The sequence below is a fragment of the Parasteatoda tepidariorum genome, chromosome 7 (assembly GCF_982258835.1).
Source record: "Parasteatoda tepidariorum strain Cologne lab strain chromosome 7, Ptep-v5.0, whole genome shotgun sequence".
NCBI lineage: Eukaryota > Metazoa > Arthropoda > Arachnida > Araneae > Theridiidae > Parasteatoda > Parasteatoda tepidariorum.
The window spans coordinates 70092949-70153896 of record NC_141761.1 but is presented as its reverse complement, the minus strand read 5'-3'; the positions used below and the strand labels follow the sequence as shown (position 1 = coordinate 70153896).

Below are 60948 nucleotides of genomic sequence, written 5' to 3'. Positions count from 1 at the left end.
TTTCTGTTCAATGAGAATGTTCGACAGAAAGATGCCAATGATCTTTTCATGATGAATGGAGAAATTAATAAAAAAATTGAGACTTGAGAATGACTTTGGTAAAATTTGGGATAATAATGATAATTACAGTCACAATCAATACAATCATAAATAGTATTTACTCGCAAATTGCTTAATTTTTTTCTCACATATATAACTAAATAAAAGTGGGATTTTCGGATTATAAGTAGTTCAGAAACATTCATAAAGTGCGAATGTACAAGATAAATGTTAAAATAAAATTTCAAAGAAAAATTAGTTTGACTCAATGTTAGTTCTGTTCATTTATTTGCTTTATCAATTGCGTAGAATATAATTTAAATCGGATAACAATTTATACTTTTGTTGAGTCAATAGAAGATGTCAAGGATTAAAGGAGTCATCAGAAGAAAAGATTAATAAAAAACATTATATAATATAAAAATAGATTATTACAAACAATGTCAATAAATTGGCATGGAAACACATAACGTATTAACACTTTTAGAATCAAATCTAACTTTTATTTGCTTATCTGCAGATGTTATAATCTGATTTTTAGCTACTATATAAAGAGCATGAGACTTAAAACCGTCCTCTTACAACTTCACTCAGAACCCAAAACCAAACAAAATGAAATTAATATCTTATGTCGTCGTTGCATTGTGTGTCATTGTTGCTGGTAAGTTCCTTTAAATAGAAAAAAAATTAAATGGTATTTTGGATATCTATCTACTTAATTGGTTTTTTGACTCTGAATTAGTTTTTGGTATTTGTAGATGCTAAGAATGAAGATGAATTATGGTTTTCGTTGAAATGAAAATGTAAAAGATCTTTAAGAAATTTTGAATTGAAAAATTGTATGAAAAAAAATTAAATTGAAAAGTTCGATAAGAAATAATATACAATATTTTTTTGTAAATTTCCATTTTTTCTTAATTTATTCAACTAATAAAATAGTCCATTTTAGTTAGAATAAACAAACTTTTTTGTAAACTTTGCAAATTATTATGACAAATATTTCAATTAAATAATTTTTAAAACTTTTAAATCTATATATATATATATTTCTCTTACACGGCGACAAAAAAAAGCCTCATTACAACTCTCAGAATGTAAACGCTAGTAAATCAATCAATGATTGCTGCTAAAAATGTCACGTGCCAAATCTAGCATTGGTGGCTCAACAAACAGCGCTTTTAAAAACGGAAACTGAAATAACCAGCGAGAGCATTCTATCAGCTGCGGCAATCTCATACTATTAAGCTAGGCAGAAGTGAGTAGTCTTTGTCGATAGATCTCTATTTTAGTATTTTGTCGAAAGCGCTTTTTTTCACGAATTTATATAGTATTACGAATTTATTTGACGATTTTTGATTTATATCACGAATTTATTTGTTTTATTATTGTTATTAGTTATTCATTGAAAAATGAGTCTCAGTCGTGCTGTTACGCTTTAAGATTTTATACTATAGCACATTTCTAATAGGTTTAGCGAATTACATGTCATTTATTTGAATTCAAATAAATTTTTTTAATGACTTAGTATTTACTAAAAAGATGTTATTTTTTTTTTAAAAAAAAAGTTGTTATGTGGATTTGAATGATTGTTTTGAATTCTTAGAATTTTGTGCATTTGCAATGTACCTAAGTTAGTAGCGAGCGAAGCGAGCTTGGTTTGCGAAGCAAACCATATAAGATTGCGTAGCAATTTTTGGGGGTTGGCGAGCGTTAGTGAGCAGGTGCCGCAGCCCACTAGTATTAAATAAATAAGGAATTATTGATTTGATTCAAATACAGTCACAGTTTTGAAAATCTCTCACTGGTTAAAGAAAATACCTAATTCTATGACTAGCACCTTTTTCACTTTCCCACGGAGCCCTAAGGTTCCGCGGAACACCTTTTAGGAACCACGACTTTATTATACACTCTGTCCTAAAGCAAGTTCCTGAGGTTTGTTCAGCTGCAAGACTATTATCGAATATAAATTTTTCGATATCTCTGACTCTAAGTAAACACCAAAATTGTAACAACGATCAAGATTTAAAGCATAAAAAAAAATAGGAACAATCTTTGGCGAACGAAAGTAAAGTTGCAGGTAACTCTTACAGAAAAATAATATGCTTTTGTGGTTGAGAGGTATAAAATGAGGTTATGTTTCGCACCACAAATAACTTAGTCAATAAACCTTTAAATTTAAATTCATTTACATCTTATACCTCATAATACCAATCTATCAGCAACAATTTTATTTGAAATCGCGTGAAATTATTCACTTCACAAAAATCGCTATTTGTTTGAAGTGTGGAAAAAATAACAAGTATACCTAAAACACCTGTCTAAGCTTATTACTGTCATTTCTATCAACCTTAAAACAACCTCAAATACGAATAAAACAACTTTATACGCCTTTAATTATAAATCTCGTGAAGTTGTATTTTGAAGTCACCTTCAAACAAATCTTAAGTCAGCTTTAACGCCTTAAAACAACTTTAAACCTTAATTTTAAATAATCACTCACTGAACACATTGATTAACTCCAGTTTTAAAATAATATTGAATTTAAGTGCTAAAGCACTTGACGTAATTATATTTTTTTATGTTCGTAATAAATTTAAAAAAATGATAAAGAGTAATGCCATTAAACGACAGTTTTTATTCGATCACGGAATACTTGATAAATATTTTCATTGTCATTTTCATTATCTTGTGCTTGAATATAGTTAATAAAATTACGCAGTTGATAGCACGCAGCCTTATTTTCTCACTAAATCACAGTTGATTCTAAAAAAAAAAAAACTAAATAACTACCAGTTTAATCGGAGATTATAATCTAAGATGACATTATTTAATTTAAGTCTAGCTTTTATTTTAAAATATTTATGAACAATACATTACGCAATGTCAAAAGGAAGAACATTTGTGAAAGAAAAATATTTCAGTGTATTATATTCTGAAAATTTAAGTGATGTTTTAAACAACTATCTAAGCTCTCATTCCAAATTTGTGATTCTTTAGCAGTAAAAATTCAAGGAAATTCACCTGGTTAAAATTGTTAAGGAAAATCATTTAGATGTGACTGAAAGCTGAATTGTATAGTGGTCATATAGCTGTGGCAACAATCGATAATTTTTTGGGGTTCATTTTTTTACTTTGAAAAGGCTTTTACTTTGAATGGCTATGGCCTTTCTAATACGAAACACATCCATAGTTTATTATGAGCGAAATGTACGATCATAATTTATCTTATCAAGATTTAAATATTTTTTTTTACCAAAACATAAACCACGTGTTTGTTTATCGAGTAACTAAAGGATAACGTAAGTCTCAAGTGATTACTTCATGATCAATAAAGTACAAACAGAATTAGGATAAATATTTGAAGAAGAAGGATTTTTGTAAAAAGAAATATAACTCATTCAAAACCCTGCACCAGACAAAATAATAATATCAACACTAAAGTTAGGTAAGTTTTTAGTATGTGAATATATTTACTTGCGTAACGATTCAGATTTTGCTATTCTTTAATCATATACTAAAGGAAAGAAAACACAAAAAAACAAATTCATGATATGATTGGTACAATGCAATCAAAGCATGCAAAAAAGGCCATTTAATGCAAGTTAAATGGCGCATAAAGTTTTCTTTTCCAACAAAACATTTAGAATATTCAGTTACTGAAAAAGTAGTAACCATTATTAACCTGAATAAAGTTGGAAATGCTCAAACTCCATTTCATGCTACTCAAATTTGACTATAATGAGGATTTAGAATTTAAGTGAAAGTCTAAAGCAAGTCGACCACAAAATTTGAAGAAAGCAGGTCAACTTTTATTTTATTTCGTATACATTTGATTGTGTTCAAGTTAAATTTTTTTTTTTGTATTTAATATTTGTATCTTTTTAAAATACTTGTGTTCATTTTATGAAAGGTATTTTTAAAAAAAATGAAACAATATACATTATGTTATAGCATTTCTTCAATATTTGTTTTATGGAGTATTCAATTTTGTACAATGAACGGATTTTTTTCAAGTTAATTGCTTTCTACGATTCAATTGCAGATTTTTTCGATAGACGTTATATGAACGCTGCAATATTCCTTAGTTTAGCTACAGTTACGACATTGTTAAAGTTTCTTATATATGGCAAGATGTAATGAAATTGAAATTGGATGATCCGATATAATGGAATCGAAATGAAAAATGTGAAAATTGAATATAATCGAGCACCTCTTTATTGAAAATATAACTGAAACATGTGCCATCCCGATTGGGTTTGGACATTGATTCAAAAGAATTCGAAAATGTTGCGATACATTTAGGCGAATTCAAAAAGTATGAATTTTTCACTTTTGTCAACGGTTGTCAGATGACACTTCATCTCAATGCTCACATTTAATCTTCTTCCTTCCGTGACGATAAATGTATTCTATATTTTGGTGAATCCAAAAACTACAAATTCTTGAAAATCATTATACATATATATATATATATATATATATATACATATACATATACATATACATATATATATATATATATATATATATATATATATATATATATATATATATATATATATATATATATATATATATATATATATATATATATATAAATCATCCAAAATTCGATGTTTGTAATTCTTCCACGAAAAGCAACACGTATTCCAATTTATTAACATAAAAATAACTTTGGCTTTAAATTATAAAGGCTGATTTCAATTACAAACATTACCTTGGTGATGACCGCAATCGATTTCCCAGTTACAGCAGACAGAAGTTAAACAACAGCTGAATTCTTCACGGAATAATCTGAATCTAATGGGGCTTTAACTGTGTTTCTAGCATGCATTGCAAAATTCGTTAACTGATTGTCGAACGAGTCTAACTCAATCGAGCCTAAGAGACGGCTTTTTAAAAAATTTTTAAAACTAGTTTGAAGTATCATGAAGTTATGTAGCAATTATTTCGGTTTCAATAGTATTTTCTGCAATTATTTTACGTTATATTAATATTAATAAACTTTTAAACTTTGTTGTTCTGTTTGAAGAAATGGGCTGACCTTAAAAAAGCGAGATAAATGTGATTGAGCAATAATTTTGAAAAGTGGTCAAGAGTTGGGGTTGAGCAAACTAGCTTTTAATAGTCAATTAAATTTCTGAACGCCATACAAAAAAATTGGAAATTGAAACCAATGACACATGAAATTGATCACCATCAGCACTAAAAATTATGTAGTCGTCAATAATAATAGTCATTTCAGGTAGTTATTTGATGATCAGGACTCTTAAAATCCATTGGGACTATTCATAGATTCGAATGACATCGGGAGTTTCATTTATTATCCAGCCGATCCAAAAACTATTCATTATTCTCCAATACCGCCATCTTAGTATCTAGTTCGAGATTATTTTACCTGTTCAACAGAATAAATGTATTTAGAGAGAAACAGATGTCCATGAGTTTTAAAAATTCACTGAAGCCAAACGGAAAGGATATACAAATGTAAGTCTTAAGCAATTGCTTAGGAAACAAGGTTTATTCTATGTAAAAAAATCAACATAGTTTTAAAGTGGCATTAAAAGGTGGCATTTCTAACTAGAAAAACTCTAAACAAATGTTCTTTTTTCCTGACTGAAATATTTCTACTGGTAGGTATAAATTTATTCCATAAACTGCCTATGTTATTAACACAAATGATGGCTACTTGAAGAACATTGTTCTATACTTCTTTTTCTCCCTTATCAGCATTGTTCTATACTTCTTTATATACAATTCTTGTAACTAATACTGAAATTATGGGAGAATAATTTCTATGGTTTCTGCAGCAAAAAATGGCATCATCATACATTTTTATTTCCTTTCTGTTTTTTAAATCAATTTTTTAAGTCTTCAGTTAATTTCAGGACATTCGAAAGACTAGTTTATTAAGATTTAAGCTTGAACATACACGAAGAAATTTAATTTTCTGAGGAAAAACAGTGCAAAATATAGAAAATTTCATTTTACGTTTTTCTCTCTCTATTTCCGTAAAAGCATTACCAGATGAAAAAACACGTAATCGAAAACATGGTAAAATCACAGTTTACCATACAGTTAAGTATTATCAACTAATCCAAAATTATTAAATACTTTGAATATATAAATGTCATGCCGTCAGTTCTAAGTTCAATGATAAGGGCTACAGATTTGAACTTCACACTTATGTAGCTGAAAATTCTATATGAATTATGTGTGACTCAGATAAAATAAAATTAATTCACATTTAGAGCACAAGAAATTTACTTAAAATCATTACGTAGCCTTACTTAAAACCTACATAGAACCCTTTCAGGTATGAAAGATAATTCATTTTAATTATATCATTACAATAATAATAACGATTCAACTAATACATTCAATGAATATTATTATAAAAACACAAGGTATCACACAAGGCTTTCGAGGAATTAAAATTAAATTTAACACTAGATTGCCCTAGGGAGTCATTTTGATTGTTTTTTTAAATTTCAATTAGAAAAACAATGATGTATATAATGGTACAATTTCTTAGAATTTTGTGACTTTTGTGCAACATACAATTTTTTTTATTATTAATATTTACTAATAACTTGTTATATAACTGTAAATAATATAAAAAATATTAAAAGCTAATTTTAAGCATATTTCCTTACACATTAGTTATTCTTTCACAATTCAGTCATTTTGACGGTTTTCGGGCGATATAGGTATATACTAAGTTTCACTCTTTCTAGTGTTAGGGGAGAGTCGGGTAGTCCCGCCCACTTAAGGAGTATTGCTTATATTTCTGTATAATATTGAGTAATAATCAATATTTTTGAATATTTCTATTGTTTTATCATCTAATTAAATAATGCGAAAAGAATAAAGCAACAAAAAAAAAAAGAATAGTTCAACTTGAAAAAATAGAAATTTAAAAAAACATGTTTTTCATCTCTTTTCAAAATGTGTCGGGTAGCCCCGCCCAGTTACAAAAATTATGTTTTTTGACTGTTTTGTCAGGTGTAAATGAAAATGACCAATGTATTGACAATAGATAAACCTCATTTATCATTTTTGTCTCAAAATTCAACCGATTTTTCTTAATTCCATGACTACTGTATTCAACATATTTTCAAAACTATTGTTTACCATGTTACCAGCTGCATAAATACTTGAAACTTAGAAAATAATCTTTTTTTAATACAACAATTAATGTCCGATGGCCCATTGACTTGAAAAAATATTCTATACATATGAAATTGAAAGTGGGCGGGGGTACCCGTTACTCCCCTAAGCACGATTATTTTCTCGTAGCTAAAAAAAGAAACAAAATATTATAATTATACATTGTTGGATTGTTTTGATTTAACAAAATATTCGATATTTTTTTCAGCAATGGCTCAAGATGATGGTAAGTATAATGATTCTATTCTTTAAAAAATAAATTCTTTGGTTTTTGAAGCCTAAATTGAACAAAACATGTATTTTAAATAACTTTTGTTTCTTAAAGATAATAATGAAATGCCATACAGATTTCGAAATTTTAAATCACCTTTTAAGCGAAAACTGCAGATGAATATAGCAATTTCGAATGGATTTTTGAATATTATCAAATAAAAATTTGCTCGGAATATTTTAATTGTGATTAAGGGTCCCCTTCAAAACAAAAAAATATTCCTAATGTTAACCTGCAGTAATTTTTGCGTTCAGAATTTAATTATTGAACAGAAACGCATTTTTAAATCTTTGGCAAGATTGGTTTGCGTGCATTAAATTCTGCATTTTAGATAGGTTATTCGTTAAAGATAATAAAGAAGAAACGTGAAATTCAAACATAACTTTAATAACATTTTAGCAACTAAATTAAAAGCATCCAAGACTATAATCAAAGACGTAGAGCATAAGAATAGATGTAAAGTAGAGCGGAAAGACAGAAAGAACAAAATTTTACGATGGTACTTATAACATTTCATTCACTTGAAATTCTGTTCTGTTCGTTATACTTCAGGAAGATTATATTGGTTCTCCAGGTCACTAACTTTGGTACTTGAACCTTGTATGTTGATTATGCTACAAGTCGATAGAGCACTAATCAGGCTTCCATCAGCTTAAGATAGCTAAAACACCAGATTCAATCGCAGCTACCAGGTTTATCTCCAATAGATTTTTTTTTCAGGCATTTTATACATATGTAATTTTCGATCTTTTTTGTATGCCCTTTATATTTTGTTTATTTTGTCTTCTTTATTTTGAGCCTCAATGCATTTTTTCAAACATCTCTGGTTAAATGTCATGCAGTTATTGCATTTCATGGTTAAACCAACTGTTATAAATGGAATTTTATGAATCTTTAATTAAAGAAAACACTGTGACATCTATTACTATATAAATTAATTTTATGTTTCACACAACTGCTACATAGTCAAATGTATATTATTAAAGTATCAAAATATTAAATACAGTTAAATTTAATAGTTTATGAGATTGGGATTTGAATTGAAATTCTGTGCAATTACTTAATTCTAGTGTTAAGAAACAGTTTTTACTCCGCAAATTAGAATTTACTGCAATCTGTGAGTCAGAAATTAAAAACAGTTTTTCGTTTTAAAAAAGTGTAATTCCCCTTATCTATTCCAACCAGAAGTTTAAAAAGTGAATAAAATTTTCTAAAAACAATTAAAGTTTAACATAAATGGATAAAAGTTCACGAATTGCTACGTTCTGTGCTCAAAGTGCCAGATAATTTATTTTCACAAATTTTTCAAAATTAGAGGGTCAGTCTTAACTCTGACCTTCTAATCAGCGAACTGATAACGCAGTTGACAAAAAACTGTTAAAAAAAATTTCTGTTACTTTTCAAGCTGTCCAAACTGTGATTTTTACACTGGAATCCGTTAGCTTTTTAGGTTGACAGCGCTTTGTTATTAATACAAATGTCTTTCTTTTTCTTTCTTTCTATTTTTTTTTATAATAGCAGGTAGTGAACTTTCGTTCTTCACCTCGGAAGATGCCTTGTGTGATTATCGAACGTTACCCAGTGGGTACCTGTTAACATAAGTCACGAAGGCGAGCAACATTACCACGCCACACTGCCACAGATACCCCAGTTCATAGGGTGGGCCACATTCCCATACATTAATTTGATGCAAATTGATTATTTTGAAACTACTATTTCATAGTTTTTTTTTCTTAGTCTAGAGCACTTTTCGTTGAAGAACTTAGTAACTAATTTTAATTTTTTTTTCGAAATGTATTATCAGGTTTAATAAACAGACACTGCAAACCGTTCATTTTAATATCCATCGAAATTATTTATCAATTTTGGATCGACCGATAAGAATGACGTTAATCACGTAAAGCTACAAAATGTACTCCAGAGATTTTAGTTTTACGGTACTGGATGTTTTACGATAAATATTAAAAATGAAAAAATTATGAAGGAATAATAATTGAGCTATATTTGCTTATTTTCATTTGTTATTTTATATTTTAATCATATTTATTTTAAAAAACAAAAAATAAGTTGTTATCCAGCAGCTTATTTTATGTACACACTTTATGTACATCTAAAATTGAAGGTTGAGTTTTGAAATAATGATTTTTCTTTATATTATTACTGAAACTCCAATTATAATAATAAATCTTCATTGTACTTTTTTTTCAGAACTCAGTGCTAATACAGAGAATTTTTTGAATATGTTACTACAGCAAGCAGGCTGAGCCATTACAGTAAGAGGCTAAATTCATTTCAGCAAAACAAGTCAAGCAAGCACTAGATTCCTATATTTAAGATTGATTTTAATGCAACGATTATTTTTTGAAACTTTTACTTACTGAAGAAAATGTTCCTTCAATAAAAATGAATGTACCATATTACTTTAATAAACTAATACATTTATAGCATTTATTCGAAAGTTAACTTGCAATTAAAAAAAAAGGTAATTGCATATCTAATATATATAATTCTCTTACGTGGCTCCCAAATTTTGACTGTATTTCTTTTCCGCCGGTGGCAACGTTTGCTTTGACCAATGATTGCCGCTAAAAATGTCACATGCCAAATCTAGCTGAGGTGACTCAACATATAGCGCTTTTAGAAACGGAAACTGAAATAACCAGAGAGCATCAGCTGCGGCAATCTCATACAATTAAGCTAGGCAGAAGTGAGTAGTCTTTGTCGATAGATCTCTATTTTAGTATTTTGTCGAAAGCCCTTTTTTTTCACGAATTTATATATTACGAATTTATTTGACGATTTTCGATCTATATCACGAATTATACTATAGCACATTTCTAATAGGTTTAACGAATTACATGTCATTTATTTGAATTCAAATTTATTTTAATGACTTGGCATTTACTAAAAAGATGTAACTTTTTTTTTTAAAAAAAGTTTTTTTATGGATTTGAATGATTGTTTTGAATTCTTAGAACTTTGTGCCTAAGTTAGTAGCGAGAGAAGCGAGCTTGGTTTGCGAAGCAAACCATATAAGATTGCGTAGCAATTTTCGGGGGTTGGCGAGCGTTAGCGAGCAGGGGGCGCAGCCCACTAGTTTATTGATACTTTCATTCCATCTCGCAAATTTTTGTATCAAATTTAAAGATAGGGGGAAGTAAATTAAAGTTTTTCGTTTGTTTTGTACTTAATTGTAAGAAAAAGTCCAAGTTTCTCAACTACAATAGACGTTATATTAAAATGTTATGCAGATACATTGTGCTAAATAAAAAAAAATATTATAAATATTTCCTCTACTGAGCAGATTGAGAATGATATTTTAATGTTTCGAAAAACTCACCCTATTTCTTGTGCGGACAACATTTTATGCTATGAAATCCGACTAAAAAACGTACTTTCTCTAAATTAGCATCTTCACTGCAAAATATTACGGTGAATTACCGGAACATTTTACGGAACAAAAAAACTGATACTCCGTAATTTTTACAGCAATAATTGTTCTGAAACGTGAAATCAGTAATATCTCAAAATAAATAAATATTACTTTAAAATATAACATTTTACGGTGAAATTACACTTCTAGGTAAAATGGATTTTACAGCTGATGTACCCGAAGTGCCAGTACTTTATACCCTAATTTGATCCGGAATTTTTTTTGTGTTGTTTAATAGATTTGTGTTCTTGTCGCTTAAAATATGAGTAGAAGCTCTACAAAATATTGTCTGAATAGTTGAAGGGATGTTTGGAACCCTTAATTGTTAGTATCATGTTTTTGGTTAGATCACTCTACCTCTGGAAAACTACACCCCGAAGAAACATTCTGGTAAAATTACAGTATTCTGGCAAAAAAAAAGAAAAATTCGTGTAATAAAACAAAAATATACGGTATTCAATCTATTCATTTGGTAATTTCTCCTTTCATATGGAAACGGTTTACAGGGAATTTCGGAAACCCATTCTGGACGCATTCGGAAATCCATTCTGCAAGAATTCTGGTAAAATTACCGTACTCTATGGTAATGTCAATTCTGGTAAAAAAACAAACAAACTTCGTGTAATAAAACAAAAATATATGGTATTCAATCTATTCATTTAGTAATTTTTCCTTTCATATGGAAACGGTTTACAGGGAATTTCGGAAACCCATTCTGGACAAACGGAGAAAACCCCCGAAAAGGGCAATAAATAAAATAAAAAAAGGAAATATTATAGATTTATAAATTGTGTTGGTATATGTCTTTCAGGTTTGCATATGATTTCGCTGTGTTTTTCAGAACTGTGGAGACAGTAATTTATTGTTCAATTCAGAAATTTGCGGAGCACTCGACTCCAACTCCGACCTGTATTTGAATATATTTCCTCCGAATTCAGGAAAGAATTAATTTATCATTTTCATGTTGATTTCTGTAACGTAAAGGAAAATAATATTTTAAATAGCTTTAATTTATAATTTAATACAAAAAAATCTCTATCTTTTATTTATTCTGTTAGTAAGAGATTAATGAAAAGTTTTCATTCTTGTAATACCCTGTTGAAATAGATATGATCACAAATCAAGTTTCTCTCTCAGTACCGAATTTACAAATGTTGGAAAATGTTGTAAATAAAAAGCGTAATTATTTTTTAAAAAAAATCTCTATTTTTAAAATAAACAAAAGTATGAAATAAAATAATTTTAATTCCTTTTTTTTAATAAAACAAAAACTTTTCAGGGGTTTTGCATTAAAAAGTAAAAAAAGAAGAAAAATAATGAACTGAATTTTTATAAAATATTGTCAATGCTTTTTTTAAAATTAATTTTCTATGCAAAACCATAAAAATTTTGTTTTTCTTTTCAATTTTGTTAAAATTATTATTTTTTGAATATATATCCTATAGATCAACAAGATGTTTAAATATTTAAAACTTATTTGTTTTTATATATGTTTTGTTTATTAAATACGCAAAATTACAGACTAACAAAAAATTTCACCAAACAAACTATTACAATTTACAAAACAAACAAACAAAACTTTTCACAGCAGTTGTTCATGATCTCCGAATTAAAGCTCATTCTGCCGTAATATAATAGTTCCACTTATTTAAAAATTCTACAGCTATTTTTATTGTTCTACATTGCATTTGTTTTGATGCAGGAAACCTACAAGGCTTTTAAACTTGAAATTAAGGAAGTTTTAGAGAAAAAATAGGACGCAATAAAAAATAACATCTGATTATAAGATCGAGAATAATAGAGTTGAATAGTATTAGAGTTGCTAATAGATATTAGAGTTAATAATATGCTTAATAATTTAAACTCTTGAACTATATGACACAGACAAAATACGATACAGGCCGCTCTGCAGCCTGACTGAAACTAAAAACAAATATTTAAAGTGCTGAACGTGTATTTTTGTTTGTAATTTTAATGCGAATATTATTTTGAAATCTCACGCTGTAAGAAAGTTATAAGAAACTTATGGTCCATGGCCTCCTAGAACTCTTTTCTCACTTTTTTTTAAATTTTCAACAATGACTATATTTATCCCGCTGTAGGAAAATTCTTTTTGCTCGATCCTTATTGTATAAGCTTGCGTTTAAGTGGATGTCGAAAGTAACCAAAGAAGAGTTAGAGAGAGTGAAAGTTAGAGAGAGAGTGAGAGAGAGGGAGAGTGAGGGAGAGTGAGAGAGAGGGAGAGAGAGAAAGAGGGAGAGAGAGAAAGAGGGAGAGAGAGAAAGAGGGAGAGAGGGAGAGAAAGAGGGGGAGGGAGAGGGTGTGAGAGAGAGGGAGAGTGAGAGAGAGGGAGAGGGAGAGAGAGGGAGAGTGGGAGAGAGGGAGAGCGAGAGAGAGGGAGAGTGAGAGAGAGGGAGAGTGAGAGAGAGGGAGAGTGAGAGAGAGGGAGAGTGAGAGAGAGGGAGAGTGAGAGAGAGGGAGAGTGAGAGAGAGGGAGAGTGAGAGAGAGGGAGAGTGAGAGAGAGGGAGAGTGAGAGAGAGGGAGAGTGAGAGAGAGGGAGAGTGAGAGAGAGGGAGAGTGAGAGAGAGGGAGAGTGAGAGAGAGGGAGAGTGAGAGAGAGGGAGAGTGAGAGAGAGGGAGAGTGAGAGAGAGGGAGAGTGAGAGAGAGGGAGAGTGAGAGAGAGGGAGAGTGAGAGAGAGGGAGAGTGAGAGAGAGGGAGAGTGAGAGAGAGGGAGAGTGAGAGAGAGGGAGAGTGAGAGAGAGGGAGAGTGAGAGAGAGGGAGAGTGAGAGAGAGGGAGAGTGAGAGAGAGGGAGAGTGAGAGAGAGGGAGAGTGAGAGAGAGGGAGAGTGAGAGAGAGGGAGAGTGAGAGAGAGGGAGAGTGAGAGAGAAGGAGAGTGAGAGAGAGGGAGAGTGAGAGAGAGGGAGAGTGAGAGAGAGGGAGAGTGAGAGAGATTAGATTTTCTTCAAGAAAAACGTAAATAAAACTTTGTTCAATGGAAATATGAACCGTTATTTATTTGGATTGATACAATGAATCTCTTCATGTTGAAATACTTCTCATTTATTTCTTTTAACTGAAGTACACTATCTGCATTCCTAACTTTAATATTTTTTTCAAATACAGTCAATTATTTTTCACATTCATTTCGTTAATCATTCATTTCGTTACCGTTAACACAAATTAACAAAATATTCAAAGACAGAATTATTATAGGAACATATTTTATTAAATATTCTTTGTTATGCTTTGATATTTGCTAAAGAAAATATCGATTTTTTAAGAAAACAAATGGTGGCGCGTAGACAGAGAAGCAAAAAAGAGATTGTTGAGCGGAGCAAGCAGGGATGGATTCTTTTGGTTTTTCAAATATCTGTTGTAGAAAATGAGGAAATTTTTCTTTCATACTCTTATAATCTGATATTTAAACAGCTTTAAAAATTTATTTAAAAAAAAAACTTTCCAATGTACAATGAAATACTTTTCATGCACTAAAATAAATAATGAAATGGTACAATTCATTACCCATATTATGCATTTCATAAAAGTCGTTTTTTAATACTTAATTCTATTCTGTAACCGTCGTTGAACAGCCGACCCAATTTTTGGTTTAAGACTACCATTGTTCGACTTTGTAACCTTCTTATTTCGAACCAAATCTAGAAGGCAGGGGAACTCCTGGCTCAAGTATTGGAAGAAATTTGTCTTCTCGGAGGACTTTTTGATGGAACTAACCCGCATTTGGGTTACATGGAGAGGAAAATTACGAAAACCTCCCATGGTTATCCTTTAAGGAAGTAGGAGTTTAACCCATAATCCCTCTAGCACTGAGGATATTTTACGTCAGCACTCCTGTTGGTGCGAGTCGATGGGATTTGAACTCGGTTCACCTCGTTCGAAGGCACCCAATCTATCCTTTGAGCCACACGGCTTTAAACCATTTATATTGGGATTTTCTCCAGAAAACACTGACTATTAATTCTAGGGGGTTTAGTAAGTACATACTATATCCATTAGTTTCTTAGGCAGCCTAAAATTTATGCTATAGTTTTATTTATAGAATCAGAAAGTATCCTTTTATCACATATTTTATGGATAAACGTATAATAATAACTACTAAATGAACATTCGATGTCGGCCTTTCATTATATGTAATGAAAGGAATGATGGAAAGGTGCAATACATTATATTGCAATATCCGTTTCAAAACGGGCATAATAGCTTTTCTATCAAATCATCTAGTAGTTTTTCAACATATCTTGAATATTCTACAATACTTCTAGGAGTACAATAAGTTCATAATATAATATTATATACTACAAATTATATTATAGACTTGCTTACAAACTTGGACTTGCTTGTGGACTAACATAAAAATAATGCCATGACTTAGTCTAGAACATCTGAGAGTATCTTTTTATGACACATTTAATGGAGAAACAAAAATAATTACTAAACGAATATTCAAAAGCAGTTTTTCACATTAATGTGATAAAGTAAATGATGAATTGTTTTTCTTTCTTTCTTTTTTTTTCCTTTGGTCGTTTGCCTGCTTTAGGCAGTGGGGGTGCGATTGTTCCTGTCTTTCAGTGACGCCATCTACGGCCAGGAATTCGACTTCTGCCACGCCATTCACACAACCACAACCCGTTTATAGGACTGGTCACATTTACACACAAAGGAGAAAGGACATAGATCATACACAGAGAGAAAAAAACATCCATGCCTTGCCCGGAATTCGAACCCAGGACCTTTCTGATCCAAGGACAGTTCCCTGCCCCCTACACAGGACGGTCTGCTGATGAATTGGTTACAATTCAATAAGCATCTTTTTCTAAAAATAACGTCTGTTTTTATCAAATCACCTAGAAATATTTACATCATTTTACAATACCTGTAAGACGCAATAAGTTCATAATATATCCAATAAATATTAATCCTGCTATTAAAATAAAGCTACATCTTGAATAACATTGTCAGAAAGCATGTTTAAAAAAATTATTTTTTGGAAAAGCAAACCATTAAAACATAAAAAAAAAGCTATAAGTTTAATCATCTTTTTCTTCAATTTATTAAGTAGCTTAAAGGAATAGTTTATTACGTCAGAATTTCAAGCCCATTTTAATAAAGTTAAAAAATAAGAATGAGTTTTTTTTAAAAATACGTTCTACTTTAATCGAGAAATTAAATTACGTTAAGTATTTAATTCCAGGAAAATTACTAAAGGAACATAAGACAACTTTCATGGTGATAAAATAAATGATAAAATGGAACGATTCATTATGCACTCTTTTCTATAAATGGAACAATAGCCATTCCATCAAATCATCCTGGAAGTCAATTTTCTCACAACATATCCTGACCATTCCACCTGGAGGACAATAAGTCCAAAAGATATCCATTAAATCTTCACTCCCCTACGTCTATCGCTTCTTGTGTCACGGCAGGAGGGGGTCGTCCTGGGATACAGACAAAAGATGAAATAATGAATGGAACGTTGTCCTCATTCGAAATGACGGGTCACAGACTTGTCGTAGAAATGGCAGAGGGAGAAATCTTTTCTTTTCCGCAGACAAGATTCGTCAACTTGTTATTCCTTAATTTAGTGCTGTTTGAGGAATAAACAAGGAACTTATCATGAAATTCTTGCGGCAGAAAAATGCCTTTATATGAGAGAGAATTTAATTCTTAATTGTTTTGGTTTGCAACTAAGAATGATGGGTATTGTTAATAAGTTTTCTTGTTAAGATGACTATAAACTGGAATGTTATTGTATTAAACAATTTTGTTTCAAATAAGAAAGTGCTTAAATTATTGTTCTGTTTTCTGTTTTACTTAATTTTCGTTATTCTTTAAAGAATAGAGATATGTTTTAAGACAAGCATTAGAAAAAGAAAAAGACTTCTTTGAAAAATAAGACTGCATTTGAAAAATAAACGAAAGGGGAAGATAACATCAATTTAAAAGACAATAATTACTCAAGTTAACTTCAAAATATAGTTTTTGAAGAGCTGCTGAATATAATTGAAGGATATGATAGAACATGTTAAGCTAAACAATATTTTGATCACTTAATTTTTTTGCTTGCGAGATTTGTGTTATTGGCGAGATTGTTTAGCATAGAATTCCATTTTTTGACAAATTTTTCAAAAAGATAATTTCAAAGAGAGGACTGTTTTATTCAATGGTTTTTTTCTGATGTGAAGCCAAATTCTGATATTCTGCGTTGAAATGTAAATAGGATAACGTATAATGAGTAAACTGTTTCAAAATAAAGTTTGTTCATTGGAATCTGAAAAACTCTCAGTTCAGTTTCGCTCTTGTCTTTGTTATTATTGGCTTTTGAAATAAGCTGCTGTCCTAATTAGCTGATATGCTGACGTTCATCACTGATCATAGCCAGAAGTCAATTTTTCAAGCATTTCTTTGTATAATGGGATCGATAACTGCTTTATGTGTAAAACTAAGATATCTTGACGATTAAACTAATATGTTCATATGAAACGCTCCATTGTTGTGCGATGAATTTAGTTTAATATTAAACCGTTATGCATAAACTCTTAGAACAAATTCCACTAAAATCTTTAGTTTATCTGATGGCTTATCACTTCAAAAATTTTTAGCATCGAACTTGCCATTATGTACCTTCTTGAGTGGGATAAATTTCCAGGATGCTTGTTGAACTGTAATCACATATGACAGAAGATAATGCCAGACAAATTTTGATCAGCAAATTTTGATCAACATCAACTTCAGGTATAACAAGCTATGGGGTAAATTTTACCACATTTTGGTTACAATGCTCTAATTTTTCCAATGTGTCCTATGCATTCTCGTGGTCCAATCGTGGTTTCATCAAGGGTGAGAATAAGTGCCGAAGTGGAAGCTCATTCCTATGCAAAAGACATATAAACCATTAGAGAGGTCTTCAGTGTCTAAATCCTCTGTGCCAGACATTTCATGACACCGTTTCGATTTTTGTACCATCACAGCTTGCAAATTATCAATATTTGTGCTTTTGGACAAAAATATTCCAATTATGAATAATGCTACATTCTTATCTGAGCTGGAAAGTGGTATTGTATGACCTAAATATGAGGATTGTGGCTCAACAAGCAGGACAAATTGTATTTCTCTTTTGCTTTTTCTATAATATTTTTCTATAATTTTCTCTTGGTGAAGAGTTTTATTATGTTTCCCTAGTCCTATTACAGGGTTTTTGAGGTTTCAATTCTCAATGTTTTCAAAAAATGATATGCGATTACGTTGGCGAGCTTTACAAATTTTATTTTTATCAAGGACTAAAGATTTATCAGTTTCAGTAATAATACCAACCAGTAACAATCTTTCAAAACTGCCAAGCAAGCCAAGATAATAGAGACTAGTTTCTTGTAGTCGTAGAAGTTGTTGCTTGTTTTCCCAATTCTTCTGCGTCAGACATTCCATGCGTAGAAATTTGGGATTGATTAGTTATAATATATTTGTCCATTTTTGCTCTATTTACAGATTTTCGTTTTTATTTTCCATTATTTTCGCTTTCCCACTCGAATTTTTTCCACTCCACTATGTGTATCTGTTTCATCAACTTTTCCAAATACACATTTTTTTAAAATTTTTTTGATCAATTAAGGAGGATCATTTTTTGGCGGGAACTTTTCACGCCCTTTCACAACTATATTTTTCAAAATTTACAGATTTTCAAGATCCAATATCGAATAACTTTTTTTCTATTTAATTATGTTCTAGAATCAAGCTTAGAATTTCTTTTAGATTTATTATATCGAATTAAGTAAATATATTTCTTGTAATAATCACGAATGAGTTTCAAAATGCGGTCATGAGAGACTGTTGATGCGATCAACCAGATTGCTTCGAGTTTTCAGGATATGAATTGGCTGATATCGGAAATACTAGGATCTCTCCCAGAAAGCAAACAATGTCTTACGTCATATTGCACATACAAATAACATTTTATATTATCTTCATAAGTGGGTAGTACAGAATTGCAAAATTCTGAGAAGGAGACAAATATGGAATAAAATGTTAAGCTCCTTGCTACTTTAACTTTGCTGAAACTCATTATTAAATATACCAAATATTACTAAATATTTACTTTTAAGAAAAAATGAGATATTTTCAAAAAAATAAATAAATAAAATTTTTACCCAGTACACTGTATCTTTGGTCCCAGAATTTGTTTCCAAAATGAAATAAACGGAAACGAAAATCAAATAATTTTAGTATCGCTATTTAGTGAGTAAATTCAAAGAAATAACTGATTTTATAAGTTTTATAAGTTGTAATAGTGATTTTATAAGTTTTATAAGTTATATAACTGATTTTATAACTGATTTTATAAGTTATAAAATTCATTTTTGCATTAAAATTCCACTTATCATGAAAGATTTTTTTAAAGAAAGAAAGAAAGAAAATGCTAATTTATATTTCAAAAAGATTCAACATTTCCAGTGTAGATGTAAAAATGCTGGCAGAGATTTGAAGAATTTAATCTCATAAAGATTTATATGTTATCTATTGGTATAACAAGGCACGTTTTGATGCCTATTGCTATACATATTTCGAAAAAAGAAAATTCTGCTAACCATTCGGAACATATCGCTGAAAAAATCCGATATACCCTAGTTTTTGCATCAATAATTATCGTAAAATCACAGAATCACTTTAACTAAATAAATATTACGTAAAAATTACAGTATTATATTTCACGACAAAATTTTTACTGTAAAATGGATTTTACACGTACCTAAATGGTGTACCTAAAGTGCTGGTACTTTATACCGTAATTTGATCGGAATTTCTTACAGTGTTGCTTAATGCAAACCTTAATTACATTGATTAAAATATTCTTGAAACATTGAGATCTTTTCTGCTTTTTGACCAAGTCTTACCCACATGAATCTATTTAAGAAAAATACTTGATAAATGTAATTCCAAAAAATTTCGAAATTCTTATAACTAATATTGTTTACATACATTTTTCAAACTACATTCATTTGATGCTTTACAGATTTACCAATAACATATTTGATTCTTTTGTCAAACTTGTGATAACTTGAATGCATATCATAACGACATTATCCAGTCCACTGTTTAAACGACACGTAATGTATTTGAATCAAATTTTTATTTGCTTGCATCAAAATAAACTTAATTTAATATAATTCAAGATTGCTATTAACTTTACTAGAATATGTGAATGTATATTTTATTCATTTCCGCGGAATAAAAATTTTATTGATATTTGCTTGTTTCCAGGTGCATCAATTATATTTTATATGAATATAAAGAAGATAAATTTTGAATACACGCTTTTTTCATTAGTTCTATCAGAATTCTAAAAAGATGGAAGTGATACCTTTTATTTTCCTAATATTCAGTATTATAGTTGCTGGTAAGTTGAATTTAAAATTTATACGAAACTAATTATATGTTTTACTCTTATGTTGACAAAATAATTTTTCCTAAAGATAATTACTCCAAATCCAACAGAAATTCAATTAAAATTACAGATTATGATTATTTTGTGGGAAATTAAATAAAGTATTTGAATTAAAATAAACTTACCTAAGGGAGAGTTTGTAAATTCAATTATTTTGAATTGAAATTTAAATATGATTTGTTTAGTAAATGTAGTTCTAAAAATTATATTTACGGTGTTTTGTTGTCTCCGTAGAAGCAAGGCTTGTAAATTATTGTCGAAATTAATTACTAAAATATATCTAAATCTCAAAGGATTCTGCTGAGCATCTAAAAATGTATCAAAACCCTTACAAAAAGGAAAGGAAAATTATTAGAAACTATTAGAAAACTTATGGTAATAGTTTATTAAAACTCCACTATTTTAATAAATTTTTTATTACTTTTAAACGTATAAAAGGCGTATTTCAAAGCTATTTTTCAAAAGCTCAGTCAGATACATTGATTTAAGTACTGTTGATGGTTAAGTAATGTTTAATGAACGAATTACTAATTTCAGGTTTATCAGGTTTAAACTATCTTAAAAGTATTGAAATATCATAAAATACATAACTCTGAAAATTTTTTTTTTTACTTTTGTCATTTGTAAATTCAAAAAGAAAACTTAGTATAACTATACTATTTACAATACAGTGTATAAATGAAAAAGGCGACAGTTTAATAACAACTTTACTAATTATCAGCATTTCAGGTACTAAATTGCAATCTCTATGTTAGGGGTCTACCTTTAGATATGTTTATGTGAAGACAATGTCATAAGTTACCAAATTATTCGTAAATACGTACTTTTACTTACTATCGATGCACTTTTTTAGACGGATCTGAAAATTCTTCAAAATAGGAGTAACCACATTCGTGGAAAATCAAATAGTTTAGTCAAAAGTTTTACACCTTGCATTTACTGCGTATTTTATAATTCATCATACGACTTTTTCGTTCGCTTGGAAATAAATTTAAGCAATTCAAAATATTTTGTTCACGGAAAATTTTATGCAATATATTTTTTAATAATTATTTAAATTTTTTTCTTAATTTATTAACGGTAAAAATAATTGGATAAGAAGGCACTCAATTTTTCGCATTTTTTTGAACTATGTAATTTTATTGGTAAGCCAAAATTAGTTCAGAATCTGTGGAATTTTGAAGAATGAAAATTTAAAAATTCTAGTTTTTTTAGTATTTTCATTATTTAGAAATAATTTGGCTGATTTTGCTCATTGTAGTTACCATGCTTATTACTGGCTGATTGTACTTATTACTGCTCATTTTATTATGTAAAATTATAATTATATTATTTTAAATGACAAAAAAATTGCATATCTTTCTGTTAAAATTTTTTTGACTCTCATTCATAAAAATAGTCTTTTTTGCAAAGACTGAATTCACAGAAAAGTTCAAATTAATGTATCTTTTAGATGCTGAATACTCTAAAAATCTGATTTAAGTAAATCAAAGATATATGCTTGATCTATATTAATCATATCCTTTAAAAAGAGACAAATAAAACGAAAGCAAAAAAAAAAAATACATTTTAACAGATTTTGCACTTGAATTAGAAAACTGAACAACTACTGATGTTTAGACAAATCTATTACATAGTGTGAAATTCCGGACCAAATTATGGCATAGAGTACTGACACTTAGAGTGCATCATCCGTAAAATGCATTTTGCAATAAAATCCATTTTTTATATCGTAATTTTTCCAGTAATATTGATTTACTTAAAGTGACTCAGTGATTATAGGGCATTTATTGCTCTAAAAAAATGCGATATATCAAATTTTTTTGTTCCGTAACACACTCTGATAAAAATAGGATTCCATGGTGAAAAGTACCAGCACCTTGCTTGCTGGGACTTTTTCCCATAATTTGATCCAGGATTTTATAGTGTAAATACCAATTTAAACTAAGCCAGTGCAATTAAAACCAATTTAATACTTTAAAATATCTATTATTATTATTATATCTATTGCTGAAATAAAATTATTTTTATCTATTATTATTATATCTATTATTGAAATAAAATTATTATATCCATTATTATTATATCTATTACTTAAAATATCTACCTTCACAAATCTAAAATCTTCGTGCTAGTGTAACATTTACGTGATCAAGTGTTGTCACTACATTCACCTATTTAATTTTAAAAACATAACTTATGAGGGAAAAAAAAGATTCATTTTGAAAAGGAAAAAAATTAGAAAAAAAAATGTGCAAGGAAGTTTCTCTAAATAATAAGAAATCACCAGAGTTGCGGCTGCCACATTTTTGAGTGTTCAACTTCACCTTAAATTTCGTCTTGCTGCGCATATACTAACATGACCACGAGCGCAAAACGTAACAAACAATCGTGAACTTCTAAAAGTGTGTAGGATATATATGGGAAGTTTGATGGATAAAAAAACTTGCAGTTGATGCCCAGTCAGAGAATATTTAATTGCTGAACTTGAAATTAAAAATACTATACGTGGGTGCTTAACAAACTAGGAAAAAAGCAGCTACGAAGTTGCAGCATTTTTTGCTAAACTGCTGATTTTTTTTTCGTTAAGGCAAGGTTGAGGGAAAATGGAGGCAAGAACACTTTACTAGGATTAAGCAAACATTCTTAAATTCAATTTTTAGTTTGAGGTTTTACTTTATCACTCCTCTTTGAGCGAGTGATTACTGTTATCTGGATTTTTAGTTACTTTTTATACATTGCTTGTTGTTCAAGCATCATGAAAATAATTTTTTGATTACCACCTACTGTCTTTACATTTAAAATCAGGAAGAATCAGGGTAGAATTTTTGTAATATTCATTCAGATTATAAAAATTTTCTAATGACTTCGAGACGCATTTGTTGTCAATGAGCAGAAACACTGCCGAGGTTCCTCTTTTTGACGTCTCATTTAAATGTCCTTCAGTCACCACTCATTTAAGTCATACTGCTCGGAGAAAAAAATTCCAATAAAATTAACATACTGTATGTTAAATGAATTTGTGGTAAGAAAAAGCATAATTCAGGTAATAAAACTAATATATATGTTATTTATTAAGGGTATTATACGTATTATACGTTATTTATGTTTTTGTACTTGATTTCTTAACTTAAAATACCATTTACCCAAATTATCGCAAACTAATTAGCATATTTTAGATGACATTTCTTGTTTTGAGATTTCAACTTAGCACCGGTTCAACATCGCAAAAGTACCGGCACCTAGGGTGCCGGTGCTTTTTTACCATAAAGTTCCTTTTTATCGTATAATTTTATGGAACAAATAAACTGATATACCAAATTTTTACAGTAATATTTGTTGTAAAATCCCTGAATCACTGCAGTTAAATATTTATTACTGTAAAATATACGGTATTAGATTTTATGAAAAAAAATGTTTTTATGGGTGAAATTAATTTTAGCATCTCTGAAGCAAAATCTGAAATCAGAAGTTCCTCTTTATAAAAAAATTTCTGAATCTAAGCTGGATAGTCTTCTTTGTAGTTAGAGTTAAATCCGTTCAACATTATTCGGTGCGATGTTTTTCACGTATCCTTCACATTTTATGACATTTCGATTTATGAATTTTTCATACTTTAAAACAGAAGGATAAATTATGACTCTTTATTGCTGATATTTGTTTCCTGTAGAATGATATATATCCTAAACTTCTGCAGATTATTTCATTCGGTATATCCATCTCAAAGTCTTAGAACTTGGGTTTTCTGTTATGTAATTTATTTCTTTAATAAATAAACATCACAATATCTCACATCATGGGATTTCCAAATCATTTGAATCTAGTTTAATTAGTTCTCAGAATTTTGAGAAATTGAGATTGTTATGCGTATAGTTTCAGAACATCGGCAACTTTATGTTTTGGGGAGTAAATATAACTGTTTTTTTTTTCTAAATTTTTTATGTAACAATGATTATTATATCATAGAAATAAGTTTTTCAAAATTTCTTTAATTACATAATATTTATTACAAAATATCTCACATCTTATCAAATCTTATTAGACATATATTTTTTAAAAATATCACACATTTAGAAAATTTCTCCGTGTAACATAAAAACATAGTGGTCTAACACAGTTTTCCATTATTGTTGGTGCATTTTTATTGACAAAAAATTCACATGGTAGGATCCTGTTTTTCCTCATTCATTTCCATATTGTTTTGGTTGTCATAAGCATAAAGTTAAAGTTACAAAGGTTAAATATTTGTGTATCCCTAATTTAAAGGTATTCTCCTGTAGTGCTATCATTACGCTTTTGATTTAAGAGTTTAAAACTTAGAGAATGGTTATTTTTTATTATTATTATGACGAAATTCTGATCTACATTTTAACATAAAGTTATTTAAAAAATGTCTAATCTTATTAACCGTTTAACAATCATTATTTTTTGTGCAAAAAATATATATTTATAAATACCGCTATAGAGATTTTTTAAGGGATTTAGATTTTAACGATGAGCTTCACACACAGTGTAATGCGAGCAAAAGTTATATTTAATACACTACTAGCCATTAAAATTGCTGCACCAGGAAGGAATGCAAATAACAGAATGATATTTATTGGTCCCATACAACGCAGTTGGAAGAACAAGTAATTAAATTTTCAGAATTCATTGTCTTGTTGAAACGTAGCGTTATGGTGGCTTCGAAGTTTAGGAAGAGAAACTGGCCCTAACACTTCAAAAATGTAACGGTTGCTGTTCAAATAGCCGGCAATGCGAACAAAAGGGTGATCAAGACGTGTATCCAATGACAGCTTATACCATTACTCCAGGTGAGGGCCCAGTATGACGATGTCGATTGCAAGCTGTCAATGGGCGTACTCCACGATGTCGCCAAACATGGATGCCGCCATCATGATGCTGTATACAGAACCTGGATTCGTCTGAAAAGACGGCGTCATGCATTTCTGAGTCCAGGTTCGTCGTTGGTCACACTATTGGGGGCGCTCGTGCCTGTGATGCAGCGTCAAGGGTAGCTGAAGCCATGGTCACCGTGCTGACAGTCCATGCTGCAAGCGTCGTCGAACTGTTAGTGCAGACACTTGTTGTCTTGCAAATGACCCGACTTGTTGACTGAGAGTTTGCGACCTAGCTGTACGATCCCTAAGGTCATGTGGATAACATGTCTGTCTTTTCGACTGTTAGTGATGGGGGTCCACTGAGATCCTGCACGGCTTTCCCTATGATCATCATGAACCCATTGATTCAATATTTTCCTGACAGTCATGGGATTTCGACGAACGCGAGCAGCAATGCTTCGGTAATATAAATCGCATTACCGGTAGGCCACAATTTGACCTCAATAAAACTCAGACACGTGCTGGTAGACATTTCTCCTTCTTACACGAGGCATAACAAAAACTCTTTTACTCAAGTACAACGCTCATTTTAAATTTCTGTAAGAGAAACTTACTGTCTAATCTTTTATACACATTGTAGGTGTCGCTATCACCGTCTGCTTTGCATGAATGTGCTGATAAGCTAATCATTTGCATATCACAACATACTTTATCCGTCCTGTAAATTTCACTTTCGTGGTGTGTCACTTTCCTTGTGAAGCAATTTTAATGGACAGTAGTGTATATCCGACAGTTTGGTCATAAAGGTAACCGAAAGATTAAGTGAATTATTCATAGGTGAGATCTATATTTTACCAGAGGTTTCAAAATTCACCATTGATTGAAAAAAATACTAACTAACGAAACAAATATTAAAGTAGTTTGGAATCGCTGCTTTAGACATCTCTCTGTTTTACTTTAAAATGTGTTGTAATCTACCAGAAATTTGTGCAAGCAAAAGTAGCATTTGAAAGGAAAATTAATTGTTAAAATAAACATATATAAAGTATTTAATATTAAATTAAAATGTGACTTTATTAGGAAGTTATCATAGAAACGATTTTGAAAGTAACTCGAGGTTCTAACATATTTTAAATGCACTGAAAATATTCATAAAACATAAGTCGTGAATTTAGTAATATTTACGGTTTTTAAGAAATTTTTTTTGTACAATTTTGAAATTAAGCCAACTGTTTTCACTTATATGCAATTCAAAACTTGAACGAAATGAATTGTTTGGTGGAAGTGCAAATGCTTACCAATTTTTATTTGTTTCAGCTCTGGCTGAGGAAGTAAACATACGAGGTAAGTAAACATTTATAGATAAATTCAAAATTAAATAAACTTTGAATATTGGTATTCAACAATTTTAAAATTAACTTAGTATATAGTAATGTGTACGTACTAAATTAATAATTTATGAAACAAACTGCAAAGTTAAGTAAGATGTTAAGAAAATAAATATTATAATTAAAAAGTGATGACAATAATTTATACGTATTGCTTGAAATTTTGGTGGGAAGTTATGGTTTGGTTGGAAGTTATAAATTTTAAAAATTGCTCTTAATATTCGAAATAAATAAAAAGAAATCGTTTCTGTTGCAACTGACTTTCTAGGAAAAGCATTTCAATATGTATTTCCCTTTGAATACCACTAACAATTGGGGATTTTACATAATCAAATTTTTAAAAAAAATTGCGTAAAAGTTTATTTCAAAAACTTTGAATATATTTATTTTATACAGTAAGTGGTTTAAAATAAAACCTTTAGGGAAACAAGGCTTAAATAATTTTAGAAAACTGTTTAGTTGGCTCAAAAGTTTCTAAATATGTCTAAAATATAATGGGACAATTATTTTGCTTACTATTTTTTTAACATAAAATTTTATCATACTTAGTATCGTTTGGAGTTCATTTATCTCTGCCAATTCTACGCGGACATACTTTCCGTTGTTCTTTATTGCGATCTTCAACAGGTGAAGTTATTTCTAATCCCCAAAAGGTTCATCCCAATTAGACCAAATCCATGTGTCCAGAAATGTCCAGAAAGTTTAAAAACAGATGAAGTTTTGAAAAAACCTCATCGATCGTAAAATCGATACAGTTTAGAATATGCTCGGGCGAAGCCTGAGCAGTCCTACATTTAGTGCAAAGTTCATAAATCTTCCGCCCCTGAACATACAAGAGATACCTCAAGTGACCACTTGCAAAGCGAGAGAAGCTAGTCTGTTGGTTTCTAGGTCCCTCGAAAAGCAAGGCACCTCCAGGACGTTTTTTGGAATACCAACTATGCGGAAGAGGAATCCTCCAGAGGTCCATAAACATTTTTTTGCACTCTGCTAAGACCTCATTGAAAGTGGAAGTGGCTGTAAAAGTTCCAAAGAAGCATCTTTAGCCAGTGAGTCCGCCATCTCGTTAACTTTGATTCCAACTTATGATGGAATCCACTGGAAGTGTACTCCAAAGTCCGCTGAAAGCCTGAGGAGCATCCCCAAAATTGAAGCAGCAGCCCTGTCTCCAACATTCATCCAGTTGCAAAGGTGTTCCCCCTCAAATCCTGCTAACTGCCTCACCGTGGCGACGGGGTGCCACTAGAAGGAATGGGCGAATTATGTCGGTAGCTTAGCTCCTGGTAGCGCCACCCTAGGCGTGAAGGCCATTCCATTATGCCCAGCTAATGCTAGCAGGTGATACTATGGAGCTGAATCAGTCTTCTACTTTTGGTGCTCCAGGTCACTTTCGGCCAACAGAAGCTGTAACACTTTCCCCTGTACCATGAGTATAATTCAATCCATGAGTCTCCAATAGGTAAGCGATATAACTTAAAGCCTAATTTTTACATATTGGAGCACCCAACAATCTTTCATTATTGTATTAAAAGTATGAAACAATGAAAGTTAAAAGAAAAGCGAAAAAAGATTACAGATCGGTCAAAATCATACTTCACCGTTCAAGCCAATCAACAAAATGACAGCAGTTTACCTAAGTAATCAGCGGCAGCCAATTAAAATCGAAAGAGACACAAAGGTCGCGTGGAAAAGAGGAGCTCTATTTTATCCAAGTATCCAGGGTTTTAGTTGCGGTTAGTGAGCGGGTGGGTGACCACTTTGATCAGCCTGCCAAGAGCTCACTGACGTGTCTAATAGGTTCTGCTTGAAATTACTGTACTTCAACCGCAGGTCTTTGGGCTACTAAAGCGAGGAGCCATTCCTTCTTTTAAGGATCAAAATGGTGATGACAAGTCTTCGGATCATCCTCAAGGATATTTCCCAGATCATCGCCAATATTCTTCAATCAATTGTGCAGCACTAGTGCAACGTAAATGAAGTACTAACACTATTCTACTTGGTAAAAGGCATGGGTACCATAAGTTTAAAATGAAAAAATAAGTGGTAAAATGAAGAACATCTTTGGAAAAATTTTATCATGATACTTTACATCATGGCATAAAAACCATTTACTTAATTGGTTAATTTTCGCTTTTGGTTTTGTATTTTCAACATATATGTTGAGTAGTAAGAACTATAGTTTTAAAAACTGAAATTTTCGGTTAACCAGTTAACATACGGATGGAAAAATTACAATGAATAGTTTAAATACCGTATATTTTGATTTTATTACCAGAATTATGATTATTTTCCGGAAATGTCAGAATCATTCAAGTATGATAACTTTACCAGAGTTTCTCTCTCCATACACTGACTTACACACGTCATGATTTTTCACATACTAGCGAAAACTTATAAAGGTTCATACATTATTTTTTTTTAAAATTCATATTTCTTGCAGAAACTGAGAATACAAGTGTAAGGGTAAATTTAAGAAAAATAAAGGATTTCTGAAATCCTTTGAAGTATATACGCGAAGTACCGAATCAACTGACTATTTATAAATATTTTCAGATTCCCTAAAGCAATTAAAATTGCAAATTTCCGCATTAAAGGGATTGAAATTTGGTACTTAATTGAAAAAAAGAAACTAAAAAATCTCGAATATAACAAATCCGGAATACATTCCAAGTCATAAACCTTAACTTTGTCCTTTTTAAGATACAATTTTATCTTATTACTATTTTGTTTCATATTTGTCAGTCAAAAAATAATTTTTAATCTTTTCCTAATTTTTTTTAAGGCCATTAAAAACATTAATTCATTATGTATTTATGATCCAACAGCAATATTTTATTTTATAACAAGTTGAAAGAGTTTCTGTGATAACCATTTTATCAAAACAGTTAAAGTATACATTTCAGTCGATTTAATGAGTAAAATAGTTTATAAAAATTTATTACTAATCATAAAAAACCTTAATAAAAATAATAGGAAAGTGGATGATTTCCTATACAGTAAGAGTTTCCAGTTGCAGTGCTCAATCTAAGAGTCACTCTATTATACATTCTAACAATTTACTATAACATTTCATTAATTAGCTTTAAAAACTAATTTTAAATTAGATTCATGTTATACTAATAAGTACACTGTTAAGTAAAACATACAGCTCATATCCTAATAATTTGGTCAATCTAATGACAGTCTACTTACTTATAAAAAGTTCTTTTTAAGGAATTGCATAAAAATAAACTTAACACTAATTCAACTAAGTATTCACATTTTTACTTCATATTATTCACTAAATTTAATTCACAATTATTTTTTTTAAACTTTTAATGTAATAGTTGTTAAATTAAAACACGAACACATCTTTAGCTCATTCTGAATTTAAGAATGTACTCATATTTATATTATAAAGTATCGTTCATAACAGTGTGTAGTTTTAAACAGTTTATATTTATATACAACAAGCAAAACCATTTTGTAGCATATCGATTGTAATCACATTAAAGATTCCAATTCCGGTTAAGGATATATATATATATATATATATATATATATATATATATATATATATATATATATATATATATATACACTATCTGGCCATTAATGACCGGACACCCCTCATTTCGGATACATGAGGTGCTAGTATCAAGTCAGTAGGGCGTAGGGTCGCCACGCGCCCGAATCACAGCTTTAACCCTTCTAGGAAGGCTATCCACTAGGTGTTGGTACACGGCGGCAGGTATTGCCCTCCATTCCTCCTGTAACATGGCGAAGAGTTGTGTGGTGGTTTTGGGGCGTTGTGGCCTGGCCCTCAACCGGCGCTCCAACTCATCCCAGAGATGCTCAATTGGATTGATGTCGGGACTTTGGGATGGCCAGTCAAGCTCTTGCACCCCCATTTCATCAAACCAGTCCGTGATGGCATGTGCTTTATGAATGGCAGCGTTATCGTGTTGAAACACAAACGGGCTATTACCGAACTGTTGCCACAGGGTGGGAAGTGCCAAATTGTCCAGGATGTCTCTACACCCTTCTGCGTTCAGGGTTCTACGCACTAACACCAAGGGTCGAAGGCCAAACCATGAGAAACAGGACCACACCATAATTCCTCCACCACCGAACTTCACAGTGTCCGGTCATTAATGGCTAGATAGTATATATATATATATATATATATATATATATATATATATATATATATATATATATATATATATATATATATATATATATATATATATATATATATATATATATATATATATATATATATATATATATATATATATATATATATATATATATATATATATATATCCCCTATCAAGTTGCTTTTTAGTGTATATCATATCAGTCGATTTGTTCAATAAAAATATGTAACGCTACTACTCGCACCAATAAATATATAGCAATGCATATATTACTCAGATTAACTTTATTTAAATGTCATTTTCATAGTTTGGGCAAATCTTTTCACTCGAACGCAAATATCTTAAAAGACGCACATTGGTTAAAATAGATATACAAAGTCACAGTAGAAATAATGGTAAATAATTCAGATTCTGAAATTATTGTAACAAAATATTTTCATGAAATTTTTTAGATGCTGATGGTCTGAACGCTCAAACAAACAGCTTTTTTAATATGCTGCTATCAGAAGCTCAACAAATGACTACAGAATGACTACTGTAATTTTAGTTATGAAGACTTACCACCTGTTAATGCATATAATAATGATTTCAATTGTCTGAAATAAAATTATTTAAATAGTTATATGATTTTTTAGTTATTCTTGTGTTTAAAATACATTGTAAAGTGTTTGGTGTAACAGTTCTCCGAATTTAGTGTAGAACAACCCAAAAAATTGAGTGAAGGAAGACGTTTTTCAAAATAATCCCAAATGGAACTTTTAAATATACTTTAAATGGCGTAGTTACACCTAAAAATATATAATGGAAGAAGTTTGTGTTTAGATAATGCATATTCAGACCATACGTAAATTATCATCGCTACCGAAATTACCAATGCTGGCGTCCTTTAGATACTGTCCGTTAATTGTTTACAATTAAGTACAAGTTATCGTTGATTTGTAGTCTTTCACATAGCGATGCACTGAATAAATTTGACATTGAAGAAGCTTATGTATGTTTTTAGTTATGTAATAAGAACACGCATACTTAAATTTTTATTCTTTATCTACGAACTGTAATAACTTTGCTACATATAATTTCTATCCAGTTGTGTTCTCTTAAGCCTAATTTGTATCCCTTTTAATTTTATCTGTAATGTGTAAGTTTAATTTACAAATTAATCTTTTATAAAAAAAATAGAATAGTGGGAACCTAAACTAACTGTTCTTATTTTAAATTGTTTAGTAAAAATAACTTTACTGATTCTTATGAGTATCATGTCCCATTGTTATTATAAATATTTGTGTCACTGAACTGGCTAATATTTTACGCCAAAAGTAGTGTAAAGGAACATTCCCTATGTTTCGAACAGTATTTTTTAGTGTTAAGACTAACTAAAACTTTATACATTATTGACTCCAATGATGCTAAATTTTGGTAATAATCACAATTGCCATTATGGCAGTTGGTGCAGTTTTCATAGGAACCAAATATTACCTAAAAAGATGCAAAATATTTACTGAAAAAATTTAGTGCTTATTGAAGCTGCACCAGAACTGCACCAATACCGATTTATGATAGATGCTGCGGATGTTGTTGTTGTCGACGGCCATTCAGGCAGAGAGGGTGCGATTGTTCTTGTTTTCCAGTGGCGCCATCTATGACCAAGAATTCGACTTCTGCATACCTATATGTCACACCCGTTTTAAGGGCAGTCCATGCTCCTACATCCATTCATTCATCCACAGATCGTAATTTTGACATGAACCATAAAACGATCAATCTCCAATTTAGTACCGCCAGAGGTATTTATTTGCCATGGGAACATGAAGGAGTTTGCGACACGACAGATATAAAGCGCACCAGTCACCATTTATTACACGGGGAGTCTTCGGCCTACTGGATTCGAACTCTCTTTCTCACGAACGTAAGTGTAGCGCCCTGCCAACCGGGCTATCCCGGCCTTGATGCTGCGGATAAATTTTAGATAAGTTTCTCCGAGCAACAGAAATATTCTAGAAAATACTGAGTTAGTGAGCCTTTTTATTTGATAGGAAAAACTACTATTAGGCTGATTTGCTTAATATAATATCATTAAACCACAGATAAGGCAAAAAATAAATAAATAAAAAAATTGGAATTGTTATAGTTTTGTTACTTGTGTCAATATTTATCTTTCAGTTTAGTACATGATTGTGTAAAAATGTTCAGTAATGATTTACTGATTGTTCATTTCACCCCGTACAAAAAACAGGTATTCAGCTAGTATTAGATAATAAAATTGGAATTGTTTTAGCTTAAATAATTAAGTTTAATTACTTACTTCCTTAATTAGTTTTGAACATAATTTCTCAGCCATGATCAATACCAATTTATCAATTATTTACTTTTTTTCACTCCCTACGGAACGGGTATTCAGCTAGTATAGTAGTATAAAAGTTAAAATAGTATAAAAGTTAATAATAGAAAGTATTAAAAAGTAATAAAATAAGAAAGTAGTATAAAAGTTTTTTCAAAATAATTTAAATCCTGATATTTTCATTGCAATCACGATAGTAATATATAATAATTTCCTGATACACAAAAAGATTTATCACACAGATATAAAATTAGAGCACTCTCTTAAAACAGGGTATAGTATTGCGAAAACAATTTATAAAGTAGAATTGTAGTCATCAGTTTTAAAGTAATTCCTTTAAATCTTAATTTCTCTAAACTTAGCACTTCAACTTTTAAATTAAATTTTCGAGAATAATTGCCTAATGTTTCAGGTTTGGCGGGATTGCTGTATTTCTTATTCAAGTAACACCACAATTAAGCACGATTGTTAAGAAATCTGGATTTATAGTGAAATAAATTATATTTTTAGACGCGTCTGGTGATTTAAAGAATCTTTTTCCCGAACAAAAGAATTTAATGTTGAATAATTTAAATGGTGTATGTTCTTCATAAAAGTAATGATATTAATTTTAACAACTTAAAGTTTGTAAATGAAACTTATTTTTTAAATAAAACCATTGCTATTTTTTTTGTTTTTGGAATCGCCATTTTTTTTGTGATCGTTTTTCAAGCATGTAGTAATTAAGGAAATAATGTGCTCTTGCGTTGTGTTTTTGTGAGAATATTATTTTTCCTTAAAATAATAATGGAGATAATTTCATACTTTCAAGTTGTTAAAAAAATTAAAAATATCATAAATGTCAAGTTTTAAAAAACATAATTAGAATTGTGTTAACAAAGGACTTGTACAAAATGCAATTCTGCGAAAGCTACCAAACATTTAAATTATTTTTATGTCTTTTGGCAATTTTTAAGTAATAGTTTATATGAAAAATACGTTACTTAATAGAGTATATTCGCTACACATTTTGAATATCTCAACATAAGAAAATCGCAAGCGCCTCTGGCGCCACCGCTACTTTGGGTGTTAACTTAACGTTACAGCTTGGTTTGCTTCGCAAAAACTATAAAACTTAGAAACTTGAAATTTCTAAGGTGTATAGAAAAATATAGAACAATTTCGATAGAAACTAAAATGTTACTATTCGATTATCATTTTGAAAATCATTAATTGTAAAACCACTGTAATATATGTAAAAACTATATATATATAACACTAAACCATATACAGTCAAACCCCGCTATAGAGAACACGGTTTATAGTGAACTCCCAGATATAGTGAACGAAATGTTCGATCCCGTGCCTTGTTATATACGGATAATGTTATTTTTTGTGGATATAGTGAACCAAAAAAGTGAGAAAGATGGATATAAAAAACTTTTTTCTATCTTTAACTGATTTTTTTAAAAAAAATTTTTGTAATAATTTTGAAATTTCTACTTCAAAATAAATACATATACCATTTTCAAAACCCTCTTCAGAGGGGAATGTAGCGATAAAATTTTTTTCTTGTTTGCTTCTTTTATCTCACTTTCTCATCCCTAAACAAACCAAGCAGATGTTTCCAACCCAGAGGAAGACGATACACCTGTAAGGTGTCAGTGGGATGAATATGCATTTTCTGTCAGAGGGAATGAGTAATTATTCATTATTGATCAAAGGGTTGAGCAATAATATGTATTGATAAGGCCATCATTTCAACTCCTTTTTGCTCTCAGTTCAGTTAAAAAAATCCTGCAAACAAGTGTCTCAAATTTAACTATGTCGAGCATTAAACGTAAACGTTCTCCATTGATGATAAAATGGGCATAATCAGAAAAATTGAAAATGGATGCAATTAAGCAGGTATTTGCAGGGAATATGAACTATCAAAATCTGCAGTTTGTAACATATGGAAAAATAGGCTATTAATAATTTCTGCTTATGAAAAAAATTTAGATGGCAGAAAAAAGTTGAGAAACGCAGATCTCAAGGATGTTGAAGAAGCATTAAGGAAGTGGTTCACCAATCGAAGAAGCCGCAATCTTCCAGTATCTGGACAAATGTCGATGAATTTGCTAAGCCATTTTATGAGACTTATGTGCTCGAGTGGCAGGTTAGACAGGTTTAAAAACCGGAATAACAGAAATTAAGGAAAAATTATCTGAGAGTCGGAAAGTGTTTCCACAATGTCGTTGAACATGTTGAGGATTGCTCATCAGCTGAAGATTACTAATTTTTGTACACAAGACGAAGAGTAATGAAAAAAGCAAACACATTTTTTGCTACTACATTACATTTTACTTTCAGTCATTTATTTGAATGATGTGTAATAAAAGGAAGGAGTTTGGGAACCATTAGTTATATTGCCTGCGTAACGGATATAGTGAACTCCCGGTTATGGTGAACCAAAATTTCGGTCCCTTGAAGGCTCACTATAGCTGGGTTTGACTGTATTTATATACATAAACCCACTGAAATGAAATTTGACATGCTGATAGAACCATTTTGAATTATAAAAACTACACCACATTTCTTTTTAAGAAAAAACTCCAATCTGTTTCTGTATTATTGAAATTTTCACTGTTTTTTTACATTTTTGTATCTTAAACAAGAGTAAAATTTTTCAATTTTCAAAATTTTTTAGTTTAAATTTGTTCATTTGATAGAAAAATTTCTCTCTTTAGTTTAATTTCATAAACCCGCGAACTTTCTGCCAAAAATAACTAAAGAAATGAATAAATAAGAAATAAGAGTGGCTATAGATGCTGCCAGATATGAATCTTAATATTAAAATCGAAACTTTTGAAAATACAAAGATTGGAGATATATAAAAACTGCTTTCAATGCGATATAAGGTTATATGATTTATCCTGTTATATAAGGTTACGTGTTATATTTTTAACAGGGAAAAATGTTTCTCATTTATCACTTAATATTTTGTTGCACATTCTGTAATTTTTAAGATCATTTTTTTTCAAGTGCTGTTAGTTAGTTTTCAAATTCATACAATGATGGAAAAAAAATCTCAGCACCAGGAAAACATTATTATAAAGTAAAGAAATTCTGGCAATGCGTTTGAGTGAGTAAAATATTTAATTGATTAAAGTTTCAAGATCACAAGTTAATGTAGTTAAGAGAGAAATCATTTCAAATGTGAAATACTGGTACATTAATAACCGGTGTAACCACCAGAATTTTGAATGCAAGCATGCAAACGATCTGTATGTCATTTTGCGGGATGGAGTTCCATCCCTGTTGCTCTTAGTCAGTCAATACGGGAATAGATAATGCTGTTTGTGGATGACGCTGAAGTTGACGCCTAATTATATCCCATACGTGTTCGATTGGTTTTAGATCTGGTGATCTAGGAGGCCATGTCGACATTCTGTAGAGAATGTTGGGTAACAATAGCTGTAGTGAGCGTTATCCTGTTTTAAAATACCTTCTTGATTGCTGCTCCTGAATGGCAAAAAACAGGTGCGTGGAATAACCACGAGAGTGCTCCTGCTGTCATAGGAAATTGCTCTCCAGACCATAACTCCAGGTGTAGATCCAGTGTGTCTAGCCCGCAGACAGGTCAGTTGTAGATACTTATCTGGCCTTCTTCCAACCAATATACTGCAATCAGTGGCCCCAAACTAGAAACGACTTTCATCAGAAAACACAATAGATCTCCATTCTGTCCTCCAGGAGTTTTACCTCAACACCCTGTTTACGTCGTAAACGGCAGTGGTTTGGAGAAAGTGAATGAAAGCTACAGGGAGTCTCACTCGGAGCTGTACTTGGAGTTACCGATTTGTAACAGTTCGTTGTGTCACTGCAGTGCCAGCTAATTTCAGATGTAGAAGCAGTACGGTGTGCCACAGCCATACGTGGTGGTCATCCCTGAATAGTGCCACGTGGCCGTCAAGAAGCCAATCTTCTTGAATTAGTACCTTCCTTTGATCACTGCTGCCAACAAAGCACTACTTTCTCCCCATGCTTCTTTGGAGTTGAACATAGTAGTCGTAAACCCGGAAATTGACAGTTTAGAAACAAGCTTCTTCCTGACAAAATTTATTTGAATACTAAATTTAGTGAATCATTGTTTGCTTAATGATACTATAAGACATATTACGCATACAACATTTAAAAGAAACAAATAACAAGAGTAAGAAAGCAAATGGCAACTGAAACTATGAAAAGCGAATGAGATACAAAGCAAATGATAAACTTAACGTTTGAAAAACAAATAGCAATAGTAGGAAAACAAATCACAAAGCTGTAAAAAACGAGTGAAATACAAAATAAATGGCATATGTAACGTACAAAAACAAATAACAACACAGTTTATAAAATTTCCTTATTGTTAATCGCGTTTTCATTTCTGAATACAGACAACTTCTTTTTGTTCTCAAAAAAAAGTTTACGAACTTTAAGGACCATACTGCTGTGATATCGTGAGAATTTTTTTAATTCCTTGTCAGTGTTGTCTTGCTTATACAGAGTAAATTAAATGCTCCTTTAAACTTGGAATTTCAGGACATAAGATGTATGTGTAAAATCAAGATAATAAACTATTTTCCAATTCCTGTTAGAGTTTAACAGCTAAAATCATTCAAGAGTGCTTCCCGGCTATTTATCTATATTTGTGGAAACCGTCACATGTTTTGAAAGTTTCTACTTGCTTTCTTTAAGAACTTTCTTGAATTTTTTTCCATATGCTTCTCTTAAAAAAATTTTAAAATTTAAATTTTTTTTAATTTTTATCTTGCAACACTTGGGACTTTCTCTCAATCCTTACAACTGGTTCTTTCCCTCCTTTTTTTGTTTAGTTGTCTGGCACAAAGTTGTACCTTTTCGCTGTCAACACCACTTTATCTTTCTATAACTTGTTTGATTTTTTCTGGGATTGCTGGGTTTCCCTCTTTTATTCTATATTTTTGCACAGATGGAGTTTCGTCTTCAAAGGACTGAAACTATGAGTCTGGTTGCATTGCTAATTTGCACTTTTTCACATTTTTTAGATTTGATTCTTATTTTCTTTTGTGTTTTATCATTTTGAGGGGGTGAGTATTTCAAAGTTTAGTCACAACTCACTACCTGGAAAAAATTTAAAACATCCACAATGTTGTTCAAGTCCTTGCGCTTTCAGAAATAAAAGTCTCACATTTGACGGTTAAGCTATCCTTGAGCAGTATTTCGTAAATTTTGAGAATCATTTCTCCACGAAATCACGTGATTTGGGCGAAACGCGAACTCTAAATTATCTGACGAAAATATTTCCTTGAATTCGGAATCTCATCGTAGTGCATTGTGAGATAATGTTAACTAGAATGACGAAACTATAATGAAGAATAGAAGATCGAAAATAAAGTTTTGATTTGAGCCGAACGGCTTGTAAGCTGTTCAAGAAGTTTGCCTCCTACCAGGAAGATCCCGAGTTTGGATTCCGCAGCATCGTGTATGGGTGTATTTTATCTCTCTGTTCTATCAGTCTTAATTGTGTCATTTGGGCGACATTGATCCACCAGTACAGTACCCACGATAAATTAATTGTTAGAAACGTTAGACACATTAAAGGCTGCGATTTTTTTTTTTTTGAAAAAAAATAGAAAGACATAATATTTTTTTTGAATTTTAGTGAAATTCGTTTCATTGAAGAAGTGACGATAGTTATTTTGTCACTTTGATGACTGGGAAACGGTTTCAGAGTCTTAGAAACTGTTTTAGAAACCAGGAAATGGAGCATCTACCAGGAAGCGATTCGGTCGGAAACGAAAAAATTTCGTGAAACTTGTGTATCCAATTTTTGCAGTGTACACAAAAAATGCCAGTAAATTTTTAAAATCACTTCATACTTTTTTTTAGATTACAAACTGCAAAGAAAGAAGGTTTTTAAATAAATTAAGTCATTTATCTAGCTGGATAATTGTTTTATGTAATAAAATGTTTGACTTTATTACCAAATAAGCTATTAATAATAAAAGGTTTTTAAAGAAATGTCATAGAAACTCATAAATTCATAAATCATAAATGTATGAACAATTTTACACACATTCAATTATTAATTCAAAAAGTACTTTCCCTATAAAATTCATTAAATATTCATTAAATAATCTGATAAAATAATTAGTAAATTGGAGATTTAAAAAAAACATGTTATAAAATTTTTATATTTTATTACTAAGTGTAAGGTTTATATTGTTTATTATAACTTACCGTTTGAGCGTTGTGAATAAAATTATTCCTTCTATAAAAGGGGAACTTTTTTAAAATCTTCGTTTAAAAGAAATTTTATCGAGTAAGATACATTTATTTGCAAACAAATTTGCATAATGCCCGATCAAAAACATTCGAAGGCATGCATACAGAAAATAATGTTTTATGCGACATAGTAAAGCTCGTAGCATTGTCATTTACTAATGGCAGCTGCTGCATTTCAATTTTGGTTATTAAATTTCCATAACAGACAAAACAAATTTTGATTTCTTTTGCATTTTTAAAATGATATTCTTTGACGTTTTTGTATATGTATAATATTTCATGAAAATATTTGAATATAAATACAATTTACGTTAGAGTAAATAAAGTTTCATAACCAGAAATGGGTTATACGACGTAACTATAGCTTCTAGTCAAGAAAATGCATACTTATTATTCTATCTCTGTATCTATTTTGTAAGAATATACAATTTTTTTTTATGTATTGAATATAAAAAAGTGTAGTTTAGTGGAAATTACGTGTATATAAAATTGAAGAGTTATATTTTTAAATAAATATTTTCAACTGGAGAAAAGTTTTATATTAAATACTATCATTATATGATATTGATTTGTTTATTGCGTGATTTCCGTTTCTAAAAGAAGTGAATAACAAATTTGGCTTTAGCAAAATACATTATGTTATATTTGATAAAAAACATCAAGCGTTTTTATGCAATATCAATGTCGAAAGAATGACTTAAGTTAATAAACGATACATTATGATATTAGATTATCGCTGTTGTTACTGTATCTGAGAAGATAATGGCATGAACATGTTTTATTATTGAGTAATGATAACTGATCAACATTAGTATTTTATTTTGTTTCAAATACAAGGCTATTTTTCAATAAATAAATAAAAAATATGTAAAATCAAAATAATAGCATAAATATTTATTTACAAAAAATATAAAAAACTTTATACATTATGCACAGTATTTTATAAATTTTAATAACTGTCAGATTATCAATACAATTTAATTTTGTTTAGTATATTAAGTGATTGTTACTTCCAAAATCACTGCATTGTAAAAAGTGAACATATAATATAAAGATCTGTTTGCTTATTAAAATTATAACGCTTTTAAACAATATTAAAAGTGTTTTGTATGGCTTAAATTTCTTTTATTTAGTTTAGTAGGTAATAAGGAAGTTTTGTTCTATACTAAGCTTTAATGCTATGATTTCCTATACACCAAACGATATTTATCATCATTCGATATCAATTATCATTTCATAGTTCAATAAAAAAATAATTTTTTTTTGTATAAAGTTCTTTAAAAAGTTTGTTATCTTGTAAAATCACTTTTTATTATTGATTTCCTTGCATTTTAATAATTATTTTTCCAAAAAATTACCTATTACTTAAAAATAAAAGTAAAAATTTTTCAGAAGCAATACAAAATAAAGATGAGCGAATTAAATGTTGATATCAGAATTTCCTACATTTCAGGGATTTTTCTTATACCTCAAAGTCTAGAGAGAAGATAAAGCTAAGACTGATTTTGAAAAATCACATCTAATTAGCAAATCAAAATAAAACACGTAGAAGAATAATCGTTTGAGGAATAGTCGTTTTCAGAAAAGCTGTATTATGCATAAAACATTAAAGACACTATTTTCTGCAATCAATTCAGCCTTATTTGAAGTATAATCTTCTAGTTAAAGAAGGCGAAAACATGAATAAAATATTTTACAGCGCTCAATCAATGTGTTCGCCAACTACCATCAACACCCACCACTTCAAACGCCAAATTATAACCCTTTTTTCGTAACTTCCTCAACATTTGTTTAGTTTCCATGTTAAAAGCGCTTAAGCTGTCTATAGACAGTGAAAGCGATCACGTTTTCCCAATAGGGGAGCTTTAGTAGCTGCATATTAGTGTGGGTCAGCAGAGCATGGATCTTGTGTTCCTATTGGCCCAAAGATTATGGGCACTGGCAGAAGCCAACCATGCGTATGATGCGTTCAGCCATTTGCGATCAATCAGGATTTTCGGTACCGAAGCCAACCAGGGAAATGGGACGAAAAATATTTGATTTGATGCTTCTCTACAATTGACTTAAAATGGCCGACGCACTGTTTTGAGTTTGTTGGTCTTGAGAATATTTTGTCATTTGGGAAAAGAGAATTTAGTTGAAGTTTATTGTATTTCAGTTTTTCAATGAAAACGATAAATATTTAGAAACTGCTTTTAGAAGAGAAAGAGTAAATGCATAACCTTCTGTTTTCGATTGAAGAGAATGTTTATGTTCCGGATAAAATGGATATTTATGATATAAATTGTTTCTGAACGTTCTGTCGTAAATAGGAGAACCATATTTATAATGCAAATTTGTTTAACATTTTTTTACAACACAGGGCTTTGGACGTTTATTATTATTTTTTTAAAGTTCAAAATGTCTTGTTTATTAAAAGTTTTTTTTCAGTACTAAAAATTAGAGTTTAATATTAGTAGCAATGTGATGATCATTTAATATGTTAATCATTACTCATAAGCACCCAATTTTGATAAACGCTTCTAAATTCTAGCTTTTTATTGAAAAAAAAGGCTTTAAAAAAACTATTCTTTGTTGATTACTTTTTATAATGACCATATACTTTGTTGTACATAATAATTTAATTCATAATTATAGTGATGTAGTAGATACGTTTAGGGATAAATAGGCCATTTTTAAATTTACGTTTTTTATTACTTCAAGAGCTTTAATTTTAATATAAATTGTTGTGAAAATTGCGTCTATATTTCCACTCTATCTTCGCGTGCATGTTAAGTCTTTAAAAACGTGTATGTTAAAGAAAAAAAAAATACTATGGTGACATCAATATTGGTAGCGTGTAGGGTTAAATAAGACATGTTTCAATTTAAGAAGATAGTCAATTCAAGAATCTTTACTTTAAAGTTTAATTATTGTTAATTTTGGGTTTACAGTTTTACTCTATGTTCACGTGCAAGAGCGTTTTCTTAAGTTTGTATGTTAACCTCTTCCTTCTCGCTCCAGTGAAAATGACGGGATGAGGTTTCGTTCTCTATTTCTCGCTCCCGTGATATTTCCGGGCTGGAATGTTCAGTAGTAACGCACCAATAAGAATAATACTAATTCATTTCTTTTGCCCGGAAAACATTTTATTTCTCATTTTGCACACCAGATGGCAGTACCAGGATATTTTTAAGGTAATTGTAGATAGTTAGTTTATTTTAAACTAGATGTCAGCACTAATCAGGGATACAGGGATAAAAAAATAGGCACTTTTTTATGATCGTTTTCTTGGAAATTAACCGATCGTCAGGGCGTTAGAGACAAAATATATAAATAAGTGCCCAATGGGGGCTAAAGTAACTCCTCTATAAGGCATAAGTAAGGCCAGTGGTAAGAATTCAATGCTTGTCTGATATCAGTTGGTGATGGAGAAAAAAAAGTTTGCTCATATGCTATTCATAAAAGTATTAGTAAAAATTAAAACGTAAAAAATTATTCTTATTACACAAACTTAGTGCTTTGGGTATTGAATTTGAACTAGAGTTCAAGGCATTACTTGTCTAAATACTTCATTCTTATCAAAAACATACAAATTGGAAGAAAAAAAAGTCGACATGTTTCAATTAGCTCAGAAATAGGCTCCCATTTTCAAGTCTTATTGTCAGACGTGAAGAAACAATAATGATTTGAAATATAAAACGAAGAGTTGCCAACAAAAAAGGTGAAAAATAAAAATGAGAAACAGAGCAAGATAAATCCAGTGGGGCAGTGGCCGACAGGGGCAAATCAGGGTAAAATGCATTTTCATGCGCTATGGAGAGGCAAAGAGGAAATAATGTCGTTAACAGGAGAATCAGTATTCATATGAATAAAACAAGATTCCGGGGCTTAATGAGCTGTTGTGAAGGGGGTGGAAATAATTTCGGAATTGTCGAAACTAAATTTATGCCCAAGATTCTAACAACGTGCAGCCATTGATTTCTCCTCGTTTCCGTAATTATGTTTTCTAATATGCATGCTTTTAAACAAGTAATATCTTTCCACTTCAGTTTCTTAGGATTATTTATTTAAATTTAAAGTGTTTGATTTAATGATTAAAATTCAGTCAACGTTTGGAGTTATGCTGAAATGGAAATATACAATGATCTACATTGATTATTACAGATGTGCAGTGGTGAGAATGTCGTTAATATTCATACTCATAGTTTAGTAATCTTTGGCAGTCTTTTTGTTTGTACAGAAAACAACATTATAGTAAGTATTCCGTTCAGGAAGAGGTTAAAGTTTAGAAAGTTACTTTATAAACATAACAATATTGAAAACAAATGAAGCGATAATCAATGAAGTCAAGCAGAATCAAAATTACTTCTAGATATGTTTTAAATTGTTGATAGAGAGTTTAAAAATTCAAGTCAGAGGAGTATGGTGAAGAAAAAAAACCAGCACAATTTCATAATTAAATTATATTAAATAGTTGTTCAGAGTTATAAGCATACCTTTCACACGATGTTAAAAAATATAATCCAAAACACAACTACGGAACTGATGACAAGATTAACAATCAAACTCACAAAACTAATAATCCTAAGAAGCTGAAGTGGAAATATATATTGTTAATAATATTTTTTTTAGTTCATAATTAAAGTGGGAAACAATTTGGCATGTTTCAAGTGTCCGTAGAAGACGGCAGACAGATTAAGGTAAGAAAAGTCACATTTGTCTAAGAAAAATAGATAAGAAAATAATGAAGAAAAAAGAAAGCTGAGATGATATATGAAGGTACATCCGGGCAGTATATGCATTTACATGTGGAATAAATAATGTGAAGTTATTTGCATGAGAAATGGTATTCATATGAATGTAACAAGACACAATAACAAGAAGATGGTCAAATGTTTCAAAAATAAAATGAAAACTGTCATTATTAAGGCTAAATTTTAGCCCATGGTTCCAACAATGTGAATCAAAAAAAGATTTTTCGGACTGTTTTGCAACACGAACATCAGAAATATCTGTCGCGTTGATTTAATTTTTGAACAAGTCTGCCCTTCCGTATGAAGGTAAAGTTTCATTATCAAGGTATGCGCTAAATGCCATTCGATCAAAATAGATTGATATGATCTTTAGGGGTTTAAGATTTGCGCAAGTGTCTGAAAATAACTTCCTTTAAAATCAAAATGTGTCAGCATTCTTAAAATAAGTGTCCATAATTTATCAACCATAATGGCTTTACCTGTGACTCAAATAAATCCGAAAAACGTCATATATTATTTTTCGTTTTTATTTTTAAGTTATATTGTATGTGAAGAAAAGTTAAATAATCATATCAATAAAAAATTGATTCTTTTTAAATAAAAAAAAAAGCAGAAATGGTTCTTTTAAGACATTTTTAAGAATATGTTTCGCCTAAATAAAATTGAATATGTTAAAAAAAACTTCATTTCAAATTCAAAGGAGAATTTGCGCATGGGTAAACGGGTAATTTTTTAAAAATATTTAAAAATAGAAGCTCATAAAACCTGACAAAAAATCAAAGAATAAATATACAATGATGTGCCAATAATTACCTAAAGAGTAAACAAAGTAGTAATGACCCAAATCTCATATAAAAACTCATTTCTCTACTCCAAATAATGACATTCGACAAGAGCTTAAGTAATGATTAGCAATTGCTAAACAATATTTTATTCTCAGAAAAAAGGTTTTCCGATTTCGAAAGGTAAAATAGTAAATATATTTTACGTAAATGTAAATTTGCTTATTTCTGAACAACAATAACGTAGATAATCACTTTTTTCTTCTCGAGATCTACTGTTCTCATATGTATTAAAAGCAAAATTATTTTTTAGTGTAATAAAGTATTTTAATCACACCCAAGATCTCTTGTATAAAGTAAGAAGAAAAATCAAAACTTATTTTAAAAGCTTAAGCTTAAAATTTTTCCTTTTTCACTCTTAGAAAAGTTAATTTATGATTGTTAAACTATTTTTCTAAGTCGAAACTACTTTTTTCATATTTGAAAAGATTTTTTACGCAAAATACTGTTGACTATTATAATTTTAATAGTATTAAAGTTTATTAAGTAATGATATGCATTAGCTATTTTATGTAAAATATATCCTGGTCCACATGGGATTAGGTAAATATTAAAAATACACCGTCTTGAAGTGGAGGAGATATTTTTTTCTCCTAATATTTTAAAGTAAGAACAGACATTAAAGATGATGAAGGAGTTTAACTTGACAGAATAATCGCTCTTCAGGGATTTTATATCTTTTTTTTTACATGCACCTATCTAGTTGATACTCCAAAGTTGGTATTAAAGAAAGCTAGTTATTTCTACAACCATTTTCAGTTTCAAATTAAAAAGAAATTTTTAAAAAAAAGTATGGATTAAGCTAGAAAATATTTACCAACATTTATCATTTGATTTTTATGGCAATTACTAAAATTATTTCCATTCAATTTCTTTCAACTCTAATAGCTCCATTACAAATTGAATTAAAAAATAATGAGTAACAAATAATATTACTTGCAAAGAAGTTATGGAATTAAATTGGAATGATTGAATTCATTTAAATGATTGAATATGATTACAAACATTAGCTTCTTTTGTTCTATGTTACAACAGTGGAATGGTATTAGAAAATGTTTAATTTAAAGTAATATCAAATAAGTCCAACTAATTAATTTTGATTATTTGGCATTCGTTTGTTGTCTAATAAATAAAAAGAAAATTCTTTTGGCTTAATAAAATCTGGTTTCATGATTACAGTTTTGGAATAAAAATGACGCATTGTTCAACAAGAAATTTTAAATAATTTGAGATTTTTTCACGCTGAATCACGTATGAAAAGCTTTAATGTGAATAGAAAGCTTGTAAGAAGTATTAGCTAAACTAGTGGCGGTAATTATTTATAGAAATTAAACCTCATCTAATTGCATTTTATTCATACAATCCATTGTTTCATGCAATTAAAGAAGAAAAACCTTTGTTGATCGAAAATTTTCAATCAAAAAAGCAAAAAGTGATCCTTTGAATTCAAATTTGAATTTAACATGGAAAAAAAATTAGGTGTGACTTGATTAGGTGTGGTCAGAAAAAGCATGACAAATTCTTGTCAATCGAGTTAAGAACGGCATAAATTATAAAGTTTCTGTTTTAGTATGTTGCTTTAATGAAGAGTCCTGATTTTTCGTATTGTTTCTGCACTTCGATGAAAAACCTTGATTCGACTTAAAAGAAAATATTGATGGAAATTTCTTGATTCTAAAAATTTATAACGTAACACAATTTAGGTTGCGATTGCATTTTATTAATTGAGGAAATACTTGACTATAACTTGTACTATTACCTTCAAGATTCTCGATTTCTTTATGTCCTCTAGCTACAATTTCATAATTTTTCTTTTTGAAAGGATACTGAAAAACTTTCTCTAAAGTATCCTACATTTCTACTGAAATTTTTCTGTCCCTTAAGCACTTTTTAAACTAAGCGTTCAATAGAAAAAAAGTTTTACACTTTCGTTTCTCAAGAAGTATTCAACCAATTTCGTTCAAAATTTGTATTTTGCAGTTTAAATATACGCAGTTTAAAAAGGGTAAAATTTTTATTCCTTAAATTTAAGAATGCTTTGATTATTCTATGTAAGACATTAAATAAAAATAGCTTTTTCATAGACTCCAACTACTACTGATTATTCGTAGTTTCGGAAAATATATCTCCTATTGGTAACAGGGATGATGTATTAATCTTCTCTCTCTGTATAAAAACAACAGTAAGTCTGGATGCATGCTCGCTAATCACTCGAGAACAGGAACACCGATTTGAATCGTGTTTCTTTTTTTCAGCAGTTGCAAATTCTTAAAGGGGTTTGTAAACAATCATGCTTTCCCGAAGTTATGTGGTTTGCTCACAGTATCGAAAATTTGAAATTTCATTGGCGTAAATAAATGTTCTAGATTTAAATGTTCACTGTCACTGTAACAACATTTATACAAATTCTTTAAAAATCAAAGCAAGCAAATTCACTAAAAAACAAATATCCTTAAAGCTCGCTAAACTCACAGTATCAAAAGTGAAGTAAAGCAGAAGTAAAGCGTGCTATAAAGGAAATATGTAGGCTAATACGTTATCGAAAATTGAAGAAATGCTATATTTTACCATTCAGTGATAATTTTAAAAACAAATACGCTTATTCTCATTTATCCAAGCGTCATTTCAATTTCAAGGCTTTTAAATTTCGTTTTAAAATCGTGTTTTTTGATCATGAATTTTAAATTCTCTAACTTTATATTATTATCTTTCAAATGAAATATCATACATTTTATAAAAGAAAACAGTACTAATTGGTACTAAAAAGTCAGGTTCACTAACTTGAAGAGAAATATCAAGTTCTGATTTACTCAGGTCATCCACTAACGACAATTAACATAGGTGCGTCGAATATGATTATATCAGGAACATTACACAAAGCTATATAATTATTGAATATATATATATATATATATATATATATATATATATATATATATATATATATATATATATATATATATATATATATATATATATATATATATATATATATATAATAATGTAATATAATAATATATATATAATAAGTTCAAAATGTAGAGAAATAATAATAATAAAAAAATAATAAAAATCCGTGAAATAAATTGTAAAGAAAAAACAGAATAAAACATAATACGAAATCTATAAAGCGAGTAGCGAATTCAAATGAACTTACATGAACGGGAAATTTTTCAAGAATGATTTAAAACATATTAGTTACAAGATTGCCAGATTACAAAATATGAAAACAGAAGTGCAAATTGAGGGGTTTTGTTTTATAGTGCGTTCTTACTGCAGGACTGAAGTGCGTTTGAATTGTTAGTTACCAAAGATGTGCGAAAATGGATATATATATATATATATATATATATATATATATATATATATATATATATATATATATATATATATATATATATATATATATATATATATATAACAGACTACTCTGAATAACTATTGATCTAATGATTAGATCTTCACGTTCTAGGAATCCATCCTTATGGTTCGAGGAGAAGACCTCAAGTATGCTAATTAGTTAGTGTGGACGATATTTTAAACTACGAAATCAGACGCAAAGACGTATTTTCTATACCTTTTTTTCCCGATGGATTTGGATTTTGACCCTTAAAATATAGAGAGTAGCCGCAATCTGGAAAATCTGTTGGAAAGTTTGGTCAGGAGAGCGATCCAAAGTTTGGATCCCTTAATGTTAATTTTACTTTTCTACGTATATCGCCATATTCTTATCCAAAGTTATCTTATCCAATATTATTATATTCTTATCCAATATTATTATATTCTTATCCAATATTATTATATTCTTATCCAATATTATTATATTCTTATCCAATATTATTATATTCTTATCCCATATATATAATTTTTTAAGCAAATTAAAACATTTTTGCGCACAATTTATTAAAATCGCTTATCTAAAGGTTTATCATTTATCCACAGAAAAAATAAATTTTATTATTATTGTTTATTATTTTATTTAATAATAGTCGAAAAAAAGTCTTTTAAAAAGTCCTTTTTACTGTGTGGTCGTTAAACTTCGCTGTCACTTCTATAATTTCTGAACTGCAATTTGCTGTGCAAGGAAACTGCTTATAGTGTCTCTTGGCATCGAAAGCTACCGTTTTTATCTCAAAACTGGAGCAGGATTTGGCAGCTCTGGATATAGCTTCAGCTGTTAACTTTTCATTGCCATCGGATCATACATGCAAAAAACGGTTTGACATGGAGCCATAGTATTGGGACCTTGGACATTAATACGATGCAAATTTGCATTAATCTCAATAAAGTATGAAATTAAGCTATGCATTTGGTCAGATTTATACACAGAATCGCTTAATAATCTAAGAAGTACGATAATGTTGTTCAAATTAGCACTGTGTCAAGGTTACAGAAAATTTTAACTACATCATGGTTCATCAACTAAGAGTTTCGATCCTTCAAAAATATAAGTTCAGAAGTATTCTGAGGATGTTAGTTAATTTAACACCCATCATTTCAATCCTTTTCTAGGTTTTGCTTTTATGACAACATTTAGTTTCGTTTTCTTCTGTAGTTAGTGCTGTTGAATATGAACAAAATGCAGTTCCGTTTGGTTAAGTCAAAGTCTACATTCAGTAAAATCATACCAAATTTCATTAAATAGTTGAAGGTTTTTTGTACTTTCCAATCTAGAAGTATAAAACCAAATTAGTTAAACGCGAAATTACTACAAATTTCGATTGAGTTCCCTGTCCTTTGGAGTTTAAATATATATTGTAGTAATTTTATTTTAAATTCATCCTGTGACAACATTGTTCATAAAGCGTGATGAATATATATTTAAGAGGATGAAATTAATTAAACTATAAGCAGTTAAAAATTGATTTAAACTATGTTTATTAAGTTATATTACATTTAAAGTTGCATTATGTAACATTTATACTAAAGCAAAATAAAAGTAGTTTAAAATATTCCCAAGGCATAAAATAAGTACCTATTTATTCTTTTCACGCGATTCTTTGAGAATGTTCTAAAATGTCACTTTTCTAAAGGAACACCTAACTGATAAAAAGTTTTCCAATATACTTTGATTTCGAAGATATAGTGTCTTCGGTATCTTTTAAAGCAATAAATCGAGCAAATATATTTTCTGTACCAAATGATATCACCTAAGTAAAAAGTTACAGAATACATGTACTACATTTCAGCGAGACGACAGTGGAAAAAAATATATCATTGAAACTTCTTTTCAGGATTTTCTAAGCGAATAAAAGTGAGTAATAAGAGTTTTAATTCGTTTCTGAAATAAATATAAAAAATAAAGTGAGTTTGCAGCTGCAGTAAAGGGATTTTATATTATTCTTTTATTTATAAAATTAACCGTGATATTAAACTCTTTTATTTTTTTATGTCAACACAAGCTGAGTTATGCAAACATATAAACTAAGATATACTTTTATTTCCAAATCAAATTGCGCTCATAAAAGTTTTATGTAACTGTTGTATTGCTTAAACGTTTATTATCATTTCGAATTTCATATAGCTCTCTTTCTGTTTTCATTACATTATTTCATCCTATTTATATTTATTATTTGTGATTAAACGAAATATTGCTTAAAATATGTAGAAATATATGTAATATTTTCAGTATAACGCTTAATGTTTTTCATGAGAGTTTTGTGTTTTCGAATTCGCAATTACTCTGAGAGTTTTACATTTCTTAGATAAATACTTTTCTGATTTTAAAATTTCATGGTGAAATTCTGATTTTTTTTCTTCAATTTTATGAATATTAGGATTTTGTTAACTCGCTTTTGTGTCGGTAGACATGGAAACTTACAATCGATAGATAGATCTTTTTCCGACTAGCTGGAGCATTAAAATCTGTACTGCGGATACATTTCTGATGACAGAGTACTTTAAATCAGTACATATATTTTCTAATAGCTGCAAGCAGAATTTATCGTTATTTTATTGTCAAAATGAATTAAAGTTCAGACTATTTTCCAACAAACTAAGTAACTCAAGTCTCATCGTTTTGAATGTAATTTCGGTTGGAAAATATGAATATGAAACCAACATATTTTAAATTAAATAAAAGTAGTAGTTCAAATGCGCATGAACTGCCAGTTTACAAGGTAAAAGCTCACCTAGGAAGGAATGATGACATTTACGTTCATGGTTTTTAATTTTCTCAATCTCTAATCTGTGCTCTATTTTCGACACCTGTTTTAATCGATTTTGATACACCCAATATGCACCGCTCAAAACAATTAAAGGATATTGAGATTGTGGGTTGATCTTGCACCTGGAGAATTGTTTGAATGACTGATACATTATCGGCTGACGTAGTTGGCTATATGAAATAAAAATGACTTTTGTTTGGCAGAAAAATTGCGTTTTATTGAGCATTTGGGTTCAAAAGAAAATAAAAACGCAATTTAATAAAATATATTTAAAAGGTGTTTCGTTAAAAGAAAATCGTTTTTAGCGGTTACGGTTTCCCCGTCAGACAACAGCGTTTCCCCTACTGCCAGCTACGTTTCCCCGACTGCCAGCAACGTTTGAAGCATCGAATCAATGAGGTTATTAAAAAGGGGCTGGGGCATTCTATCCCACTCCTCCAGAAGAGATCTTTCCAGTTCTTGGAGAGTTTGTGGAAGCCTTAGGCGTTCAGCAATTCATCTGCCTAGTATGTCCCAAGCATTCTCGATTGGGTTCATGTCTGGAGAACACGGTGGCCAATTCATTCGTATGATTCCTTCCTCCAAAATAAATCATTCATCTAGTCATCATGATGTGGCCTTCATTGTCGTCCATTAACATGAAGTCATTTCCAATTGCTGCAGCGTAAGGGACTACAGTAGGTCTCAAGATCTCATTCCCCTATCGACGACCGGTCAGAACTCCATTTTGAATGATATGGAGATCAGTGTGCCCATCAATGGAGATGCCAGCATAGATCATCACTCCCTCACCTCACTACCAAATTTTACACTTTCGTGCACGAACGCCAGATTGTTACTAGTGCCACCGTCTCACCAGATTAAAACTCGCCTATTATCAGATTGAACAGAATAACGGGACTCTTCGGAGAAAAGAATATTGTGCGAATAATTTCTTTTCAAGTTCACATGTTCTGTTGCCTAGTACCTGTCAACGGTGCCCTGCTGTTAACGTGATGCACACCACTGGTCGGCGAGCATGTAGACCTATAGCGTGAATATGATTTTGAACAGTTTGTGTTGAAACTGTGGTGCTAGCAGCCGAGCGAAGGTGCTATTGAAGAAGAGGGGCATTCACATTTCGGTGTACATACACGATGTTTCGAGCATTCAAGGTGATCTGCGTTGCACCTTTTGTAAAACTCGAACGTTGTGTTGTCATATCTTTACCACAATTGTATTTAGAAGATAAGATCCAAATAAGCGATTTTAGCGATCAGTAATCTTTTTGACTGCTCGCGCCAGCGCATCTGTAGCGTATCTACCACTACAAAATTACAATTACAATTCACTAGTATATAAGACATGTTAACTCGATTCTATGGCGGGGTACCTTTTCATAGATGAAGGTCAACACTGTCGATATCTACTACCTCCAGATTGGTGACCCGGACGTGATATGAGGGGTACCTTTTCATAGATGAAGGTTAACATTTTCGATATCTACTACCTCCACATTGGTGACGCGGACGTGATATGAGGGGTACCTTTTCATAGATGAAAGTTAACATTGTCGATATGACTAACCCCACAGCATCTTTCCTCCAAATTGTCATTTAACAGGTCTTCGTATATAGGCCTGATTGCGTCCTGCGACGTCTGTGAGTTCTTGACGACGCTAAACTGCCGGTCAGATGATCGCGTTTTACTACTATATCACATAGTTTTCAGGCAAAACGGTTTCGCAAACATATACTCCATAGTATCGAAATATGCAAAATAAAATATCGAAATATGGGATTTTTGGAAATTGCTTGACCAGAAAACTCCTTAATTTCTTTAAATATTAGAGAGAAAAAATGCACTGTAAAAATATTTTGTGTATCTGAAAGCAAAAATTGTGGCAACTATTCTACACTAAAGTGATGTTCTACTAAACAACACACAAGGATAATTCCTAGTGCTGTGAAACACCTAAATTATTGTTTTAAAACACTTTGTGTAAAGGTTAAGGTTTGTTATTTAGTAACGCTAAAATTTAAAATTACAATAAGATGTGATACACATACGAATCAGTGAAGTTATTTTTACGAGGCAATACAACATAAGGATATAGTAATTTAGATTGCTTGTTAACACTAGTTCTGAAAAAAAGTGAGTTAAAAAATCAAACCCACGCGTAGCGAAGCGAATATTAAGACGAATTCAAACCAAGCTTAACAGAACAATAGCGGATAGAAATGATACATTATAAAATTATTTAATAGAATTTACACAGATTTGAAAATTAAAATATAAATATCCTTAATACGTAACTAAAATATGCATAAAATTTTTAATGGTGAACTTCAGTTTCTGCAGATAGAAAGCAACATTGAAGACGGTCGCAAACTCATTATCGATTGTAGAAAGTTACAGACGAAATCAAAACTAACATACATTAGAGTTTCTAAAAGCGGAAGATGCAAAAGAAAGTAATTTTGTTTTAAAATTTTTGCATTTCGGGTATTTAGCTCGTAAAATCTGCTGAATCGAATGTTCTGAGATCGGTCGTTGAGTAGTACCGTGTGTACACAGACCTGGGGAAAATTTCTTCCCCCTTCAGATCTCTATTTAAATTGAAGGAAGTGACCTCACAACTGAGATCACCTCAGCAGAGGATCAGATTTGTAATAGCATGTCTTTGGATCCTCCTCCTCAGAGATGTTTCCCAGAACGTCGCCAGTACCCTATTGAGCAGCTCTAGAGCCACGCAAATAAAGTACCTACTTACCAATTAAATTAAATATCAAAATATTTTTTCTTTCTTTTTGTTGCCCAAGGAGGCTAAGGCATATTTCTTAATATCGAAATATAGCCTGTTATTTAACGTAAACAACTTCTTTGTATTTACAATGTTACTAGTACCCCCCTCCCCTGAAACATTTAGAGTTGAGAGGTTCCGACATATTGAATACGGGCAATAAGTTACAATATGGCATACAAATGGTAACAATAAAGTGCGGTTGTGACTAGACTATTAAATATATAGACTAATGATTTAAGGACGTACTGAAAAATAACGATTGATTCATGGATATAATAAAGAATAGCCCACTTTATTTTTTGCCTATGTTTGAGAATAGTGTCATCGGGTATTGAAGGTTTAATTCGAGTACATTTAAAATGTGCCATACTTGAATTTTAATTTGTTTAGAAGGCATACAATTTTTTTTCCACTCTTAAATGAAAAAAGTTGTTTTGATTCTTAGAATTTACTTATTTTCACTTCATATTTCTAATTTAAGAAACTGCACAAGTATAGTACCTTGTTAAGTCTTACCTCTAATAGTGCAGTTTCGATTTGCTGCTTGTTTGTCAAGTTATGTTTCGTTATTATCTCATTTGAATCTAAAATAAAAAAGAACAACAGCAATTAGGTAGTTCATCAATGTGCCAAAAAGTAACTAAAGCTATTTTATGACAAATTTATTCATGAATTCATTTGTTTTCTAATTAAGTTATTTATATAAATAATATAGGTAGGTCAATTAAATAGTAAAGTAAAATAAAATAACAATAGCAAACAATAAACACCGCATTAAAATTTCTTCAATAATGATACAATTTATGTATTTTATTTTTTATTTTTTAAACGCCTCTAGATGTTTTTTGGCAAATATTTATATTTTCAATTTGCTAAATAATCAATTGTAAGAATCATAGACCGAATCGCCGTAATGTTACATTAAGAAACACAATATTTTAAATGAATATTCTGAATATTTTTAACGGATAATCGAACTATTTGTAATATAATCACTAGAAGGAAACGTAGTAGTAATAAATATCAGTGTGATTTTCGTAATTATATTATTATCCAACTAAATCATCAAAAGATGCTAGACTCGAAGAATCATTATACAATTATCTAAACTGCTACAAAGGAATATAATAATTAATTGAGGCCTCAAATAAACCATTATTTAGTTCCTTCAAAAGAGAAAGTTGTTTATCAGGAACGAAAATATCCCGCCTGCCACATTCTAACTAAACTTTCTTCTCGTGAAGTTGCCAATTAATGCCAAAAGTGAATCTGATTTCCTTCAACCTAATCTTTCAAACAAATACTCTAAGCCACCAGAGAAAAACTCTAGAGATACCTGGGCCACGCAATTCTTGTGGCTAACAGCTCTTCTACTGGTTGGGCCATATTTCATGATTAGGTAAGCGAAGTTTTCCTTCAGTCCGATTACTGCTTACGTTCACTCTCACTGGGGTTTTAACTCCCAGCAGTTTCTGGGGCGCCAGTTTATTTCTCATCCCGCAAAAAGGAACCGCAACTGTAATTGGGTGCAGACATAAAACACCTACAAGATAGACAGCCGGGCTTTCTGTTTAGGGGGAGATTATGTAAGGAGGAAAATTTCCTGGGTGTTAGGATTCGACTGAGAAGATTAAGAATAGTTGGTTGTCTGTGTCCGATGGATTTCTGCCTTCTTTACCCATGTATCAATGAGATTTCTCTACATTTTTCTTACAACGGAAGTAATATGAAGAAGAACGCGCAGAAATATTGGAGTTAGATTGTTTTGAAAGCTGTTGTTTCTCCCCCCCCCCTTTTTGAATGATTCCTAAATTAAAGTACGGATGCTAGCTTAAGATAAAATGTTTGATAATTCATGACAATTTATAGTGATAATTCATGACAATTTATAGTGATAATTCATGACAATTTATAGTGATAATTCATGATAATTCATAGGGATAATTCCTGAATTCTGAACCGAAGTAAATGACTTTTCAAAACATATATACTTCAAATACTACACTGCTTTGTCATTTGGGCAAATCGGTAAATTCTCAGACTGCTAGAACATATGTTATTTTCAATCTAAAATTTTTTTCGCACTACTATTATCTTAGTTTTATTTACAAACAACTGTTTGTAAGAATACATATCTATGCTGTTGAATTAGGGTTAAATTTCTTGATCAGTATTTTTTATCATTTGGATTAAGGGATGCTAGCTTAAGATAAAATGTTTGATAATTCATGAATTCTGAATCAAAGTAAACGACTTTTCAATACGTATGTACCTCAAATACTACATTGCTTTGTCATTTGGGTAAAACGGTAAATTCCCAGGCAGCTAGATTATATGTTATTTTTGTTCTAAAATTTTTTCGCACTTAGATTTATTTACAATAACCGTTTTTAAGAATACGGATCTATGATGTTGAATTAGGGTTAAATTTCTTGATCAGTATTTTTTTATCACTTGGATTAATTTTTAGAAAACTGAAGGTCTACATTTATAACAAGGCAAAGTTTAACACTTGATTTATTAAAAACACGTTTTTAAAGTTGGTCAAAGTAGAAAAAATAAGCAGAGAGAGTCAGTTTTTACATTCTTAAAAATATGCATTAGAATATTCTTTCAGAGAATAAAATAAAAACTGCACACATAATTAAATGGTATCGTTTTATAGGTAAGCGTTAGCATGATATTTTTGCTTCCCCACGGAGCAAATTCAGTTCGCAATCCTAGTTGATGTGATTGTTTGACCATACTGCAAAACAACAACCAACCATGGAATTTCGTATCGTCAACTATCTTTTGATTATATTTAAGATACAAAACAATCGGTGTTTTCAGAAGCACAACTAATTCACGAATGGTGCGAACGCATGTGAGTGTGCTGTAAGCATTATTCATTATACTGGTATTTAGATTTGAATGCACCCTTCTAAACTATGTATGGATGTTGAATTGATATTAACTAGAAATCGTGTTACTTTGCACTATTTTTTTGTTTTGTTTACACTTTTTTGTTATTACACCACAACTGTGTTACACCACAGTTTTTGCAATGCATATAAACATGAGTCTTTGTTAAAGTTTTTTTCCCCGTATAACTTAAATGCAGGTCAGTTTAATTCAAAAGGTCGACTAAGATAATAAGATAATGAGATTTTTTGACATTTGTCAAGATCACTTGTCCATTTATTTAATATTAAATTTTACAATTACTTGAGTTGAAAATTGCAGGAGAAAACACGTGAACTTGATTGCCTTAAATCAAATGCTTAGTTGTTAAAATAAGAAATAATATGCAGAGTGCGGCAAAAATTAATACACATTTAAAATTACAATAAATTTAACAGGAATTATAAATATATATTGAAAGACAATTATAATTCATGAAAATAACAAAAATAACCTGATACCTTTTTGTATTACACGTTATATTTTTATGAAATTTAATTTTTAAATATAATTTTTAAATAACCCATTAAATAAAATATATTAAAAATAGACAGTTTTCGTCCATATTTTTTGTGTATTTTTAGGAGCAGTATTCAACATTGTATATCAGAAAGATCCCGGGATTAAATCCAGTTTCGGACATGTCTATAATTTCCCTCTCTCTCTGTTCTGTTTCTCTTATGTTGTTTGGGGTATAACGTTGATCCAACTATTTTGTTCCCACGAAAAAGAGATAAATCATACTGCAGGCGGTCCCATAGTTGCATCTGCACGAAATGTGGTGGATATATAGGAAATTAAAAATAAGTATTCAACATTGCAGATTTTCCGAGCACATAATTTAAAAAATTAAACTTTACTTTTAAGTTTGAGAATATTTCCAGTCACATTTTCTTTAATTTTCTAAAATAAATCGTTATTGTCTAGTTTTTCAGTTCTTAACATTTGTTCTTACAAGTTTACACATACCGAAAATAGCACTCAAAAGTTGAAAAAATAAATATATAACCTTCGATAACTTTCATATAAAATTTATATTTAAAATTTATTTTTGTTTCTCTGTAGAAACATTTTTCTTCTAATGGTTCAATAATTACAGGAACATAAATCTTTAAAAAAATATTTATCTTTTTATCTTCTTTTATTAACTCTCACAATGAAAACTATAGTTTTTGAGATAACTATTGTAAAACTCAACAGAAAATATCGATGAACTAGACTTCTCATATTTTTGAAAATGTACTTTTCATCGCACATTAATGTAATTTTTTTTCAACAACATCGGGGAAAAAAACTGAAAATCCGTTATTAAAAAACTTTGCTGAAGATGAACAAAGAAGATTGGTTTGTAGTTTATGGTTGAAAAAAAGTAAAGTTGTTTGCTCTTGCTCATCCTTCTCTTATTGCTTTCAAAAAACATGTTTTTTTTTTATTTTGTGAACTTTACTAACAAGTAACGAAATAGATGTTACATGACTAGTTTTTTCCTATCAGAATTTTTTAGTTTTGATTACAGAAAACACCATAAAACATCTTTGATGGAGGAAAAAGAAGATAAATTCTTCGAAACAATGTTTTAATGGTTAAAAACTTTTGTTTTGTGCAATAAACTGTGAAATGAGCTTAGTAATTGTTATTTTTTTTCATTTTTACCAAATCAGATATTTTTTAAGCAATCTAACAGAAATTGGATTGTAAATAATTATAAATTATAATGTTTTTAATGATATTTTTAACAAAAATATCGATAAGGGATAGTTGCAAGAACGCAAATGAAAATTCCAAAATAATAGACTTAAATAATAGACTCAATAGATAAAATAATTGACTCAACGTAAAATCCGTCTAAAGTAGATATATCGTTTAGTTTTTATGCATACGCAATCACCGGATAAAGTATAAGGGATGTTTCTTAATGATCTTCTTCAATATCTAATTTTAGAATGTTTGTCAAAAAGTAAAAATTATGTTCATTAAGGGTTGATATTAATACGTAAGAGAAGAAATAGCAAAATACTCATCGAAATCAGTAAAATCTCTAAGCGAGATAATCACAAAGTGAGAAAGCGAGATAAAAACATCAAAACAATTTTGATTGTCCATTGAAGGTGGGCAACTACACTAATAATCACATATTAATCTTCCCTGTGCTTCCATTGGTAACCAAGCAGGTTTTGATTTTTCCAGTTTCAGCTTCCTCGGTAATAATTCGTGCGATTACGATAGGGATTTTATTTATTTACTTTTTCTGTAGCAAATAGTTTGCGATCTGTAACGAATATACTATCTTGATTTTATATTTGACGAAGATTTAAAACAAATGAATGAACAGTGGTTTACTTTAAAAAAAATATACGCCACCCAGATATCGAGTCACAGTTCATTATAAGTGTGGTGTGTTGCGAAAATTAGAATTAAATATCGCTAATAAAAAATTGTGTGAAATAACTGCCAGCAATAAAGGGAAAATTAATTTTTTTGAGAAATTGAAATAACGCTTATGTAAGTATTAACAAAGCAAACATTTTTATTGAATTACTTTGTTATAAAAATTTTACTCCAGCAATAATCTTTACCTTAGTGATATTTAGTGATGATAAGTAGAATAAATGTCTGCTGTGTTTTGCCTTTTAGTTCTGTTGTAGTGTTCACGCATTTAATTTCGAATTTTCATCAAAATTAAAACTTTATAAAAGAGTATTAAGTAATAATGATTATCAAACAATGGCTAGTAATTACTATTAAATAATGAATAAATAAATGTTTCACAGATAAACAGTACCTTTAAAACTTATCAGAATTTTCTGTTGATGACAGTGAAAGAAATCTGGATCTTCGAATCTTCAGGCATAAAACCTGGATTATAACTTCTCTTTTAACTACGCATATTAGAAAAACATTACTATTATCAATTGTTATTGTAGTTCATTTACGTCGCACTAGAGCTGCACAATGGGCTATTGGCGACGGTCTAGGAAGCATCACTGACGAAGATCCGAAGACGAGCCATCACAATTTTGATCATCTGCAGAGGGGATGGCATCCCCGCTTTGGTAGCCCGACGACGTTGCGCGCGAATTCGAGCACTTCAAGGTAGAACAGTTTAACGAGGACCAATACAGCACACCCTCGGTCCCGACGCTGACTGATCCAAGTGGTCACCCACCCGCACACTGACCGCAGCCAGTGATGCTTGACTTCGGTGATCCGCTGGGAACCGTGTCTTAACGATCAGTCCACTGCGGGACTTACTATTATCAAACATCATATCATATAATAATATAAAACTCTTAACTATACAACAAAAAATACAGAACATACATTTATTTCGTTTTATATTTTCGGAATATGTTTCCATTTACAGTCATTTACAATTATTTTTTGTGGATGGGCGTAATAAGCCGAGGCTTCATAATCTTTCCACGAACAATCCGTGGTGCAGAGGTAGTGGGTTCATATCCCACTGGAACCCTGGATGTATCTCGGCGCAATGAGGTCTCACAATGAACTGATCGAAAGGCACGTTTTTCAGTAGATCATTGAAGTCAAGCATCACTAGCAAAGGTCAGTGAGCTAGTGAGTGATCATTTTTTCAGCCAGCGAAGAGACCGAAGATGTGCGGTTTCAGTTCTATTGTAAATTTCTCGACTTTTCTCGTAGGTCGTTAGTCTGTAAAAAAAGAGAGAGAGCCGTTTTCTTAGCCGAGAATAAAAATTGTGATGGTATGTCATCCCTAGTTATGTTTCCCAAATGACCGTTATGCAGCTCTAGGGTGACGTAAATAAAGTATTACTTCTTCTAAAGTTTTGATTTTGCATTTTAATATGATAATATTTTTAAGCTTTTCCTTTTAAATTGTGTACAATTCAGAAGTATAATAATAAATAAATTGATTACTTATGTACCGTGATGGACAAAAGACTTTCCCAAACGTCAGCGAAGATCCTCCTAGGCTATTGTACAATTGTTTAGTTTTAATAAAATCAAAATAAAAACTCGCAGTAGGACGGTAACTTACAAAAATTATGTAGAGATGCTGAAATTTCAAGTTTGTCCAACTTGAATTTATCTGCAGTATAATTCCAGCTGAGAGAAATTAAAGTGACGTCTGAAACCTTTTC

At 30.4% G+C, this 60948-nt stretch overlaps 2 long non-coding RNA genes across 2 annotated transcripts; both read left to right on the top strand.

Annotated features, from left to right (window-relative positions):
- Positions 1-561: 561 nt before the first annotated feature.
- On the top strand, positions 562-9929 carry LOC107438359 (uncharacterized). The gene is made up of 3 exons (XR_006225106.3): positions 562-700; positions 7418-7435; positions 9689-9929. It is a non-coding gene; the product is annotated as an uncharacterized LOC107438359 (long non-coding RNA).
- A 10093-nt stretch (positions 9930-20022) lies between these two features.
- Positions 20023-31368, top strand: LOC107454027 (uncharacterized). The gene is made up of 4 exons (XR_001585412.4): positions 20023-20037; positions 20192-20327; positions 26534-26560; positions 31199-31368. It is a non-coding gene; the product is annotated as an uncharacterized LOC107454027 (long non-coding RNA).
- The last annotated feature ends 29580 nt before the right edge of the window (positions 31369-60948 follow it).